Raw genomic sequence first — 72,089 nt, 5'->3', positions numbered from 1 at the left:
CATCTATCTACAATGTTAAATGCAGCGAAAATTCTTCATTTCACTACCGTCTCCAAATAATGATAGTGTACGATTACAACACATTGAACAATTGATCAATAGTTTTACTTTATTTCTATAACATCGGCTATTTGAATTATTTGAAGTTTAAACAAAGAAAATATCAAGTGTTCAAACTTTAATCCTACAAAATATAATGTTTTGCTGAAATTAATATATTATTGTTGTATCCAAATTCCTGTGCTTTGTTGAGAACTTGCATTATATTTCCACATAGATTTCTAGTGAAATTGAAAAAAGCCAAGAATTAATCACCGGTAATTATGTAGATTGGGAAAAGGATTTCAAACAATCGTTGAAGTTTTATACAAATGATTTCATGATAATATTGTGATCTAATTTAGTTTAGTCGTCATTGCTTTACGCACACATTACATGCAACTTTAATTCCAGAGGGGAGGGGATATCCGGACCTCCACTCTAGATCCGTGCATGATTCGGATATAGTCACTATATCCGAATCATGCGCGGATCTAGAGTGGAGGTTCGGATTAGTCATTAAGCGATGTTTTGTGCACATGCCACTAAATGCTAAGTGACCGACGGTGAGTGGAATGGTTAGAGTGTAAATGCAGGAAAAGAAAGTTCTCCTTATGTGTAACAATCGCGTTCTAATACTTCAACACCAGTTCCACGATTTAATGATGAAAATAGTAACCAATGACTAGCTATCATGTATTTTTAAATAAGACTATGTCACAGAACACGTGCGTCAGTTATCGACAAATGTAAGGTGGTTCTATAAACAAATAATTATTACAGCGACGTAGCAACAGGAAAATTTGGCCCACACATTCTTTTGTTTTGAGAATGTAGTTTTCCCATAAATTTTATATGCGAATTTTGATTTACCCCCCCCCCCCCCTTATGATTATTTATCATTAGATGTGTCTGACATATGGCTTAATACAATATTAGAATAGCATTTGAAATTACACATGCAACATACCCAATAAGTTATAATTAGCCTACATGTACGTTAGAATATTATGACTGACAAGGCGTATTTAGACATGTATTTAGATACGCATTGTAGCCGCCACAGTATATGCACACCAATTTAGAGGGATAATTCATATCATAAACTATCTATGATAAAGAAGAATATGTGATTGAACTTTACCATGTGTTACATTAATTGCGTTGATATCATTGCCTATCTATATCAAACATAAAACGAGTAAAATTGGAATCGGAAATATCTGTGTCGAAGATTCCAATTCTCTGATTACACACTATCTTCTTCAATGCAAACTACGTAGAGTCTTATAAAATTTAGTATGCTGTACATATGGATGTTATATATTCATCAAATTTGTATATATGAACACCATCAACGTTGAAATTTGTATTACAGATGAACGCGGGAAATGGTTAAACGTTAAATTTAATAGTCTGCTCATTTATCAACCAAGTCGAAATTTTGCTATTTACTGACTTTCAACATGATTAATTTGTACACAAAACATCTTTGTGGTTGTTGCATGTGCTCGATCTTAAAAATGGATTCAAAGGCATAAAAAAACGGCTGATTTCGGCGATTTCGGTAAATAATGTCAATCGGAGATAAGGAAAATGACGTCACAGAACATATTACGTCACTAATTTCCACATGTATCATCAGGGCCAATGCCCTAGTGTATAATCATAATGATTAAACCAAGTGAAACCACATTTTAAATTTATCCTAATTTTGTGGCGAAATTTGGGCCTTAATGTACCTTGCTCTTTAACCATCACCAGGTACCTATATTTGTGTGGCAGCATTCATGTCTGTTTCCCAACTGATTCGATACGAAAAAGCATTTTCTGTGTATGATCAACTTTTAAATTGAGGCAGGTTACTGACAAATACATTGATGTCTCATATAAAGTCAGCATTATAATGTCGTTATGATGATCTAATTTTGCACATACATGTACCACCTATCACTGGGTCGAAAGGTTTCTGGTGTGTGTTACACCAACTCTTCGGTCGTTCTTTCTAACTTTCACTAAAGATTACTCCGTTCATTTGACCAAGATGTATGACTCACAAAGGATGTGTACGGTAAGGAGGGGATGCTTTCTGAACATCACTAAAGATACATCGCATGTCGAAATGCGCATCTGGTGCATCAAAATTGGCACCGTATAAGTTTTACATTACTCCTCCTAGGCACCTGATTCCACCTCTGTTGTGCCCAAGTGTCTGTTTAATTATGTAATCTGTGTAGGATCTATTCGTAATCTTTACTTCATATTCAGTCGTTCCATTGGCTGGCATATTAAATAAATGTATGCTTTAAACTAAAACATGATTTTGAGGAATTCTGAATATAAATTGGATTAAGATTTGGACTTTAAAGCCAAAAAAATATTAGAACAGCGATAACAAAATTATTTTTGAAAAAATGAACAAACACTAAAACTTGATTTTTGTGACTAAATATTGGAGTTTGAAATAAAAGAATGCTGAAAACATCATGAAAATTCATACATTGGACTTTTTTCTGTGTGATAATATCAATCATATTTGTGATTCATTAACTTACGTGTGTATCAACAGTAACCATAGATACATTAATTTATTATTATTGATCCTGATCCCACCTCTAGTATATCCAGAGACCCGTGTTTTCCCAACTATCTATTTTATATTGCTTATAGGAGCTAGGAGATTGATCACTGCTCGTTATTTTCCCCTTTCTTGGTATTTAACTGTCATTCTCGGGGTAATTAGTAAAGAACAAATTTCATTTGATAATAAAGCATGCATTGTTAAACCGGGTTATCCAATGTAACTCATGAGCAAATTAACAGTAAATAAACAACATACTATGTTAAACAATTCCAAAAGACCGATAAATTGATTTTAACCCTAAATGTATAGATCAACATTGAAACTAAATTTTAAAAAATGTTTTCAAAAACAACATTTCAATCAAATGATGGACTATTTTTGGATCTTCCGGAGATTAAATACTTGGCACACTGATTTTGACTGCGGATAACTTCGTTCACCTGATCAGGATATAGGGCTCACGGCGGGTGTGACCGGTCAACAGGGGATGCTTACTCCTCCTAGGCACCTAATCCCACCTCTGGTATGTCCAGGGGTCCGTGTTTGGCCAACTATCTATTTTGTATTGCTTATAGGAGTTATGATATTGATCACTGTTCGTTATCTTCATCTTGCACTTGAGTCGAACCCGGTCGCCCGCAGTTGGTCGATATCAAATGTGAAACAACATTATATAATCTTGGTAGTTACCAAAGCTTAGGTCTTTCATTTCAACGGATTCTTGGTCATGTGAAATTCCAGACTCAGTAACCGGAGATATCCCTCCGTTATAAGTTTGAAAGCAGGTAGTTTAAGGCTTCACATAGAATATCACAGTGCACTTTATGCCTTTATTTCTCTGAGCTACCAATATATGATGTCATCGTGAAAAATGACGTCAGGTTTCTCCAAACTTGAGCTGTTATGATGGGAGAGTGTCATAGATTTTCAACCTTATTTCAAACTGCATGTAAAATATCAGAACGCTATTACAAAATTTATGTGTATTAATTCTACTTCTTAATCTTATATGTCCGAATATTTTAAGATAGTTCGCTTGATTACCTTTGATTGAAATTCAGCGTATTTAAAACGTTATCGAAAAATATACTTTTGAAATGTACTCTGTTTTATACCAGTGGTTAGAGGAAGAAAGTATTATATGTTTATGAAACAAGAGGTACTGTGAGCAATGCTCACTAAGAATACCCCCCGCTTACCCCAATCTCCCAAAGGGTGTTGGTAATAGGTATAAACTACCTCTTTTCTGAGTGTAAAAAACAAATGACATGACAAACCGAACCATATTGCTACTTCGATATCCCGTGCGCGTGACCTTTGACTTTTTGACCCCAAAATCGATAGGGAACATCTTCATCCCATGGGTAGTCCATATGTATGATATGGTGACTGTAGGCGGAAAGGATAACGCTTTAGAGCCCGGAAACCATATTGCTTCTTCGATGTTCAGTACCTTTGACCTTTTGACCCCAAAATCGATAGGGAACATCTTCATCCCATGGGTAGTCCATATGTATGATATGGTGACTGTAGGTGGAAAGGATAACACTTTAGAGCCCGGAAACCATATTGCTACTTCGATGTCCAGTGCGCTTGACCTTTGACCTTTTGACCCCAAAATCGATAGGGAACATCTTCATCCCATGGGTAGTCCATATGTATGATATGGTGACTGTAGGTGGAAAGGATAACACTTTAGAGCCCGGAAACCATATTGCTACTTCGATGTCCAGTGCGCTTGACCTTTGACCTTTTGACCCCAAAATCGATAGGGAACATCTTCATCCCATGGGTAGTCCATATATATGATATGGTGACGGTAGGTGGAAAGGATAATGCTTTAGAGCCCGGAAACCATTGCGTCTACAGACGGACGGACGGACGGACGGACGGACAGACAACTTGTTGCGGGGGGTATAATAATCTGGCACAGGCAATGATGATGATTGATTTGAGATTTTTTGTGGAAAACTGTAAGAGGAATTTGTTGTCTAACTGAATATTGCTTGCGAAAATGTGTAATGGTTTTGTTTGATACAGAATGTCAGATTACGATATTGGGTGGAAAATACCCTCACTCAAATGTGTCGGCAAGATGAATGAATCATTTTGTACCCAAGTAATAATACCACTTTTTCCAAGCGTAGTTCGGGTGAATAAGGATATGATCGGTCCATACCTATAACAACATCATTTTAAAAATACGAAGTCGTGTGATATCATAACAATATTTTGATGAATAGAACCCTCTATATAAATTGTCTGTTTATACAATCAGTTGGAAGATGAGTTGTAACATCCGTAAAATTTAAAAACAAATTGGTAAAGGGAAACTCGCAGGGAATCGGCTTACAACCATTTTGAATTGGACACTGCTTGAACGAGGTTATCTATGTACTTCATGTCGTACTAACTAGGGGAATTAACAGTTTCCTCCTGGAAGTCTTCGTAGCTTTGTTAAGGCTTCCCACAGCTTTGTTAAGGCTTCCCATAGCTTTGTTAAGGCTTCCCACAGCTTTGTTAAGGCTTCCCACAGCTTTGTTAAGGCTTCCCACAGCTTTGAAATGCGTTCGTAACATACAGTGCATTGTGAGGTCGGTTTTTATTTTGACTTGTAGGTTATGTACTTAAGTGCAGGCAATTTCAGGCCATTTGCATGACGTGTAAAATGTTATATTGACCAATTTGAAGCGGGCAACTTTCATATAGTTTTCGTAACAATTGATCTAGGTTATTACAGCTGCATACTAACGTGTCATAATCACATAATAATCTAATTTTATTTGTAACACGCAAATACTGAGCACACTGAATATTTTCTAGTTTATAATGTAAATTGCTATGGGGACACGCACCCTTGGTAACCCGAGACGACACTACTTATTTGAAAAAAAATACATCGCAAAACTTTTTCGTTATAGGCCTTCTATGAAATTGATTGATTGATTGATTGTATATTGCTTAACGTCTCGCTCAAGAATTTTTCACTCATATGGAGACGTCACCAAGACTGGTGAAGGACTTCAAATTTAGGCCTATGCTCGGCGCTTATGGCCATTGAGCAGTGAGGGTTCTTTAGCGTGCCACACCTACTGTGACACGGGTCATCCGTTTTTAAGGTCATCTCCGAGGACCCGTGACATTCACACCCGATGCCGAGCGTTTGGCGATGGATCTGTCACTGCCTATTTTTACGACTTAGGTTTGTTGCGGCTGGAATTCGAACCCCGGTCTTCCGCATGCGGGGCGAACGCTCTAACCTCTCGGCCACCGCGGTGGTCTGTGAAATTGAAAATCAACGAAATAAAACGTGTACAATTTAATACCTATGTTTTACTTCTATGAAATTGAAAATCAATGGAATAAAACGTGTACAATTTAATACCTTTGTTTGACTTTGACAAGGCATATACATGCATTTTTTACATGTAAACTACACAAAACATCAACAGTACGAATTCGATACTAACTCTAATACAACGATATCATGTGCAAAATATTGGTACGTGTATATCAAGTACTTGCAACTTTTGCTGCTTCGTAATATAATATACTTTCTCTCGTAGGATTGCTTGATCCGTCTATCAAAGCATAGACTGTGTCATATCTTACAAAATGTACCAGGTGACGTCATGACACGTCGATTGACATCTGAATTGATTAAATTACATTGTGTCGGATTTAATTCACGACAATGCTGCATCCTATAGTAAGTTATAATTTAGTTTAAAACTTTTATAAAGTCAAACTACCGCAAGCTCTGGTGCGTGGCGTTTTTTGTGTGATGTCAAGTTTAGATTTTCTAAACTTTCCGGTATTTATTGTCCGAGGAACTCAAAAGTCGATCTTGCGCTTCCATATGCAAGGTGAAGATAACGAACAGTGATCAATCTTATAACTCCTACAAGCAATACAAAATAGATAGTTGGGCAAACATGGACCCCTGGACACACCAGAGGTGGGATCAGGTGCCTAGGAGGAGTAAGCATCCCCTGTTGACCGGTCACACCCGCCGTGAGCCCCATATCCTGATCAGGTAAACGGAGTTATTCGCAGTCAAAACCAGTGTGCCAAGAACGGCTTAACAATCGCTATGAAACATGTCAGACAGCAGACGACCATAAATTACCCTACACACCTTCTATTATCATGATTCGTTAAAAACATCACCTTGAGTTTTCAAGTTTGATTAATGAATCACATGTTCCAGTTATGCACAGAACCAAGATGGCAGTTTTCTCAGAAGACGCTTCATTAGTTGTTTGTTGAGTGAATCCATGCGCGGCGCAAGTAAATTCTATTCCTCGATGTTTGTATAAACAAAGAATTGTAACAGTGTATTTTTGTCTTTTTTATATCAAACTATAAGGAATGATGTCAATATTGACTTATGTTATACGATATATTATAACTTGATGCAATTTACGCGTCTTATAATCCGCTGCGTATAACATAGGTCAAAATTACATGTAGCATAATTCCTTAAATGATTACATTGATGTTTCATAGCGACGTTACTCTGATGTTAATTTTGATTTAAAATATTTAGGAACAAAGCTTTAAAAATATCCAAAAAAGGCTCACCGTGAAACACTAGTAGTCCTTTTGGAAGTAGCTTATTGAAAGAAATTTAATTATCATTACTTCGCTTTGTTTGACATCTGGATACCCTGTGGAATTATTTGTTTTTCTTTTTAGAATTTGGGATACTGCAGTAAAGTATTAGAGCAAATGTTGTAGAGTAGAACGCAATACTCAGTTTGTATGTGTGTGTACTTCTATTCGTTATGGCATTGTACAATGTATCCAATTTGAGACAGAGTATATTGATGTAATATTTAAAAACTTATAATTATCGACACAGGCTCAGGATAAACTTTTGCAGCAATTAATGTTTGAGAGATGCACACAGGTATTGATTATCAGAGGAAAAGTCGATTTAAAAATATGATTTATTTGTGGATTTAAGATGAAACATTGCGTCATTTACAAGATATGAAGATATGAAACATTAATGATGTTTGCAAATGTTACAATTCGAGGGATAAGACATTAATCATCATAATTACCAGAAAGTGAAAAATTCAAGAGTTGACATCTTTTATGATTTGCAGGAAATAAACAAGTCATGCAAGAGTTGACATAATTTATGCTGTGCAATAAAATATTACTAATTCAATACATGACAATGTGTTGCAGAGTTGAAGACTTTAAAGAAGAAATAAATATAACTTCTAAAACATTTGAGTAGCATTTCTTTTGACAATGAGTATTCATTTTCTAGCTCACGAAATGTGTCCTATTGTTATTGATTTTGGATTCGTAGTCATGCGTTGCCTGCTTTTAATTGAACATTTTGAACTTACGAGTCTTTCCAATTACTTTCAAATTTAAAAATGAAGCATCATTAGAACAAAGGAAACACAAATTGTGAAGTTAAGGACTCCTGCACCTCTGTAGCTTTAAGGGAAACACAAACATGTCAAAATTGGCCAATTTTGAAAAATGCTTGCGTTTAAAATTTAAAATTTCTTAACTTCTTGACAGCTACCAAACTTATTTTTTTTCAAATCTTAAAAACATCTTTAAGACAAGGGGGTATACATTCCCAGTATCCTGTATTTTCATGGTCATAGGTATTGCGTCAAAACTCATAAGATGACCAATTAAAAGTATTCTTCGCGACAATCTGTAAGAAAACCTAAATGCATAATGATATAGAACGGGATATCTTATTAAAGAATTTCATAATCCAGGGTGTAGGCGTGCTGGATCAGGGCGGGGCCGAACTTGCCATGAAATAGTATTTATGTGTAAAGCATTCAAACACCATCTTCTTTAATGCGTTTGATATTAAATTGAAATTGAATTGATATCTTAAAGGAAAGCGTTGTCATTTATCAAAATTCCATGACTCGAAGGGTAGAGTTGGGTTTTTGTACCAGGCAGGGTATAATCCATATAGTCAAAGTAATGAATCATTTTTTAAAACTTCTTTAAAGCTTATGAAAGGTGAAAATAACGAACAGTGATGAAATACTATATAAGATTAAATACAAGATTAGGAAAGACAGAAAGGCGTATACCAAAATTTTCAATTTCGTAACTAAAGGATCTGATATAGGATGGGTCCAAAATAGTCATATGGTGATAATGTAAGATGTATCATATTATTCAAAGTCTTTCATCCCTATGGACAATTTTGGGGGCATTTGTGCTTTTTAAATGAATACATCCTGTTTTATGCTGCTGTTGTATAGTAGAATTTAGCTGAAATATCCAGAAGAGGAATATTATAATAATCAGTCATCCAAAACATTTACTTTGTTACTTTAATTTGTTATAAGCCACTCTAATTCCACGCACAAGAATTATGAAGTTGAAATAAAAAAAATATATGGTCGTGTAAAGTGCTGTTGATATTTTCGCGAGGAGCAAAGATAGGCAGAACATTTTATTGTAAGGGCTTTTATGAAGTTTAGGAATCCAGTATAGGTACGGTAACTCATATTCATCTGACCCATTGACTGGGATATTAAATGTGTCTAAAACTGAGGCATGGTTTTGAAGAATTTCGTCTTTTGATGAGGCAGTTGGAGTGTAAGTACGATTACCAAAAGTGGAATCAATACCAAGTTCCTTTACAATACAGTTGTACATGTATTAATGACCCTTACAAACAAAGACAATGTTGTCACAAGCTTTATCTAATCTGATTTACTAAACCCAGAAGGATATATTTTACGTACTTTTGTTTTGATATGTCCAATGCGGGATTTTAATATCCCTCTTATACTTTTAGTCCATTCTGACAATGTATCAAGTTCTTCATTTATATATTTAGCTAATCGTCAAGCATAGTCCTTGACAGAATTCATAATAGAGATGAACTTTTGTCGCCAATTGAAAGACCAAGGTTCTCTGTATTTAGGACCGTTTAGAATAAGGGATTTGAGGTCCTTATTTTCATTTTCAATTATATCAACACAATCAGTAATGACATGTCCCGCTGGACTATAACTGAAGGAAGATGAACAAGTACATGTAGGTGGATTAAGTATATGATGGCATAAATCTAGGCACTGCAAAGTTTGTTTATAATTACAAAGTTTGGATGTATTAGTAGAAGTACATTTATAGGAACTACTGGATGTAAACTTGAACTTGAAATAAGTTGGAATAAATAACTGAACTATTTTATGCCGAAGGATGGTACTTATCTTGACTGTATCTATTCCTTTGTTTGCAATTTTGAGCTTAAGGAACTGGCGGCATGATTTAGAAGGAATATCATCCATGACCCGTGGGGGGCTAATAGTGATTGACAACATCTATATTTCTTCAGGAAATGCCTAAACTTACAAATGATACACGGGTCTGAATTCGGATATGTTCCTAAAATCGAAGTCCCTAGAGACACCTAGATAACAAAGAACCATCACTGCTACTGCATGCATACCTCCAAATGTGATACGTTGCCTTAAGATTGAAGCATTTTGGTGCATTGAAAGGTGGTGATAAAGAACAGTGATCAATCTTATAACACATTAGAAATATAAACAAGAGGGTTGGGCAAAGACAGACATCTGAATATAGCAGAGGTGGGATCAGGTGCCTAGGAGGGGTAAACACCCCGTGTCGACCGGTCACACCCGCCCTGAGTCCTATATCTTGTTTAGATAAACGGAGATATCTCATTGGGAGCTAAAACAAAACAAAAACATCAGCTTATTAAATGGGAAATTCAAAAGAAAAGAAAACATTATTTATATCAGAAATAGTTGCTTTTAAATTCTAAGTTTTCTTATTTGAAAGAAATTAGTAATTTGTCCTCCATTGAAAATTTGTTTGTGATACACATTGAATATAGTGCTTTTGTTATCGTATCTATAATATATGAATTCATCTGACATCTTCTTCTCCAATTCTCTATTATCAGCTGTTTACGGCTCCACATAAATGAGAAAAATACCCAAAGGGACATATCATTAAATGTATAAACATAGAGAGCAAATCACCCGATTCCTTTTTATTAAAAGTTGGCAGGATGGGTTCAATTTGCTGCTGAATAACTAATGCATCTGTTATACTCAAATTCAAATACCGAAATCAATACGAACACGTGCGTGTATTATGTAACGATATCTCCGAAGATGACATTTGAATACATTCTAATTGTAAAGGATGTGCTGTACGGTACAGAAGTGAATTTCCTCCTCTTCATTACGTATAGGTCACCATGTTTGATTTAGGTTGGCGACTGTTTTCTATCACTGCGGTTTTGGCAATTGTCAAAGTGAAGCATGCCATTGCTCTTCAAAATATATGCCGTACGTCATTTCAGCGAGATATGGCATATGATCTGATAGTTCCGAACGATGATAATTTCTACATTGATAGCTTTACAGGACTTGATAAGATTCGATGCTGTCAAAACTGCCACCATGATCGACCGAATTGTTTAGGATTTTTGTACAATAGACACCAAACGAAATGTAGATTGCTCAAGCGTTACTTGAATGCGGACAATAAAGATGGCCATATCATTAATGATGAGTGGGAATATTTCAGAATTACAGGAGGTTGGTGTTTCTTACGTTTGGAGTTCAATGTATGAGAGGAGAGAGAGAGAGAGACAGAGAGAGAGAGAGAGAGAGAGAGAGAGAGAGAGAGAGAGAATCACATACTTGTATTCATATGGTGTAGGAAGATATCTTTGGTTTCCAAGTAAAATGTACGTTTACCAGTTCCAGATGTATGGATCAAGATGAGTGTGACCGGTCAACAGCTGATGATCTAATATCACCCTTGTTATATCCAGGGATCCATGCGTTGCCAACTCTTTATTTATATTCCTTATAAGAGATATGGAATTGAAAACTGTTCATTATCTTTGACTTCTATGTATGTAAAGGGGGATTGGGGTATAGCGCCATTTTAGATATCTGAATGTTCACTTTGATGTTATTTTCTGTGAAATACTCTGAAGTTTGGAGTTGACGTCATCTGAAATTTTACCCGACTATGACACTCTCTAAACCCCGACCTTCCGCATGCCGGGCGAACGCTCTACCTCTAGACCACCAAAGAAACTGCTGTAACAATATACGATAACTGGTGATCCACTCCTACATGTATATATGACCTTAAAATCTTATGGGTTTTTTTTCTGTATGCGTGTTCATATTTTTACCTGTTTGACACTTGAAAAAAGATATTAGAATTCAAAGTGCAGGATAAGTAGTACAGACATTAGATTGCTCTACGAAGACATTTGCCTGTTCTGATATGCGATTTTGAAGTTTTCCGATTACGTCCGCACGCAAAACTGTGGGATTGTCAAAACGGAATCCGTAATATTCAAACATAACGTTCATGTTGCACATGAAAATAAGCACAATTTTCAATCGGTGCAATATGTTTCTGCAATACCGTTTGTTTCAGCTTTCATGTGTTTCATTTGCGCTCACTTTTGTGCAAAAAAAATTAAGATCAGTTATAGTCTTTTTTCAAGAAAACGAGACTTCAAACAATATAGAATCTGTACTTTTTATTTTAAAATCAATAAATTCAGCAATGATGTAAGCACGCTATATGATGTCACGCAATAACGTCAAACAGACTGCGACTATCAGATGTACGCTAAATTAAAGGCATGTCCTAAGAATTTTTCATCTATTCTTTTGTATGTAAAAGTGGAAGTGGAATATATCATTGTTTCAATTTATTAGAGAATGCGCTTGCGCTGATGCCGTTTTGTTTATTGTTTATTTTCCTCTGAAGTGAACAATTCATAGCATCAAAATGTAAACAAAAAGAAACCTCACTGACGAGGTGAAGGTGACAAACTGAGGTAAATGTTGTCGGACATTATTCATATTTATTTTTAAGTTGTTCTTGGCACAATGATTACTCCGTTTATCTGATCAAGGATGTAGGGCTCACGGCGTGTGTGGCCGGTCGACAGGGAATGCTTACTCTTCCTAGGAACCAAATCTCACCTCTGGTATACATGTATCCAGGGGTCAGTGCCCAACTCCTTGTTTTGAAGTCCTTGTGGGAGTTATGGTATTCATTACTGTTTGTAATGTGAGAGATAGTTTATTTTCCCTGTGAATGTCGTGAATACTTTTCACGTTCCTTTGAACCATGACGGAAATCGAATACACGCTTCGTCATTTTCTGAAGTCAGTGGATGATATTGTCATTAATTAATGTTCTTCAATATTTTAGTTTGCGATGAGTCATGGCAGCCTTTCAATGGACATTGTTACTTTTACATTGGACTTTCTTTGACGTGGCAAGCTGCACAGGTGAGTATAGTAACAACATGTGATTATGATAAACTCACGGGAATATCAATAACACGTGATTACGATAAACACACAGGAATAGCAATAGCAGCACGTGATTACGATCAACACAAGGGATCATTAAAAATAACACGTGATTACGATAAACACACGGGAATATCGATAACAGCACGTGATTACGATCAACACACACGAGTATCCATAACAACACGTGATTATGATAAACACATGGGAATATCGATAACATCACGTGATTATGATAAACACATGGGAGTATCGATAACATCACGTGATTATGATAAACACATGGGAGTATCGATAACAACACGTGATTATGATAAACACAAGGGAGTATTGAAAACAACACGTGATTATTATAAACACACGGGAATATTAAGAACACCAGTAAAAAAAAAAAAACATGGGAATATTGATATCATAAGTTTGATAAAAATAGGAAAGTAATAATGTCACGAGTACGATGACGCACAAGAGTATCATTATTCCGGGTATTGTAAAATCATGTAGTATTGTAGATATTGTAAGACAGTAGAATAAATATCGCGACTACAACAACACTGGGTTATTAATATCACGTGTATGATAACATGAGGTTATTTTGATATCATTAGTATTATATAGCACAAATAATAATATGAAGAGTATAACAAAAGGATAGTATTATTATCACAAGCAACATGGGGTATTTCAACACGAGGACGAAAGGAAAACGCATCACATCAAGAGAGCATCATGGGTAAAATGAAAATACGGGCGTGTGATAATATGAGGATGGTAACAATACAATAGAAGAGTGTACGAAGATTGATAAAATATGGTTAATGATAACACCAATGTAATAACATAGTATGCCACGTGTATACATGATAACTACACGCGAGTATAACCACAGCATGTGAGTATTAGTGTTAATGACAATATTAGCATGATTATGATACATAAACACTTACAAATGTCATCAGCATCTGTGGATTAAACTACATTTACGTATTATAAAAACGCAAGATTATATACTGACACGAAAATAAACGCAACCCGAAATAAACGCTAAACATCGAGAGTTATCAATATCAATAAATCGTTTTCAACAATTTAAATTTGCATGACATCATACGCATTCCGAGGCAATTCAATGTTAACTGAACTCGGCAACACTATATTATCGCTCCTGCAAGACACTAATACGCATCCCTATTACAACCTCCACAGATATACAGTGAAACTTCTCTAAACCGGCCAGCTCTCGGACCGAGAAAAAAACGGCCGGTTTGGAGGGGTGGCCAGATAACCGAGAATTTAGCATTTAATGTACACGACAGTATGAAAATATGAAGATAATGAACAGTGATCACTCTCATAAAGATTACAAAATGAAGAGGAGGGCAAACACTGACCCTGGACACACCAGAGGTAGGATCAGTTGCTTAGGAGGAGTGAGCATCCCCTGTCGACCGGTCACACTCACAGTTAACCCACTATCTTGATCGGATAAATAGGTTAATCCGTAGTCAAATTAGTCACAATCAGTGCATAAAAAACGGCCTAAGATTTGGTATGAATCAGACAGCGATTGACCTAACGACAGATTATATTAGTAAATTAGATCTTTAAAACGTCCACAAAATGTGCAAAATGCTGACTTTTGACGAAACTGCTGAAACCCCTGTAACACAATACCTGATCACATCTGTGGCATAACCAGAGGGTCGTGTTTGCTCTCTGTTTTGTATTGCTTATAGGAGTTATGAAATTGATCACTGTTCGTTATCTTCACCTTTGATATGTAAGTAGCCCAGTTCCTATCCTATGCGTTTAAGACCTGTATTATCAATTTATCCTTGAGGTATCTGCTCAGATTAGTGTCATTTCTCTTATTGCGTAATGGATGCCGAGTGATATATACAAATGTACCAAGAATACCTGTTGCCAGAGTTTGTTGGCTGGAAATATTCACAGCGCTATGATAAAGATCTGAATGTCAACGAAAGCGGAATATCGTCTCGACAAAACTCCTAGGCTGACTGTTGCAAATGATATGACTTCCCTCGAACTGGTTTATTGAAGGCTCTTCATATGAGGTTACATCATATATAGACCTTGTTCAGACCTGCAAAAAGAATGCAAATGAGAGACGATGGTCACATTGTCCAAGAGAAAACCGAGATGTGTGACACGTTTGGTGGTGGCAGCGTTATGATGAAGGTGGGGATCTTTAGTGGGTTGGTTTAGTGGTTGCTAAACTGGCTCGGTCATCATTGAGGGCAACATGACAGCTCAACGTGACACCTTAGACCGACTCGTCCAACTGATGACCACCCCCGAACTGATGGGGCATGGGACGTGTTAAATTGAAATATTCCAACGTTCCCAAGCCACCAGAGGCTTTATCCTATTTGGTTAAAAGGCACTTAGGCAGAACTTCACCTTCACAGAAAATAAACCGAGTAACACAATCCTGTGCATTGCAGAATTCCAGCAGCAGCAAATACTAATGAGTTCTATTTGCCAATTGTCAATACTTCCTCAGCCACGGTATTTTTTGTCGCAGTGATGTTGAACTCTAAATTCGCTGTGTTGTTCAGTTAAACCAATACAATGTCTTTTATTACAATCTACTCCACACATTTATTGAGGTTATTTATATTCAACTAAAAATAAATCCCCCCTAACGTTATTTATATAGCTTATCATTGGTTATATTGAACTTTTGATATAATGAACATTTCAGGTTGGTGCACCCCCACCCTGTATTTCAACATATCCGGAGTAGACTATGTATTTCAATAAAACAATAATATTATTAAAGACTGGAGGGTTGCGTGTCGAAGATGTAGACATAGTATTGAATGAAAGGTGAAGATAACGAACAGTGCTCAATCTCATACCTCCTACAAGCAATACAAAATAGATCGTTGGGCAAACACGGGCCCCTGGACACACCAGAGGTGGGATCAGGTGCCTAGGAGGAGTAAGTATCCCCTGTCGAACGGTCACACCCGCCGCGAGCCCTATATCCTGATCAGGTAAACGGAGTTATAGTCAAAATCAGTGTGCCAAGAACGGCTTAACAACCGGTATGAAACACGTCACACAGCATATGACCCAATGCGAGTTTGTATTGACGAACTAGATCGTTATAACGACCATAGAATTTCCGAAATTCTGACTTCAATCGAGACTATTGAAACCCCTGTACCATCAACGTCTTTGTCAGTAGCTTATCTCGATTTAAAAACTGACTATACGCAGAACAAGCTCTTGCATATCGAATCAGTTGAGATACCGTATATATAAACACCATATGCAGGTGATAATGGAATATTGCTACATAAATATGGGAAATTGACGATGGAGAAGTTGAAATCATCCCGTTTGTTATACAATATTATTTCATTATATATATATATATATATATATATATATATATATATATATATATATAACTTATACGGTACCAATTTTGATGCACCAGATGCGCATTTCGACAAATAATGTCTCTTCAGTGATGCTCAACCGAAATGTTTGAAATCCGAAATAACTATGGAGTTTTAGAGCTAAATATAGCCAAATACAGCGTGCCAAAAAAGTGGAGCCAAATTCGTCCAAGGATAAGAGCTATGCATGAGGGAGATAATCCTTAATTTTGAAATGAATTTCTAAATTTTATAACAGCAATTAAATATACATCCGTATTTTCAAGCTAGTAACGAAGTACTTAGCTACTGGGCTGTAGAGTCACTCGGGGACTAACAGTCCACCAGCAGAGGCCACGACCCAGGGGTCATAATGTAAAACTTATACGGTACCAATTTTGATGCACCAGATGCGCATTTCGACAAATAATGTCTCTTCAGTGATGCTCAACCGAAATGTTTGAAATCCGAAATAACTATGAAGTTTTAGAGCTAAATATAGCCAAAAACATCGTGCCAAAATAGTGGAGCCAAATTCGTCCAAGGATAAGAGCTATGCATGAGGGAGATAATCCTTAATTTTGAAACGAATTTCTAAATTTTATAACAGCAATTAAATATACATCCGTATTAGATATACCATTGTATGCACCTTTGTATATACATTTCATATGTTGTATTTCAATGTTATAAATTATAGAGTGGGATGTTTTAAGCACACAAGCAATAAATAGCGTTGTACACACATATTTAAGCAAATGACATGATTAAATTCCAACATTTTGCATCTTCATGACGATTGTTCATTTTCTGGTTACGAAATGGTAGTGATGTAATTAAGATTGATTTAATTTAGGAGCATTGTCAATCCCTTGGTAGTCATCTTGTTGATATCAGAAGCCCGGATGAAGAAAACTGGATAAAAGACATCAGTAAGTCCTACACGTTCTGTTGTGTCAGTCGATCTAATTTTGTGTTCCCATTTTGCAGTAAAAGATCAGGATGGGGTGGGGGCAGCCTTTCCCTCACCACTAACTTGCAATGCATTGCTGGCATATATAGTTGAAAACTCCAGATTTGTCAACCAAAATTGCGGAGTACTTTGGCTAATACTTGACTTTCACATGTACCCCCACCCTGTTTTAATCAGATGTGAGAAGAAAATGTGGTTATATGTGTTTCTTTATCAGATAGATGATATTCGAATAACAGTATTGTACTTAGAATTCAACCTGTAATTCGAAACGTATAATGGATTAATTGCGTCAACTTACTTTATATTGTATGAAAGGAGTAAAATTACTTACGATCGTTATAGCAATCACGCAATGTGCAAAATTCTGACCTTAATCGGCACAGTTAAAACAGTTGTAACATTTATAAATAATATCTACATGTTCATTAGAAAATGAAATTTAAAAAATCAGAATATTTTTTCTGCATTAGAATACATATTTCCTAAAAGTATGGAAAAAGTAAAGAATTAGCAATATCATCATTTGTCAAATCAGTTGCGTACAACTTCCTGTTACCTCTCATCTTCAAATCTGCGGGAAATGATTTTAGTTTTCCCTTACGGAATTGCAGCACAACTGAATACAAATGAAACACGCTTGCAGTATACCTGCAGCATTGCTGCAAACGTGCTGTGTCATTTTCAAATGAGAAAATACATTCAAACAGAAAAATTGTAGAACGTTTCAATTTTGCTAATTAGGACTGTATATTCGCAACAGAATGCTAATTAGGACTGTATATGCGCTACATAATGCTAATTAGGACTGTATATGCACTACAGAATGCTAATTAGGATTGTATATGCGCTACAGAATGCTAATTAGGACGGTATATGCGCTACACAATGCTAATTAGGACTATATATGCGCTACACAATGCTAATTAGGACGGTATATGCGCTACACAATGCTAATTAGGACTATATATGCGCTACACAATGCTAATTAGGACTGTATATGCGCTACATAATGCTAATTAGGACTGTATATGCGCTACAGAAGTAGACAGCGTTGCAGTATATACTGATATGTACCACAGCTCTTATGCATTGCTTTCTGGTATGGGGTATGGGATAGCACAATTACAACACAAATTTTACCAGAGTTGGAATTAGTTGCCTAGGGAGAGTAAGCATGGTCTGTTGACCGGTCATTTTCGCCATGAGCCTCTATCTTTATCGGGTAAACGGAGCTGTCCGTAGTCAGAATCAGTATGTAAAGCATGGCATTTTACCTCAACACAGCAAATAAGACAATTTTAACCACAACAGAATTTGCGAAAAGCTGACTTTAAACGAGACGTTTGATATTCCTGTAACATCAATTTATTTGATCAGTTTTAAATCGAGGCAGGCTACTGACAAACAAGATGATGGTGCAGCGGTTTCAACGGTCTCGTTTAAAGTCAGCATTTCGCAAACTCTATGGTCATTATAACGATCTAGTTTGCCAATACAACCTATCAGTGGGTTAAATGCTGTCTGCCATGTTTCATACCGACTGTTAGACCGTTCCTGACACTCTGATTTTGACTACGGATCACTCCATTTACCTTATCATTATATAGGGCTGACGGCGGGTGTGACCGGTCAACAGGAGATGCTTACTCTTAGGTACCTGATTCCACCTCTGGTGCGTCCAGGGATCCGTGTTTGTTCAACTCTTTATTCTAATTGCTTACAGGAGTTATGAGATTGATCACTGTTCATTATCTTTACCTTGAATTGGTAGAGGCCATCCTTCCTCTACATCACATTGCATTTAGTTTTTCATACACATGTGTGGTTGTAGAGAAGAAGATTGTTTTTAAATTGTCATTTTCTGCTCCTCTCCTAAGGTTCCTGGGGTTCAGGAATCCATCAATGTACAATTTATACCCCATTTGTCCCAAAAATGCTTCATAGCAACTTTGGAAAGAATTGAACTGATAGTTATCAAGAGGTTAAAATTGTTCAGTTATTAACGCACGACAATTAATGCAATAGGTCACCTGAGTTTGTTCAGGTGACTTGAAAACGGATGCTATCATTTCTTACATTAATTGTATACATGTCTCCAACAGCCTCTTCAACCATATGGATAGGCGGAAATGACATAGAAAATGAGGGCCAGTTCCTCTGGAGTTGGGACAAGTCTGCATTGGTGTACTCAAACTGGTTTAAAGGGGAACCAAATAACCATAATAATGAAGATTGCATGGTATTGACGAGTTCCGGCTGGAATGATGAAAAGTGTTCAAAGTCCTTCAAGTTTCTGTGCAAGAAATATATGTAGAAGTAGCATTTTGTGTTTCAGATTTATATGTCTTTCAATATCAGATAATATTGATAGGTAGTACTGGACGTGTAAATATTTCTTTTGTCTCAGATTGTACTATTTTGACTAGCTTATTGTGTGAAGAGAAACAAAGAATATATCTATTTCAACGTATATATCCTGTCTTTTAATTATTTCAATCATGAATTCAATAATATCTTTAAAGGCGAATGGATGCTTGATTTAAAAAACCCATAGAACCCCCCCCCCCCAAAAAAAAACCAAAGAATAACATGTCTCATACCATAGGGCATAAACATTCGTCTCCGACGTAATAATGTTCTTGGTGTTGAAAAGATGTGACTATGTTATAGAAAATTTGTAAGGCTCGGGAAGTTTGGTGAAAAATATCCGACACCATTCCGACGACGTCAGTGTTTAAAACTCGAATTTTGTCTGCTGTCACTGCATTTCATAAACACAGCTTTAAAAATGTTCCCGCGCAAATCAGTGGACATTCGAGTTGCTGTAAGAAAGAAAGGCATAGAAAAATAAAGCATAACGTAGGGTGATAGTATGAAAGACAATTCCCGATTTCACCCGGATGCTATTTTTTTTAACCAAAACCTCAAAATTTCACTTACATTTGTCAATATTTTGATATGTGCACATACAAGGCGATGCGTGATATTTGTGTATGTAAAACTTGTACGGTACCAATTTTGATGCACCAAATGCGCATTTCGACAAATAATGTCTCTTCAGTGATGCTCAACCGAAATGTTTGAAATCCGAAATAACCATTAATGAAGTTTTAGAGGTATTATAAAGAAAAACAGTGTGTCAAAAAAAGTGGAGTATGTTAAACGAAATACTTCGATTAATAATAAAATTGGGTTTTCATCAATTGCCTACCCTGCGCACATAGTGGAATTATAGAATCTGACATCACACACACATTTGACACTAAGATCACATATATGGGCGACAAATCATAATTTAAGCCGTGTTTTACATTGTGTATAATATAGATATGATATAAGGAAGTATAACCTTTTTATTAATTCATGCGATTACTATACATGTACATGTAATTCATATTTTCAATTTTTTTGTGTGTTTTTATCTAAAACTAAATTGACATATGGTCGACTATAAAATTATCGCTTGTTACATGAACTACACTCACATGAAATTGTTTGTAATACGACAAAGATAATAACTCTTGACCAACAAAAGTTATATTTATATCAGTAGCATGCTCAAGGTCTTTTAGATAAGTATTTAACTAGATGGGTGAACAGTCTCAATACACAGTGTGTCAAATGACAGTTCAATCGATTGAGGTCCTGGCCAGGCTGGGACGAACCGGGTAAAGGACTAAATTGGAACCGATAGAAATCGATCATATTTCCTTAAATTATCTTAAAATTAAGTTTGCATGATAAATATCATGAACAGCAATGTTTTGGTCCTTTCAGGTATGGACAGTTTCCCATCCAATAGACAGTTCTTATACAACCATCATAGTTATTCTCGTAAAAAAAATCTAATTTAACTACCAATCTAGCATCAGCTCCTGAATTTTTAAAATCATTTTTGAAAATAGGACTGTCATTGGGGGGGGGGGGGAAATTTGGCATTATAGGGATTTTAATGACTTATAGGGAAAGTATTGGAACCTTCAAGTTTATCGGAAAATATAGGAATAAATAGGGACTTCACACCTATAAAAAAAAACCCAAAAACATCTTTAACATTTGTTGAAATGCTGCACGACTCGACTGTCATGCACCTGTACAGTAAATTAATGTTTACATATCCCACGTCAACCTTTCCGGCCTACATCTGCTCTTACGTTAGGTTAGGGGATATAGGCTATACTTTGGAAAGGCATACAAATACTGCACTGTAATAAAATCAACTAAAACGATCCCTATCTTTCATAGTTACAGACATCTTAAAATACTGGCAATTGTAATATAGCATACACGTACAGTGTATAATACTAATATTCTGCACGATCAAATTGATACTTTCTAAATCAAATTTAACAAGTATGTATTTAAAGATTGCTTTTCAATGTAATTTATATTCACATGTAAAAATGCAATCATTATTTTGTATTCTTTATTTCATCTTATTACGTTTTACTAATAAGGGCTGTTACTGTATCCGACCTAACGGAAACTAGTATTAACAGTCGCAAGATGGGAACTAAATCGCTGTAAAATTGTAAAAATGACAGCACAAATGTGGCTTGATTGTGATTTAAATTGCTGCCAAGTTTTGGGGGTGTTTTTACGTCACAATGCACTGCTTTAGGCAATATTTACAGTTTCGACTGAGAGTGCTAAAAAGTCAGCTGAAATGTATTTTCAAAAAATATTTTTACACACTGTATTCATTACACATTAATCATTCACATCGGTATTAATTCAACATATATCATTAAAACCGAAACTGTCACAACACGAACAGAAATCAATTCTGTCTTAGCTCCAAATTGATAGAAAGGTCAATTGAAAAGAAAACCTAAATCGTAGAAGGGATAAAAGAATAAATCAACTTCAGGAAAAGGTACTGTAATGATAACCTACAGGCAGTAAAGTTTAGTCCAATTTCAATAATAATTGCATGACTGATGTTTTGCAAGAGGATGACAGGTCCGGTTAACCCGTCGCATAGGAAATTAAAAATAATAATTCATTAATAACAGAGAGAAAAAAGGGATTCAACGATCTGCAACCTTCATCTTAAAGCTTTTATGGTCAGGGAGAAATATTCTTACATGTTATACCACTGGGGTACGGATTCACGCAAGGCTTGTCCGGAATTCCACGACTTTAAGCTTGCCTTTTATTTCGCAGAGTATGGCGAAATACAGCGTTATCGACCATATCAAAACCATATTATAGGCTGGATAAAACTTGTCTTACCAAAGATGTCAATCAAATTTTCTTATTACTTACTTTTCATCGTAGGAACAAATGATTAAAATGAAAGTGAGTTTTTGTCGGAATTACCAGAACATATTCTATTGTGTTTTGGAAATGAATGTGTTCAATATTTTCCATTCTTTTTTTTTTTTAATTTCTTATTCAAAAAGCTAATATATTGGTATTTGCAGAAAATTTATATATACAAAATGGAAATATTCATACATTGACTATACAAAGAAATTTCTATGATTCTGATCTCAATCAAAATAAAGCATATTTACCAATGTTATCTCAGAAACAAGAATCATTCTAATTTTTAGATTCCGTTCCGCGTTTTAGCAACAATTGAATTCAAATATATTTCTGTGTCATGGAGAATTGTCTCTGGACAGCGATTTCACTTTGTAATTCGTGTCATCATTTCTACGTAAATATCGAAGTCATCAACTTTATACAGCAGACACAATAAATCTGATGTCAAGCAAAGGGGCGCTACTCCAATTCAAAAACCTAATCGACAGAATAAGGAAACCGTGATGAATACCTTGACGTCAGCGATGAATACTTATTTCCATTTTTTTACCATAAAAAAGAACATGAAAAAGAATAAGAGTATCATCCGCTCCATTTGAGAAATTCGGGGATTTAATACTGCACTGAAATCAAGTCGCGCGTTAGCTACTCTGACCATAAACTGAGAATACACCTCTAAAATAATTTTTCCCCACATTCACCGTATGCATAAAATATCCATATTTATAAGTTACTTAAATTCGGATAATAGATTCAATTTGATTCAAAATGACAACTGAATACAGTATTCGTTTGATTTTAACAAGGCACGGTTATATATAGTGTACATATTCTTATTTCGAGTTACCTCTGGTCTATTTTTTAAGATTACAGTGCAAGGTCACCTTTGAGTCATTGAACCAGTAAAACCAGTATCGCGCATGCTTAGTCACATATTACTGTTTTGTCAATTTCACTTCCGGAATGTATGCTTTTGTTGCTTTGTCTGTTTCACTTCCGTGTACAGAGTTAATTGTGATTTTTAAACCATTAAAACATTTTCTGAGAATTTGTTTCAGTATTTTTGAAAGTCGTCATACAGTGGTAACTACGTAGTAATTTTGTAAGTAGTACACATTATCGCTCAGTTTTTGATGTGCCAAAACAATGTTCCAAGTACAAGTATTCCTGGGCGTCTTATGTTAAAACACAAAAGCTAAAAATGTCTACCAGGATCGTTTCTTTACGGGGAACTGGAAAAACACAGAGCTCCTGACGGGTGTCGACCGGTCAACAGGGGATGCTTACTCTTCATAGACACCTGATCCTACAGCTGGTGTTTTCAAGAGTCCGTGTTTGTCCTACTTTTGATTATATATTTTTATAGGAGTTATCTTTCTTGGATAATGCAGCTCTCCTCCGTTTTGCACAATTTGAATTGGTATGCAGCTTATATTACATTTACATATCTCGAAATAGAAGCCTCCAGCAACATTATTTGGAAAAGTAATGGAGTAGAAAAACTCAAATGGTTGCTAGTGTAACTAAAACTCGCGCATGCTCATCCCGCACGACAAAAAACCAGATGGATTGATAAATTGATTGTTGTTTAACATCCTTCTTGAGCATTTTTCACTCATGGAGACGTCACCATTGCCGGTGAAGGGCTGCAAAATGTAGGCCTATGCTTGGCGCTTACGGCATTGAAGCAGGGATGGATCTTTATCGTGCCACACCTGCTGTGACATTGGGCCTCAGTTTTTGTATTCTCATCCGAAGGACCGTCCCATTTAGACGCCTCCTACGACAAGCAATGGGTACTGAGGGTCCGATAGATACTTGGGAAATGACAGTTTTATATATTACCTGTTGTCACCAACGGTAAATGTTTGATGAGCATCCAAGAACATTTCTGTGAGATAAGAAAAAAAGTATTTCGAACTAACATATTTTACACGTACACTGTACATAGTGTATAAACATAGTGAAAGTATGTTGGATAACTTAAGGTAGTACTCTACATCGTCATAATGGCTGACTTCTGGTGTAGCATACCTCCTTAATGAAAGTATTCCTTCGGGAGACTAGAAAAGTATTTCTCATAAGATAAGAAAAGTAAAAAAAAAAAAAAAAATGTCGGGAATTTTTCATTTTTGTTTTCGGCCACAGTTACATTTACCATTGACCGGGCGTAGAGAACCATCGTAGATTAGAATTTGTATATGGAAAGAACCGATGTAAAATTAGAACCGATGTAAAATTAGAACCGATGTAGAGCTAGAACCTGTTTAGTGTTAAAATAGGTGTAGAGCTAGAACCGGTGTAGAGTTAGAACCGGTGTAGAGCTAGAAGCGGTGTAGAGTTAGAACCGGTGTAGAGTGTCTATTGATAAACAGGTGTAGAGCTAGAACCTGTCTAGTGTTAAAACATGTGTACAGCTAGAACCGGTGTACAGAAATAACCGATGTAGAATCAGAACCGGTGTAGATCTAGAACCGATGTAGAGCTAGAACCGGTGTAGACTTGGGACCTGTGAGCGTAGTGATGAAAGAATACCTGAAATTTCCGTTAGTTACGACGGACTTCAGCACAATTTAGAATGGCGACAGGCGTACTGTTTGTTAAGGAAACGCGATCGGCTTTTAATGTCAAAATAGCAGGAAGGGGTCAATGTACTTTTGACTGAGTTTTACGTTAATATAAAAGATAAAATGAGGGAGGTGGTGTCTCTATTGTTAATGCAAGCATTTTAAATTTTGAATAAATTTAAACCAATATCATAGCATCACTGCATACTGAAAAGAATATTAGATCCGCCTATGATTTCAATGCACATGCAAGGATATTGAGTTGAAGTGAACGCTATGTAAGCCCCCAGTCCAATGGCCGTCCCGTGTTTGACGTGACTGGCGGCAATAGACGACGTATCGATACTGACATTTGATTGACAGCTTTTCATGTTACAGGTGTGATTAACACCTTTACTTACCTGTGCATTGTGTATTGTCTACAGAACGCGCACACCTGAGTTACATTTTCTTAGTTGTCTACGGAAACTCCAATCACCAATTTTATTTTTTTTCGCTTAACTTATTTTTCTTTTCTTATTCCGAAAAAAAGAATGTGATTTCGGTGGAAAATAAGTTTTCGCGCCGCATCAGCGGGGGGATTTGTGTTCTTAGAAACTTCGAAATTGTACAACATCCCTCCTATGTTGACTATGATTTAATTTACGGATGATGTTAATTATTCCATTTCACCATTTAATGAAGTCGGTGATTTAGCGACAGAAAGGTAAGTTTATTTTTCAAAGTGGCATGCATTTTTATTTCATAGAATCCTTTCCTAGATATTTATTCATGTTGAATAATTTACCGCTAGCCTTGTAACAATAATTCATATCGATATGTCTGTCTTTTGATTAACGGATTTAATCACAAAATAAATGAAAATATATGGAATGCCTTTTTATTTTATAAGAGTATTCAATCTATGTGCCTCTGATATGCGTAGTTCAGTACCAACTTCTGTTACCTGAACATTTTTTTTAATTTTCAATAAACAAAGTTTTCGGACATATATCCTCGCATTTTCGAGATTTCCGTGCGGCATAATAAATAAAGAAATAAATCATGCTTTAACAACAAACACTAACATAAAGCACTGTACAGATAAACAGGCCACGGAGACAAGAAGCATGCATAAAATTATGAGGCTACTTTTCATTAATATGATTTGTCCTTTGCATAATATTTCTTTTAAAACTTTTTGGAATTTAAATTTAATTCACTTTCATCATGCATATGAACGCATAAACATCAAATATGAAGAAATTTATTCAGGAATTCACCCAAAAAGGGGGGTAGGGGTTACGAACCCCAAGGTGACTTATAATATTTCTTTTTTGTACATATAGAGCTTCCCAATCAGCCTCGTTTCTAGTTATGTCAATAAAAATCTCAATGAAATTGATTACTATAGTGTATATTGTAAGATGGGGTTATGATTACGATGTTCTCGATAGCGAAAAATAACGGAAAAGGTAATCAATTTTATTAATCTCGAAGAAATAAAAACAACATCCAGTCCCCCTACAATGTAAGTCTTCATTACATTTTCTGCTATATTTGGGGTGGGGGTCAGGAGTTGACGCTGACGCAAGAGAAATCATCTACGGGATAAATATTAACCAGAATAATTAAAAACCCCTAGCCTAGCCTAGACTAATCTTAACGACAGATCACGATGTACATGGGATCCTCTAAAATACAATAGAGCCCTATACACGGCTTACACCTGGGCCATTACATAAAATCATGTTATGACATGATGTGTTCTCGGGAAGTTTAATGATACATATGACCACCATAATCCACGGACACATGAAATATGACACAGGTCTGGACATCCCACGGACACGTGAAATATGAGACAGGTCTGGACATCCCACGGACACGTGGAAACTGCCTAACAATTTACGTGTAGAATTACGAAAATGCAAAAAAATTCTTTTTTATTCGTTTTAAGAGGGGTACCTTAAGGTACCGTTTTATGCCCCTTGCTATTACGGTAACATTAACTCTCGCCTGTGTCCTGTATCTGTATCTTGGTAGATATGCCACAATTCGTATATCCAACCTCACATCCGACGCGCATGCATGTTCTTTGTGTCAGTATTTTCATTTGTTATCGATTTGATACACTTTCGGCATACACAAGAAACCAAACACACCCTCTCCATATCAGGAGACAACAAATTGATATGAATACATCCTCTTATACATCTACATGTGCGCATGCCTCATTGTGAATATACATGTGTATATCTATCCTAACAAGTCCAAAGAAATGTACTTTTTGTATGTGTAACTGATACAAGTTCCAATGAGGAGACTTTTCAAACATATCAAATTTACTTATACATATGGATCAAATATTAGCGTGTGTTATACGAGCAAGTGGAGGTCACATACTACTTTTATATCCCGTGATACGAGCAAACGAACCAGTTATTCCTTATATTTTGTCATATAGTTTTTTTTCTATTCTTTTTTATATGAAGACATAAAGATTAAAAGGTGTATGTTAAGGTGAAAGTCACTTCCATGTCGCAGCTTGAATCGAGAATATTGACACTGAAACCTCAAATCTTCATTACAGACTTAGTAAATAGAAGTATTTATACATAACGATATGAATGATATTAATGATGTACAGCGAGATCCGACACAGCTGTTTTACGACTCTCGGCGACTTCCGCGGCCTCGTTCAAGACAATACACACATCCATATTTTGGTCATAACTGGTCACTCAAACGACCAGAAGATCGGAATCAATTTTAAAACCATCACTAAAATGAGAATTCACCAACAACACAACACATGCATCGAAGTGTGTTGCGATGTACGTTTATAAAATAAAATTCGATTTCTGAAAATACGTGAAGGTATGAACTGCGATGCTTCGCGCCGGCATAATTCATGAAACGCGCTTCATGATGAGTACCAGAATCCCGGCGTGTCGCAGTTCATACCCTCATGTATTTACAAAATTTATTGATTGATTTAATGTTGTTTAACGTCCTGCTTGAGAATATTTCACTCATATGGAGACGTCACCATTGCCGGTGAAGGGTTGGAAAATTAGCCCTATGTTTGGCGCTTATGACCATTGATCAGGGAGGTACATGCATATTTATCGTGCCACACCTGCTGTGACACGAGACCTCGGGTTTTGCAGTCGCATCTGGAGGACCGTCCCATTTAGTCGCTTTCTACGATAAGCAAGGGGGTACTGAGGATATATTTTAACTTGGAAACACACTACAGGATTACGGCATGCAAACTTCAACAGACAGACCTGATACAAAATAAGCATTTGTCCATAAGTTGCTTAAAACAGATAGAGCCTAATTGAAACTTTACATTCACATAATTATCACAACCCATGAAGACTACAAGTAGGTCATTCTAGAGTAAACAGACAACACAAATACATTTACGTCCTAGTCACTTCTCTGTATTAATGACAATGATATCGCCACATATATGTAACACCCCATAACGCAACCGCCACATCACGTGATATTACAGAATTTTAGTATATCTGCATTGGTGGTATGTTTGACATTAACTTTCTAAATTGGTCCCGCGTAAAAAGGACACATGTTTGCTACTTTAATTGAATAAAACTGTGTTTATATATCACATATTTTCCATCCAGTTGATTTTCACGATAATGTGTTATTTCTTTTCTAATTCAATCAATAAAATTATGTCGATTCATTACCATACTGCGGTTAAAATCTCCAAATGAAAAGTCGTCTGATGTGCATGCATATGATTTTCAAAATGTCAGACTTAACGCCATTCACAATAACGTGTGTGTTCATGATTTACAAGCCGTTACAGATTCAGTAATCCAGTACGCCCTGGTTAATGAAATATCACTACAGTCGTTCCCATTGTTCTATGTCAATACAAAGAAGTCACATCCTAAATTTCAACACAACGAGAATTAAAGAATAATCCTACAGATTTACATGTGAAATTTCCCTACATCTTTACATCTGAAATTTTCCTACAAATTTACATGTGGAATTTTCCTACATATTTACATGTGAAAGTTTCCTACATCTTTACATCTGAAATTTTCCTACATTTTTACATGTGAACTTTTCTCAAATATTTACATGTGAAATTCAAAACTTGTAATCCTCGCTCGTGTACTCAATTTGAGTATGTGAATGATTTTATAAAAGTTTATAACCTTCAACTTTGAATATGAGTACGATTTAAATCACGGAGTTTGAGTATGAAAACGTGCTCAAAAAAGTTTTATAACCTCCTGGTCAAGGGTCCGTGTTTGTCCTACTCGCAATTTTGTATTGCTTATAGGAGTTATGAGATTGATCACTGTTCGTTATCTTCACCTTAGCATCGCGCTCAAAATCACGGTATCTCACCATTGTCGGCGGGGGTCCTCCGTGGCCGAGTGGTTAGAGCATCGCGCTCAAAATCACACGGCCTCTCACCTCTTTCGGCGCGGATTCGAATCCCGCTCGCGCTGGTAAGTGAGAAAGTTTACCAGTTTACTTTCGGAAGGTCGGTGGTCTCTTCCCAGGTACATTGTATCTTGTTTCTCTCTTCCACCAATAAAAACTGGGCGCCACCATATAACTGAAAAATTGTTGAGTGTGGTGGAAAACATCAATAAATCAATCAATCGAAACCCGCTCGTGCCGGTAACTGAGAATGTTTCCCAGTTTACTTACGGAAAGTCGATGATCTCTTCTCAAGTACATTATACCTAGGTTCTCTCTTCCACCAATAAAAAGTGGGCGCCACCAGATAACAGAAAAAATGTTGAGTGTGGCGGAAAACATCAATCAATCAATCAACTATTGCCGTTAATACCCTAAATTCTGTACAGGATTTCCCCTTCCGGTGCACCTGGTCCAATCTCTGGTCTGTCCAGAAGTTCCTGTTTGCCTTCAATGTCCTAAATGCTGTACTCCCTTTAGAATTTATGAGATTGGTCACTATTTGTTATCTTCATTTTTTCATGGCATGGGCATTTGAACATAACGGAAGCTAGTCAATTTGTTTTTCATAGGGGCTGATACGCATTCCCATCATACCCTAGTTACATATCATTGCTTTAAATTATACCAATAGTATATATAAAGGAAATTCTTTATATCGGTATACCTTATCTACTCAGCTATATGTCTTGCAAACAGATGATGGTATACAATTAATGGTATCGTAAGCAGCGATCACCGGAAGGAGTTCAATCAATCTTGAGACCACCGCCCTACAATAAATGTCCAAACCGGTCATTAGTGAGCGCCATTTTGTGTCCTTAACTCACATCGACTTAAGCCATTCATATCAATTCATTAGTTTAGCATCCACTTTATGTTTTCAATATCTTCAAACTTCCTGTACATTTCTCTCCCAATTAAGTACCATTACTTCCGAGTTCGGAGGAAAAAATTACAATAAAAACGTCGTTCTAGGAATTTTGAAGAAAAGTGACATGCATGTGATCTTTATATCAAACATGTAAAAAGCGATCGGAGTTGAATAATCAAAATGTGACGTGGACCCGGTATATGAAGATGATAGAGATTGACTAAATGACCAGTATAAACATATGGTTTGCGTTATAAACGTTAATTTCCTGTAAGAGCAAAGGGGGGTATGCCGCTAGATCGTGACTCAAGTGTGGGATCTTCCACGAACCATTCTAATGCCCTACCACCTGGGATAGTGGATCGATGTGTTCTTAGTCTCCGGTCCCGTTACATGTAATATCTTCCAATGGGAAGTACATTTCATAGAACATAATATTCTATAGTCAGGTGGAGGGCATTATTCGTACAGTTGTTGTATGATATATAGATCAAGATAATTATGCATCTATATGTAGGACTCACGGCGGGTGTGACCGGTCGGCGGGGGATACTTACTCCTCCTAGGCACCTGATCATCTCTCTGATAAATCCAGGGGTATGGTTTTGCCCAATATTCTCTTATTTGTATTGCTTATAGGAATTGTGAGATTAATCTCCGTTCGTTAGCGTCACCTTTCATATAGAAAGATTAAGATCAAAGACCTGACATACTAAACATGATTTCAGATTTGTATGTTTTTCCCTCCGTACAATTCTCACACGCTAGCTGTGGGTGTAATAGGGACCCATTAAATGGCACTATAAGTAAATATGTTGATTTCACACATATAATATAGCCTGTGTACTCCCAACATTGATCTTCACGATTGATGGAGAACCGGTGAATGGTCCCCATAAAAATGCCATCAAAACGTCACGTGGTCTTATACGTCACACGCTTGACTAACTTGATTTTAATCAATGCTGCACATCTTGCACCCCCATTCATGTACGTTCCATGTTCTTTTAGTACATGTGATTTAGCTTCTTTTATCCGTAATGTTATCATCACAAATGCAAGCTTGTTCAGTGATCGTGATTATCGTTTTTGACCTTATAACCATAAGAGCGGAGGTTTCGTGTCACGGCAGGAGTCGATACGTTCGATTCTTTCTCATTGATACGGTCTTGGATGTCATACATAGGTCCAAAATGGGCGGCACTTCCGCCTCCAGCTGGTGTCGTCGTTCGTGTGTGAGAGAGCAAACTCGAACGGGACGTGAAATAACAAGCACACGATTGCCCGAGGAACCCCCCCCCCCCCACCACCACCACCAGTATACCATTCAAGTTTTTTCCCCCGATAGCTGTATTACAATCAGCAAGCACCTGTTATCCTTCATGAAAACCATACCATGTGTACATTCATACAAATCTATTTTCACTTTGGGCTGATCATATTTCACTTACTTACCGGTCATCTGGGTTTGGAGAACATTCGATTGACCACAATTAATTTGTCTCATAGCCTGATTAGTGACAATTAACAGAAAACCAACAACCAAGATGAAAAAAACACAAGGAAACGTTTTAATGAACGTCGTATGTTGCTTCGGCGGAATGGTCCCACTACTGTGAATGTTTGTGGACTCTGGGGTAGGGGGTAAATTATTGAAACAGACTTCTTTGTGTGACCTCATATCTATATGTAGCGAAAATCTGCACCATTTCTAATCATTTGTAAATATTTTAATAAAAAGTTAAAAAGCCATATTCACCGCAAAAGTTTCATGCGAGACTACCGGTTTGTTTTTTATTTATTTATTTATTTATCTAAGGGGGGGGGGGTGTTCACAAATCTATACTTGAAAATTCAGCTGAAAAGCGTTACCAAAAATTGAATTTCTTCAAACAGTCTTTATATACATGCCTTTCGTGTATAGATAAGAAAACATGGCACAAGCGTCAATCGCATTCCACATCCCGACCTTTACTTAAATGGACAAAAAATAACCGAAGTATCACACCATAAGCATTTAGGATCAATGGTCCTTTCATGTTAATATAGTCCTAGTGAAAGCGTCATCTACATGTAGGCTACACATTCTCAGAAGACTGAAATTTTTATTGGATAGAAAATCATTAGAATTATTATACTTTTCACTAGTAAGGCCAGTTATTGAATATGCTGACGTTGTTTGGGACAACATATCACGGGACTTACCTGATAAACTTGAAAAAAAAAATGAACGGAGAGGCAGCTCGTATTGTCGCAGGTGCGACAAAATTTGTTAGTCTAAATGATCGTTATTGTGAGGTCGGGTGGATACTTTGCTCAAAAGAAGACAGAAACATAATATAAGCAAATTTCATACTATGGTACATGGGAGCACCCCAAATTATTTATCGTATTTAATCCCTTTTAGAATTAATGAAACACACCAATACCCCCACTAGACGATCGCACTGTATCATTCAACCAAAGTTCAACACAAACCACTATGCACAATCTTTTCTTCCGTCCACTTCACCGCTTTGGAACGATCTTCCATCAAGCGTACAACAGAATCCTTCAATTTCAAATTTAAAACGCGTGCTTAACACAAGCACTTAAAAAAATCCCCAAACATTTTCTATTTGGCAAACGCAACGAACAAATACTACACACACGACTTAGACTCAACTGTAGTACTTTTAAATCCCATCTATTCAAGAAACAGATAATAGATAATCCATATTGTGCCTGTGGAAAAATCGAAACAACAACACACTTTTTACTTGAATGTCCTCTCTTCAAAGATGTAAGAAAAAACCCATTATTGATCCAATAAGACCAGTAACTGTAAATATCCTTTTACATACAGACTTGAAATAAAGCTATTTTTAAACATGTACATCATTTTATCACCGCATCCAAAAGATTTGTAACTTAATCTTATCGAGTTTCGTTTCTATTTGTAAAGTGGTGTAATTTCTCGTTTGGAAGTTATTGTATATTCATTTCTTTATGACCGTTATAAACATGTATGTTATGCATCTGTATAGGTATATTGTTAGTGTGTTTATAAGCTTATGTTATTACATCTCTTCAAATATTTATTTATTTACTTGTTAAATTTTTTTCTATCCTTTTTCTTTACTTTTTCATTTTCATCTTTGTCATGCAACAAGGGCAAATGTACATTTATCATTCAAAGTTAATTCAAAGAAACGGGTTAATATAAGTTGCTACAACTTGTTTCCGAATCCTGTGTGTATATTATTTATTGTGTATATATATGTTGACATATTCAAATGAAATAAACTTTAAACTAAAGATGTTAGGCCGCAGAGGGTGAAAGAAACCGATCTATTCTCTTTTTTCTTCTTTCTTTTTTAAATTAGACCACACCGACAACATGCATTTTGTATATCTCTTCAGGGTGAATAGTTACTGTGAAGTCATAAGTCATTTAAAACATCTTAATTGCCAAATTAGCTAATTAGTTTGTTAATTTTACGCAGAAGAATAACGATTTGAAAAGGGATATAAATTAACATTGTTTGGGCTGACCCCAAATGCCTGACGCAGAAATCGTTGACATTGATGATCACCATAAATCATGTTACGTGATTTAGTCACACAAGTTATAACCTAGTATGTCTATGTACAGTTTGATGAGAGCGACATTTATGCGGAAGTATGACTTTGTATCATCAACTATGCTATTTCTAGTGCTTCAGCTAGAAAAAAAAAACCCACTCATTTTTAAAAACTATGGAAACTCATTCACGCCAAAAAAAAAAGATGCTAAAATGAGTGAAATAGCGCGTCACTGGAACTTGCAGCGCGTCACTGAAAATAAAAGCGTGCTACTGAGGGGGAGGGGGGGGGGGGGGCGTCACACACAGCGCGTCATTGGGAGGCACGTAAAGAAAGCTACAAAGGAGAATAAGCTTCGGTCAAACGAACCATGGAAAATTCTCGCGGTCAATAGTAAAGCATGCTGTCAAACGAGAAACATTTATGTGACGATTACCAATTAACACTGGGAATAAAGCCTGAAAAACCTGCTTACGTCACAGTGCTGTAAATGCCCGATATCAGCCATTCTTTGTATCATGATGCAATAAAATGTCTTTTACGACACACAAATAAGTGAGGATCGGATTGTTCAAAGTTAGGCACGCATTCTTTAATGCACTGGCTTTCCAAAAAATCCTTTATCTCTGCGGAGGGCTTCTACATTGTGGGAACACATTGAAATTGTCTCCAACATTAACAAAGATCATCATACTAATCCTGTTTTGTAATATTAAATTGAATTTTGAGTTAAATAAACTAAATTTACCAGTACACGAAGCTGTAAGATTAAAGTGCGATAAAACGAAAGTAGCTAGATACTTTGTAAATAGAGAGATATTTCGATTGAACTCAAACTGTAAACTGACTGTAGTTGTCATCTCTACTTTCATTTTTTCGCACCACAATTAATTTCATAGCTCTAAAGAATTTACTTCCAACTTCATATTACAGGTATCCCCTTTTCCTACATTGGACTGTTGCGCATGCGCTACTATCGAAGTGTTGTTTTTTTTGGTGGATATTCCTTTACTTAGTGGATAGAACGGTTTTCACATTTAAGAATTCCTATACAACTCTGTTAGGAAATATTGCGCCTATGGAAACTTTTATCCACGGGGAATTTACACCTATAGGGAAATTTACATACAGGGAAACTTGCACCCAGAGAAACCTGTACCTTTGGGAACATGTGTACAAGCATAATACTTTTTAAAGTTTACATAAATAATGAGATCCAGATATTCGTCTTTATGATGTTTTCCATACCGCGAAGGACAATCCACTCATTTAAAGATCGATATTCATCCATCAGTAATCCAATCAATAATTAATTGCAGAGTTTGTATTTTAAAAAAATATAATATAGGGAGAAGCCCCTTCATAATTAATACACGTAATTACTATTTTGAAATAAAAATAACATAATTACGAACGGTGTAATTAGACACACTAACAGTATACCTAAGAGACTTGTCATCCCGAAGATAAAAACTCTAGATTAAGCCTGGTCTGTTGTTTGTATGTTTTGGTGTTTTAATACAATCCTCCGACTCGCAGTGTGTTGTGTAAATCCCTTGACTATTAAAGAAACAGTATATTTGATTTTATTTATTTTCCAGGGGAAAAAATGAAGAAAAAGTAAATACGCCTATTGTGGTCTTTAGAATATTTTCCCAATACACTCAGTCTTAAAACTGTCAACGAAAACACGGGGTGTTGTTACATAAAAGAGAATGAAATCGATCTATTTCTTAAAGTGTCTTGTACTTAAGACTTCAGTAAGGCGAACCACGCCGGTACCCCTGCCGCTGATACATCGCTCTAATGAATCGGACTAATTAGTCAGAGTGATTGACGTCTAGGATGACCAAGGTCGTAAGATTAAAGCGAGATTGTGTTGTTTGTTGTTCCGATACAGATGTACCGTTTGTAACCTGTCAGATAAGTGATTCCTGTTAAATTGATGTACACACATTCCATGAGTCACTCGTAGCAGAAAACAACTTCAAACAGGAAGATTTTCTTATCAAGGATTTGTGTGTAGTAAACTTGTTCTTATACTTCATCGTTTCTTTTTGTTGATTTTAGTAGTATAATATGAAATATTAGTGTGTTATGTCTACAAATGTCTGTTGGCATTCTTATTTTTTTAAAAAGTACATTTCTTTGCTATAAGTGATGCATCATTCGGCAAGAATTATCCAAACTAAAATTTAAAGCATGTCAATTAAATTTAAAGCATGTCAATTAAATTCCATGCGTTTAAAATAATATTTTTCTCAAGTGATTTACCTAGTCAAGTTTAACTATATGCGTTATTCTATTTTTATCATAGAACTTGGAATAATTTCAGTACTTTATGTATCGATAATTGATTCTGGAACAAAAAATACTTTCAAATCAGTGTACATATGCTTAAGTTTAAACCATAACAATTCATACCTACAAGAATGGTCACGAGGGTCACAGTGCCCTGTTGTAAAATCAGGTTTAAAGAAAACAGATGATTAATTTTTATTTAACACATGAAACTAACCTGTCGCGTAGCCCAGTGGTGAGGGCTTTATAATCGGACGGTTCAGGGTTCGATTACTATCATCCGCACGACGTCAAACCTAATGCGCGGAGACTTGGAAGAGACCGACCCTTCGTCAGGCGCCCGGTATTAGATGTAAACCGCCATGCCTCATTTAACCTAGTGGTCTCGTGTCGCGCAATAACGGCCACCCTATACCCCCTACCCCTATCCCTCATGGTCACAATTTGTGGTACTAGAACTAAAGCTGGTGACGTCTCTATATGAGTGAACATTTCTCAAATGGGTTGATTGATCGATTGATTGTGGTTTTTACAGCCATTTTACGGCGGTCTCAAATGCGACATTTAACAACATACAAACAAAATACAACTAACATTACACATTTAACGGACAAAAGCTATGGGAAACATTTCAAATATTTCCACGATTTCTGTTCAGTTCGATTAATATTTCAGAAGGGTTTCTTCACCAAAAGAACAGTTGAAACTTGATAATTTTTAATTTCATTTGAATAATACGTCATTCCACACATGTGTAAGTATGAGTAAATATAATATATATGCATGCAATCATAAATTATTCCACATAGAGTAACTGCGTCGTGCGAATTGTTATAACTTGAAGCACCACACGTAGAAATTTTAATTATACAGAATCACGCCTTCAGCAAAAACATAAACAAACCATTACCTGAGGACGGCTGAGGTATCAAAATTTCTGCAATGACCTGTCAATCAGAGAACCGCAATGTTATTAAGATTTTAGCTGACAGGAAGAAAGGCCGTGTCATTGTATACAATATTTCAAAACATTACGTCAGAATGAGCCAAAATCAAGGCTGATTGTTACTTCAGAAAAAAAAGCTGCAGGAATATAGACCGTGCGCATGTTATTACGTGTGCCCAGGAAATGTTGTGAACATCCATCATTTCAAATATTAATCCCGTACTTTTTATAAAGATGGTGCCTTTAAATGATTTAAAAAAAAATAAATTCTGAGTCAAAAGGTCATAGGTCAAGGTCGTAGTAATATATATCACCATCATGGAGAAATCAGTTACGATTTCAGACATCTGTCATACATGTACTTGGTGAAAAATTGTCAATATAGAAAGAAATTTCATGGTTCATGGATCATAAATCAAATTCACGCGAGTCCGTAATATAATGGTTATCACAAGGTAATGATCAACTGAATATTAGGCAGTATAGTGCTATCAATAGAACTGGTTAAATTACCATTTAATTTGGAATGTCACGCAGTAAACTCAGATATATAGTCGATAAATATATCAAAGATTTCAGTCTAAATCTTGTTGAAGGATTGCATGCGGGGAAAGGATGAATATTGATATCTACGGAAAATATAGCTTTAAGCATGGTGAATAACAGAGACCAAAAATAAATCAATAGAGAATTGTGATTACTAATTGTGCAGATGTGACAAACGTTTATGGAAGAAAAACAAAATGTTAAAGGTGATTTTAAAGGAGCATGGACACAAATTGAGCTGAAAATTGTCTTCTTTTTTTTTTTTTAATTTTTAAAGTATATAATGCTTAATTAAGGTATTTTAATGGTCAGCAAAAATCTTAATGACTTGTCATTTGTCGAGGTACATAGGAGATACAGAGCTCACAATTCGTTGCTATGTCAACAAGGCCCGTGACATGTTATTGTTTACATAGGTTAAATATACTAATAAAGGCTTCGTTTAAAGCAGATTGTTCAAATCACAAATTAATTATGAACATGATTGAATAGTTCTAGAGTTTAAACATGTTATTTTCTTTCAAGCGGTCTAAATGTAAACAAACACATGACACGAGCCTTGTTTACATAGGATAACAAAGAATTGTGAGTGCTGTACTATCTCACTTTTAACTCAACAACTGATATTCAAATTTTCGTTGACCATTAGATATATTTTAGCTAAGCATTGTAAACAATAGCAATGGTAAAAATAAGATTTGAAAATTTTCAGCTCAATCGTGTCCATATCCCTTTAAAAAAACCACCAACAACCTGACAAAATGACCCCCACCCCGTCCTTCCGTTTAGGAAATAGTTCATGAAGAAGTATATGTATTGTGTGAATTTTTGAGTCATCGGTGATCGAGGTTGTGAATTTATTATTGGTGGCGTCCACGAAATCTGCGACTTCATTAAATATAACTATTCAATTGAAGTTTACTATAAGCTTGATACGATGTTGTTTTTACATTAACAGATGATAATAAAACCTTCTCATGCCGCCCTAATCATACTGAGTGGTCTTGCGGTTTCGTTGGGTAAGTTACCTTTACAACTCATAGAATTTTAATACCACAAATAGTCCTCTGTATACATAATAATAATTAAGCCAACGAATAGCGTGGACATCAGTTCAATTGTGAAAACAATACAAGCAGTAACTGGCGATATTTTCAACTATACAAGTATGCACTGTTTGACACCTATCTGTATGATTTATAACATCTCCAAGATGTGAGGAAATATTCAGCAAAATAAACAAGGGAATATTGTTTGAGAGTATACCTACAATGAGCGTTTCGTATAAACCGCCATTTCGTCGCATGTACACGGACATTGGGAACGATGCTTGCCGAACATAATCGGAATGCACTGCGCTGAGACCGAGGTTATACAAAGATGGAACTACACACTTCGTTTGTTTCAGAATATTATTTTGTATCGAATATGACTATATAAGTATTATAAGTGTAAGAAAGTAATTAGATTATGCAAATGTGTCACTGAAATGTAACTTTATTGATGAATTTGCTATAAATTTGGCATATTTTAATTGTTTACAAATCTAACACGTGCGCAATATCTCTCTTTCGCATTTTCCCGAACTGATGACCTCCGAGGTCATGCAATTCACATCGGCGATTATGAGCAGGAATTACTGACAGGATGACAATGATTCATGAATCTATATTTTCTGCTGATTTGACGGGTTTATTGCTTTTAATTCACTTTGATTCTATGAAATTATATACATACGTATATTCAACCACAAATATCTTAAAAATTGTATTTGTTCTTTAATTTTTCAATTTATTTATCATCAGTTACAGCTTGTATTGCTTTGTAAGTACAAACGAAGTTTATTTGCCTTATGCACGAACGTAAATGAAACGTTAAACGAAATAAAGTGAAACTGAGGCAACACATAAGAAAATGTTTGTTTGAAATTGGGGTGGGTGGGTGTTTTTCAGACCCGGGGAGGCGTTTGTAATCTGCAGATTCCCGCAGATAAAGTTTGGAGGGTATATGGGGAGTACCATCTCACTCTCTATCTCTGTCTGTCTGGTGTGTCTCCATGTCTCTCTCTCTCTCTCTCTCTCTCTCTCTCTCTCTCTCTGTTTAATCGTCCGATCCACTTATTTTGTCCGACTCTAATGGTAATGGAGAGACATTGGAGATCATTCACCATTAAAGTAGTGTTTATTACTAAATGATGAGGGTGAAGATAACAAACAGTGATGTGTTGTAACTAAAGGTCACCAAGCCATAACTTTATAATTAGATAGAGAAACTGGTCACAACGGGCAAACATGTTTTTTTATGGCTAGATTATGCCTTATGACCCTTCTCCAAGGTCATCTGACCTTAGCCAAGGTCAATTGGATAATAACCTGGTCCACGACTGCATAATTCTGGGATGTTAGGTTGTTTTGACTACAGCATTGAAGTAGACTGTATTGATATGTCTTTCTTTGAAAACTCCTTGCAAAAGTTTAACTTGCACAGTCCTTTGCTACCGTAACAAAAAGTGGGCAATACCACACCCGATCTCAATTCAATTTTTGTTGAAGATAATGACAGAAAATGTTCAGCAGTTGGCTATTTTAGACATGTTATTTTAACCGGATTATTAACTGCATGTATCTGCATAAACAGATTTTCAACAGACAGACGAAATAGACAGTCTGATGTTTCTGATTAAGTCGAATTGTTCTAATGTTGACCATACTCCATTCTTTCATTACAGCAACCTCAATCTTCGAAAAATGCACGAGTCACGAGCAGTGTCCTTCACACGCTAGATGTCGCCCTACCGGATGTGAAGGATACACATGTCGGTGTGACGTCAACTATGTATACGACAAGCACCATTCCAGCTGCTTAACAGGTACGGCAGATTCATGGTGTTCAGCACTTCTCCGGGAATTTTCTTTCTTGTTTCTTTGTTTTTAATTTGCTTGCTTGGGATGTTTCTGTTTTTATAAATTTTGACTGAGGGGGTTGTTTTGGGGTTGGGTTGGTTTTTTTTTTTTTTTTTTTTTTTTTTGGTTTATTTTTTGGTATGGAAAGAATATAACTTTAGTCTCAACGAATTCAAATTTGGATGTTCAATTAAAAAAGAGGTACATGTTTACCAAATTATGTAGCATCAAAAGAAAAGGAAGAACGGCATACATCCTAGCTGCAGAACTAGCTCTCTGCGAAAATATTGTGATAGATCAGAGAGCTACAGATCCACCCCTTATATCAGGCCTCAACCGTGTGCAGCTTTTTGTGCGCCGTAAATCGAAGGTTTTTATAAGCGGTGCATCTGCAGCTCTCTGATCTGTCCCAATAGTTTTACTGAGAGCTACAGTTCTGCAACTATATACATCCATGCTATTGTTTGGTTCACATTTTTAATATAGACATTAACAGTGACTATAATTTGTAAAAAAAAAAAAAAAAAAAAAAAAAAAAAAAAAAAAGATATCGATAAAGCAAATTCTCCTGTAGTTGTAGTTTCCTCTTTTCTAGCATATGCTGAAAGTGTGAATTTTACAAAACAAAAATGAATCAAATTTCAAAAGTAATAACGAAACCCAATTTTCACAGTAAAAGAAAGACTAATATATATTGTGTAAGTCTACTTTCATGGAAGTGCGCTTGCGTACATAATCTAAAGTTTAAACAACGTGAAAAAGAACTGATGAAGCACAGATTGAGGTAAAACTGGTACTTACATATGTACGAAATGTTAAACCCAATCAATGTCGTTTTGTTGTTTATTTCACATAACATTATGTAATCTCATCTCTAACATATAACCTATCGAATGAAAAAGGTGAACACATGTAACTAACAGTAACCAATCTCATAAATCCTACAAAGAATACAAAAATCGAGAATACCCTTGGTAACACCAGAGGTGGGACCAGGTGCCTAGGAGGAGTAAACATAATCTGTTGACCGGCCACATCCGTCATGAACACTCTTGTCTTGATGAGGTAAACGCTAATGTTAACTTACAAATCATATGAAGTTGAATGAGCTAGTATTAGTAAAGGAATTAATGTTGATTTCCGTTCCAAATATCACTTGACAAGAAGTTGGGTTTTTTTTTTGTCTCTATCAATATACAATAATGGCAGACCGATGTAAATGGTGCTTCCTATATCTAATTATCAATTCAAGTGAAGACATCAGCGTTAAAGTTTACGTACAAGGAATTTCATTGTAAGCTGTAAAGAATATGAAAGTGATACTTTTGACAATTGATTGAGCATATACTATTAATAGCACAATTCCGTCTATGCAGAGCAAGACATGCAGATAGGAAATCTCAGGCAGGTACGGTCGAGGTTGGGAAAGAGCCGTTCTGAAAAATTATCAATTATGCATCACTATCAGTTGTGGTAGCTCAGAGGTAGAGAGTTCAATTCGTGACCCGGAGGTAGTGGGTTCGAACTGGCCGGGTCAAACATAAAACGTGAATATAGTTAATGATTTCCTCTTCACTAGGCTTTCGGTAATTACAAGTGAGAGTCGCAGGTCTTTCGGATGAGACGTTGAAATCATAAGCCCCGTATCACGGCAGGCACGTTAGAAAACCCGTACATCTGATTAGGAATGAAACAAAAATCAGGGATGTAGTTAATTTTATTTTTTTTAAAAATAAATTTCTAAGGACAATTTTTTGTATACTATAAGGCAACATCTACATTACAATTAGCGGGTTTGATTTCAGAATTATCCATACTTCACAATTTCTAAAACTTTCTTTAATCATTTGTTAACACGATGTACAATGCTAGCCAGTTTGTCTCAATGACATTAGATTGGCATTGTGACGTCACACGATCTATTTGAATGTTGATCGTATGCTCCGGCAAGACAAGATCCACACACATATATATTGAGATTAGAATATTTGAGGACATGAATATGCAGATACATCTATCATGCACAAATTAAAGTATATACAAAGGTATTCCTCTGAATCGAGAAAGCTCTTCAAAGACTAGGGTGCATTCGAAGGTACGCTCTTATAAGTCTTCGAGCCTATACGAAGGTAAGGTTAAGAGGGTTCCATAAAGGTTAGAGTGTATGCGTAGATACAATCCCGAGTAGAATCTATACTAAGGTACCCTTCTAAGAGTTCGATAAAGCTTAGAATATATAAGAAGAGTTTAAAGGGGTAGAAAGATAGGTGAAGATAACGAAAAGTGATCAATCTCATAACTCCTATAAGCAATACAATATAGAGAGTTGGGCAAACATGCCCCCCCCCCCCCCCCCCCTGGACATACCAGAGGTGGGATTTGGGTCCTAGGAACCATATATCTTGATCAGATAAACGGAGTATGCCAAGAACGTCCTAACAATCGGTATGAAACAAGTCAGACAGCATTTGACTTGATGATAGGTTGTATTGGCAAACTACATCGTTATAACGACCATCGAGTTTGGGAAATGCTGACTTTAAACGAGACTGTTGACGTTATACCAATGAATATGATTAAGAGTTCCATAGATGTCCAGTTCTATACCAAAGTATGCGCCCGAGTTTGCGAATGAAGCTTAGTGATGTGCACCATAGTATGCGTCACGAATGTACAAGTTCTACAAATGTTTATCTGATCCAGCGTGTAATATCTCTTCTGTCAGCACGGAGAATTGGGCATTCCTGTAACGGCAAAACCACCAAGTGTCTTTCAAACTTCGCTATATGTGCTGACAATGAATGTCAATGTAACGAACTGATGGAGAAGACGTTAGACGGGCGATGCAAGGATCCAGCGTTCAGTGTCTTAGAGGAGTCCTGTCAAATCAAAGACTGCGCCGGAGGGACGATCTGTCAGGAGGGCACCTGTGTCTGTCCTGAGCACCTGCGCCAACTGACAGAGGATGAGTTTTGGGTAGATCCGATGAATACAGATACCTGCATTGATAAAGACTTCTCAATCCGTACGTAATTCGATTCCATTTTTAGAATCTGTAAAGCATCAGATTAAAATCCATATTATGAATACTGTGGAATCATTAGAATTCGTGGTGGCTCAATTTTCGTGGAATTCGTGGGTACCCCTCACCCACGAATTTACATCCTCAACGAATAAAGACAACTATACATCCCAGAGTTATCTTTCTTACAAATATATAAATCCACGATATTACGCCCCCGTGAACCCGTAAAAATTCAACAATCCACGAAAATTGGCCCCCACGAATTTAAATGATTCCACAGTATACTGTAGGTACAGGGGAAAATGGCAATAAATCAAAACACGTTGAAGATTATTGTGTCTCTAGATGTACACGGTATATATTTGAACGTTGTGCTTACATGTCTTGATGTTTCATTAAACAATACTCATTCTAGATCACTGCAACGGAACAAGGATAGCAATACCAGAAGGTTTGCTGTCCACGCCCACTCTGCCTAAAGATACGGCCACTCTGTCCAAAGACACGCCCATTCTGTCCAAAGACACACCTCCATCAGAATCCAGCGTCATTAATGTACCCATGTCGAGCCCCAACAAAACAAAAATCTACGACATATGTTTAACCAATAAAGAGTGTCCTGTCCATGCGCAGTGTCGTCCACAGGGTTGTAAGGGGTATAGCTGTTTGTGCGATGAAGGTCACATGGCCACAACAAACAGGTTATCGTGCGTTAGAGGTACTTCCGTTAGGACACGAGTTACGCTAAGCCAACTGTTATTCGCGGTTGCTTTATTGCGCGATTTAAACAGTAATGATCTGGTTTGTGGCGATTAATTTTCGCGAGTGAGATTATCGTAAACACATTAAAGGACTGGTTCGTGGCGAGAAATATTCGTGATGGTGAACCTCGCAAAAATTTCCCGCTGATAATAGTTGGTTTACTGTAATTTTTTTATATCTAGAAGTTATTTCTGGTTAAAGATTAAGCAATATTCTATCAATTATGCAATAAGAGTGTCTCATTGTAAATAACAATGCAAAAAAAATAGAGTTCTATTCGACATATATATATAAGTATGAAGATTGACTCGGCACTATGTTATTCACAGCGGCCAAAGTGAACGAGCCATGCGACACAAAAAGTAGCTGTATGTCACCGTTTGCGTTCTGTGACGGAGTGTGTCGCTGCATGGACGTGTTTATGCCTACGTCAGACGGACGCTGCAAGCTCCCAGACATCAGTTTTGTGGGGGAGAAGTGCAGTGCTGAGGAGTGTGAATACCCGGCCACATGCGTAGGTGGTGTATGCCAATGCGTAGGGGAATACAGAGCGGTAACACCCGAGGAGTTCTGGATAGATCCGACTAATATCTGGCAGTGTGCAAAAACCAATACATCACTAGGTATTAACAATACAATATTATTAAGACAAGCGATGGATAAATTCTCGGACATAATTTTTTTTTCTTTTTCAGAAAATACAAAATAAAAGCAACGTCCTTAGCTGTAAGAAAGAACAATGAATACAATTGAAATGTAATAACTGCACATACCTCATGATTTTGGAATAAAAAGATTCTAAAGTTTTGCTTGAAATGTTTACACAAATTTTCCATCTCGAGTATTAAGAAAACATCGAGCAGGGGTTTCTATTTGTTCAACACCACATTACACTCTTGTTTCCCCAAACTTTATAAAACGTCATGTGATCAAATGTAATTTAAAACTTCCTTATCACTAATCTTATGGTTCCCTTTCTTTAGACACTTGCAATGGTCAGGTAGTTAGCTTACCATCAATTGTGACGCCATCAGGGGTCACGGATAAGACTGAACCAACATCCAGTATCACTGTATCAACAAAACTGCCGCGTACATCATCAGAAAAGGGACCAACCACGCCACATGATCCCACAACAAGCGTATCTTCCATATTGTCAACGACAGACACCGGTTCTGACATCACAAACGTTACAGATGACAGTAAGGGTTCGGGGAATCAAACCACGTCAACATCGTCCATAAAAACTACAACTGTGCGACAGCAAGAGGAGATAACTACATCCACGACTTCAATAAAACATGACGGTCAAATGGATAATACAGAATCAGAAATCGCATCAACTGAATATACGGCATCGGGTGTAACAAAACAGCAGGAACAGACCACTACCACTGAACGTACGACAGTAACTGGATCAGATTTAAACGGTGTATTTTCCAAAAGTACAGAAGGTTTGACATCGTCAACTACATCCTCCCCAAACCCCAATCAGCGGGCGATAACTCCAACCAGTTCACCACAAGTCCACACACACACAACAACATTGGTAGACACAACTTCAGCAATTACAATGACACCACATCAGAAAGAGAAATCCAAAACATTAATAACTTCTTCTGAGACATCCAAAACAACAATGATGACCACGACCGGTAAATTGGGAACCGTTCCAGCATTAGATTCATCAATATCTACAACATTAAACTCGCTACTGACGGGACTACATGAAGGAACCTCAACGACAATGGAATCAAAGGCACCTGGAAGCTTAGTAACAACAACCAAGTCGTTAGAAAGTACCTCCCTGAAGACCTCAGATATCACTAAGTCTTCAAAAGGCACCGCTGAGACTGGAAATAAAGAATTAGCTACTGCAGAAGAGGTACTATTTCATGAAACCAACAGTAGTCACGCCTCAACGAAAGCTTCAAATAAGAACATATCCAATTTTCCGTTTGGATTGGGAGATCATGAACACGATCGTAAGTATTAAGTAAAAATTATGAGTTAGATCCAGTACCATACACTCAGAAATGCAAGGCATATAGCATATGGCTGTAAGTCTGGATACGATATCACAAAATTGTAAAGTAATGAAAATGTATATTTCAGGCCTTCCCCTTAATCACTAATACTAACATATGATCGTACACCGGGGTGACGTTACAAAGATCCAAAACAATATATATTCCTTGAAGAAAACTAAAATGATATAGCGATGTGATTATCCAATTTGGTGTAAGGAAATGTTTCATGTGAACAACACTTTAGGTCTAAATGTAACGCAATGAAATTCCTGGCGCCTTGGTCAGGGGTATGGTGGTAGGGAGGGCATTTATTTATCACATAAGGAAAATGTGCTATTTCTTTAAAAAATCTTAACTTTTAGATTGCCTATATTGAGGTAAAACATATTAAATGGAAACAGATCATAGGCCAATTTCTGCTATGGTATATTCAAGTATCTAAATTTGTCAATATTATTCGTTTTTATTGAATAGATTACCTTCTCGGTATTGTTTGTTTTGATTGGTTAGATTACCGTCTCAGTATCGTTTGTTTTGATTGGCTAGATTACCTGTGTGAGTCTCATTCCTTCATTTGCTCGGAGATTCTGTGTATTCCTTCCTACTGGGTGTGTGATGGAAAGAAACAATGTACCGACGGTAGAGACGAATCACCAGTCATCTGTAGTAAGTACCAGACATGAAATATTCAACACTTCTGTGGTTTACAGACCATGTAAAACAATTTAGCCCTATCAACAGTCACCACCCACCTACCAAATTAAGTTTCAAGTTTCACATTTTAGTCCTCGCACCACAATATTGGGAATATAGCAAATCTAAATGAATTAACAAACTATTGTAGACAGCGATCGTGTTTGTCCCAGAGATGAGTACCAATGTTCTAACTTCCGGTGTATCCCCGGGTCGTGGCTGTGTGACGGGGAGGAGGATTGTCCTTACAGAGAGGATGAATCCACGGCAGCTGGATGTTGTAAGTAGACATATTGTAATTATCATCACCAACGTCACAATTACAAGAGGATAAACAAAATACAATAGCACGGATATCGATGCAGTTGTTCACAAAACCATTCGTGTGTGAAAACATTTAGAATACTGCTTACCAAACTAGCGTTGAATATGACCGTGTTGGTATGTCTTTCAGAATTATAAATAGTCACCCACTGACTATCTTAATTCCAGTATTTTGATTGATCGATTGATTGATTATTGGTGTTTCTTATAAGAGCAATACGGAGGAGTGTGAACAGGCTTACAAGAGATAAAACCCGACACATATGCTGGAGGAGGTGTAAGACGAGATTGGAGAAATTAATGGAATGTATTCCACTCTTCAAACATAAAATTTTTCTCTACAGTAACAGGAGTCCTTGACCTTCTTCGTGCTTTCTTTCTACAGTAACAGGTGCCCTTGACACTGCCACGGAGACTGTGACCTTTGAGACTATGATCTCCAGTATGTTTAACTCCTCGACGATGATTCTGTTTAACGCCATCAACGACATCCGGGTACATATCCCGGATGCGATACGACCCGGTAATTCTGACGTCATTTAGCAGTAGTCCCGTAGTTGAGTACCGTGTTGTTTAGTGAAATAAGAGTGTATTTGTTTTGGTTAATGTTATGTCATATAGCAGATGTTTGTTGTGGTTCTGGATCCAAGTCAACATGCAATATGATACCATGTCAGATTAATGTCATTTGTTATTTGATAATCTGTGATAGTCATGGTGAAGGATTTGTAAAAACCGATAAAATGGTATTGATTAACATTCCACATTTGATGATCGCCTTCGAAATCTCAAAATGAGAAGCTGAATGATAATAAAAGCAAAGTGAGAAAGTTTATGTGGAGGTGTCCTCAATTAAACTTTTGGCATACGGTGTCAAATATTCAGTTTGTAAAAGCAATTATGACATGAAATAAAGTTGTATATAACTAACACCATAGAAATGAAATAATGTTGAGTGAAAGGAAATATCATGAGAGTTAGTAAATAATAAATGCTTTCAGAGACCGTTAAAAAAGACATTGGTATACCGGGACAACTAATAAAATATTTCAGGCTTGTATTGACAATGGGGTTCTTCTGAAGTGGAGACAACAACAAAATTCTATAATAGATAAACAATAATAATCTACCAATGTACAGGAATACCAGTAACCTTTGAAATATGATGATTAAATTCAACGAAAATATCGCATAGTGCATTTTAACACCAGACCCTAAAATCATTTGGGAAAAATATTAAAACAACGTTTGTATTAAGACATTGCACCAATTCAAAAAATAATTGAATAACAAAAGAAGTTACAATTTTGATTTAAAACGCGTTTAAAAAAGTAAAATCTTTTCACAGATTTCTTTACAGCAGTTTTACCCTTATTTTTTATATAGCTGCTGACAACATATTCCAGTATTGAATTCCATAATAATAATAATGATAAAGAAAGATTCTTACGCATATTGTAGGATGAAAACGTTAAGTCAAGTGAGTAGGTGTGTTGTTAAAACATTAAATACATCATCTGGTCGTTGTTGACGCACCTTGTCTTTAACGTTCACTAAATCAATAACGTTGAGTACATTAAAATAGATAAAGTCTAAATAAGGATTTGAGTCAAACCTCTTTGCTTTGACAAATGTGCCCCTTTTGTTTTGAGGAGTTGGAGAGCCCTCTAAATAAAACCTGGACATTTTGCATTTAGTATTCATAACGCGCACCTGACCATTACGATGTTTACATTTATTGTGTTTTCGTTCCAATTGAATGACAAAGTATCGAACTGAGTAACCATGACGGGCTGACTATAAACAGTTATACAATAGCCACGTAGTTTCATTACAACACGGACATTAACTTGACCACTTACTCAGTGGAATATTTATTGGTCAGTATCGGAAAACAAAGCACTGGATTCCAGAACGACATACTTAAAGGTAAAACAGAATTGTTCTTCATCGACACGGACATTTATAAACAAAATTACCGAGATATGCTATTCATTTACATTTCCCAATTATATACGATTGTCGGATTCAGGTTTTCAGTATGGGACATATTATGGGTGGGGTGGAAAAATCCTGGAAGCAGGGAGTCTGGGGGAAAACACGACCGAGCTCGTGTTAGTAAAGGTGACAATAACGAACAGTAATCAATCGCATAACTTCTATAGAGAATACAAAATCAAGGATAAAGCCAACACGGACAACTAAACACACAAGAGGTGGGATCTAGTGTCAAAGAAGTACAAAACAAACTACATGTACTTTTTACAACAATTTCTTTATATCAGAGGAATTGGCCGTACAAATTAGGTAATTACTTGACGGATGTTGAGCTTTGCACTGTTGGATTATTACATCACTGGTTAGCAATGTCTGTTTGTCATATTTATCATCGTTTGCGAATGACTTGTGGTCAGGTGGCGTAGTCACGTGATGTCGAATGGTTGTTTTGTTCACATATCTTCACTTCGTGTTCTTACAGAAAAACCGCCTTCTACCCTTTAACCCAGTGTCAGATTAACTATTCTGAAATGTTCGTACTTTGACATGAATGTACATTTAAAAGGGGTGAAGTAGAAGAATAGTATAGTCATCAAACGCATGCGTGTTTGTTTATATCAAGAATTATTTCATTTAAACTGTCAATGAATCACTGCGCATGCTTCACAGAACGCTTGCGATTTCTTTCAAACATTAACAATATTTTGTTGCGACATTTTTTTTTCAGTTCGAGTTTCCTCAGTCAGCATTTTCATCGGATACCACACGGTTCTGAAGAAGGTATTTTACTCAATGATATAATCCTTATCTATTTCCAGTGACAACAACAAACACAACCTTGACCAACATCACACTGCATCCCGAGAAAGAGGACAGAGAACCAGCTGAAAAAAGCTACACGGGCACGGTGGGACTTGGCAGTCTGGGTTAGTGACTGTGGGTACCTGTGGGTGTTTTTTTCTTCTGATTAACGCGACTGTAACATGTAAAATGAAGTGCCGAGCATTCGAGGTGAAAGTAATGGGTCTTTCGCACATGAAAGGTGAAGATAACGAACAGTGATTAATCTCATAACTACTGTAAGGAATATAAAATTAAGAGTAGGGCAAGCACGGACCCCTGGATATACCAGAGGTGGGATCAGGTGCCTAAGAAAAAGAGGTCGTGTGTCACAGTATACATATTGCATGGTGTCTTTGTTTATTATCTGACCTTCTAAATAATCCTATCATCAATAATGAGAAAAACATGCAAATAATCAGTATTTCTTTTATCTAATTTTGTAACAATATCAACGTCATAGATTAAAGTTTATTGAAGCTGTCACCTACTTTCATTTAGAAATTCTGGGACAATATCCACTTAAAATGTTCAGCATTCCTTTATTGACGACTTTCTTACTCAGGAGTCCATTTTTGTAAACGTTACAGCCTATATTCTTCAGTGGTGTTACTGAACGTGTTGTAAGTGAAACTGTCTGTCGTTTGTAAAAGTCTTGATCATTTCAATGCTTGAACATCACCGAGACGCATGTAACATGTGACCAGGGAACAGTATGACTGTTTCATGCTATGTAATCTAAGCTTACCCAAAACTAAGAAAACATACATGGATAATTTCAGGGTTTTTATTATTAAGTGATGATAGGTACGTGTATGGACAGGAAAGCGAACCATTACTCTTGTGGCCTTTAGCGCCAAGTAAAAGTTGTCGCACATCATCTAAAACTGGTGACGTCTCGATATGAAGGAAAATTTCATGAATGGGACATGACATGATATACAAACTTAAAAACGTGTATTTTTGATAGTCAAAACGAAGGCAAGCTAAATAAAAAAGAATATGTCTTACTCTGCTTACGAGTAGAAAATGTATTTTGTTACAATTCTTTTTATGAAATCGACGTCATACACATAATAAAGAACGACGGAATTAGTACGCATTTGTGATTTTGAAATACAGCATTATTGAGAAACGTATTATTGTAGGTCTGTAGCCCTAATCCTTACGATACGTATTCTGTTATACATGTACATGTATATATTTACCAAAACATTTCTTTTGATTGTTAAAGCATTTTATTATGATATTTTACTAGAGAGCATCGCTATTGCTGCTGCTGCGGGACTGGTTTTCCTGATCAATGTGATAGGAATCATTCTAGCCTTCACTAGGCGGAACAGGCGGTAAAGATTATTGATTTTTGTGAAACTTGTCATTGCAGACAAGTGTAAATATTGTACATTCAAGTATTAATTGGCACTAAATATTTTATTCGATTCAAAGCTAAATTTTGGGTTTGAAATTTTAAACATATATGGGTGTACATGATAAAATGCACAACGATTTTCAATATTCAGACAATACCAATTTTACCTCGGGTTCGGTCCATTGAAATTACGGGATCGGGATGTTGGTATTAATTTATGGGAAGTCTGACTCTAACCTCCATATTCTTTATTTTTATAAGAATATCAAATGAAACAAATGTCACTTTGATATATTGACAGCCGGCCTCGGAACATTCCAATGCCAACTAAAGACGTTCTCTCCTATTTCTAGGTAATTTTAGGGAATAATTACATGTACAATCCACGCAGGGAATATATGCTACCCAAACAGATAGTTGGCATTGGTGGACTATATCCTACTTAATTAGATTAAAAGTAGTTGATGCAGATATGTTCCAGCATTAGTCTAGTGTTTTTCCTAACATGTATACTTGTACTTCTGTTATATTTGTATATTTGTGGTGTGTTAGTATACCTTCAAACCGTTATTCGGCATTCAGAAAAGTGTATTATTTTGAAACTGATAAAATTGAACCTTTCGGTACTGTATATCTATAACTTATGTTCAGCGGAAGGAAATAAATATTATACTATAGTTAAATGATTTACTGGAATTTCAAAACGGGAATACTTCCACATGCAAATGTTTTCCCCTGTTTTCGTCTACATGAGATGGTTTAATGCAAGGAAACATAGTTTACAACAATATTACAATTCTTAAATATGCCTGTAAATGATAAGTTATTTAAATATTTCAGGAAAAAGGATAAACAACCACCAAGTACGATACACACGTCAGTGACGTCATCCGATGATACGGAGAGCGGGAATTTTAAAATTCCGCGCCCGAATGTTCTCTATCCTCCATATTATGTTAAAGAAGACTGGAATACGTGGAACAGTTCCCACTTCAATCAATACACTGAACAAATGTACGCCATGGACGAGCACAGCGATTTCTACCCAGGGTCGTTAAAATCAGTTTAGTTAGAGGGGCGGCATGAAACTGATTTGCTGCTGGAAAGGAAAACCAAGGGTGATATACATGAATAAGCAAAGCTGAACTTTTATACTTTGCTGAATGCATCTTGTATTATTGTGCCTTAATTGAAATGGAAAGAACTTGTGATTTATATTTGCAAGAGAGAAGCCATAGAAGAGATGTTTTTCTCTGTTTGTATGCAGGATCCTCGTCAACTCCAGAGAGGTGTTGACGTGATAGAGTGTGATGATACTCTTTACGGAGATTTTACAGACCTTTGGTGCTTTGATGTTGAAGGATGAAATAGTTAATGTTTTGTAAATTACTATTAAGTATTTTGGATTTGTTGGGATTAGCTTCAGCAGAGCAAAAAGTTGAATAAATGCGAAGTGCCCTCGGGGTTATGTGACGATTTGGTGCCTGCTAAAGGCCAAATGAGCTTTTGTCTCTTAACGTTTAGGAAAACTGCGTAATGGTCATGAAGGTTGAGGGACCCATCTTATCGGCTAGATTTTAGATATATGCTGTCTATGTGTCGCTCTACATACAATATTTGAGTGATGCATTTTGCTTTAAACAATATACATTTTGTATGTAGCTATAGCATCTTTACAAATTGCATTGTGCATGTTAGTTATTCACTTTGTTTTAACTTGAGAATCATTCATAGGTTATCGTTGCTCGATAATCGTATCCACTGAACATGAGTTTTAATAACTCTTTAAGTGTTGTTGTGATGGGCGCTAGATTCCAGATCTATCTACTTCTTCAGACTCGTGTTTCTGCTTAAGGAAATTTCAATAATAGATACTATTTTGTAGATATATGAACTGTATGTGTTGGGTGTATATTTCATTTTTTTTGTTAATTTATTTCTCTTTGTATTTGAGTATTTTGTGATATGTTATATACAAAATATCTTTCTGTGTGGTTGATAACTCCCCGTCTATGTCTTGTATCTATTAATTCGTTTTTGTACATATCATAATTCTTAAAGATTTTTTTTCAATCTGAAAGAAAGTTTGAAATGTTCATTTTTTGTTCATGTAAATCCCAGTACTGGACTGAATTTGTTTGGATTTGTTTGTTTGTTTTGCATCCGGGGATTTCGGGGGAGGGTCTCAAACAATGGAGGGTAGAAATATCATACCATCTATGGTGGTTATGATAAGAGGACAATATTGGTAGGTTTATCGTATGTCTCATATCGTTCAAAACGCAATGGTAGTTTGTATTCTCGTTCACTGATCCAAGATCACGTTTAGATGCTATCATCTTGTAAGGGATTTCTGCATTGTGTGTATGGCGAAGTCTTAAAAAAAAGAATTCTTGGGGGAATGAAGCAATAGTTAGTCTCACTTCATGATTTTGTACAATTTTTCGTTTGTTTACATTTGTTTTCAGGAAATACAGGCGTCATTTATAATAAATATAACATGCAATATCATGGAAAACTTATTCTTATTCATGGAAGAGAAATAAGATTCAGCCGGATATGACATCATTTGATGCTACAGATGTTATGGTTTCCTAAAAGCGCGGTTTTCTCCTATGAAGGTTCCTATTGTCATCACCGGAATTCCGGTGGCCGGGGAGGGGGGCTACTTACTCTACAACTAACAACGGAGTGCGATTTCCCTCTAAGGGAGACAATCATTGCACCATTGTTATCAGATGTTGTAATATTGCAGATTTCATCAGTTGCAGTGTCCTAGTGGTTAGAGTGCTGGCCTCCTAACCCAAAGTTCAATTCATGACCCGCGTCAAACAGACAGTGATAGTCATGGGTCTTTTTGTGTTAAAAAGTGAAGGCAACGAACATGTATCAATCTCATAACTCCTATAAGCAATACAAAATAAATAGTTGGGCAACCACCGACCTCTGGACCCACCAGAGATGGAACCAGGTGCCTAGGAGGAGTATGCATCCTTTGTTGACCGGTCACACCAACCACCTTATCAGGTAAACGGAGGCATCCGTAGTCAAAATCAGTGTGCGAAGAACGACCTAACAATCGATATGAAACATGTCAGACAGCATTTGACCCAATGTTAGGTGGCATTGATGTATTAACGAACTAGATCGTCATAACGACCATAGAATTTGCAAAATCCTGACTTCAATTCAGACTGTTGAAACCCCTATACCATTAACTTGTTAGTCAGTAGCTTGCGTAGATTTAAAAACTGATCATGCGCAGAACGAGCTCTTGCATATCGACCTTAAAATCGGAGATTCAAAATTTGTGTTAAAGTTGCTGACGTCTCTAGACAAGTGATTTTTTTGGAATGGGACGTACTATAACACAGACAGACAAACACAATTTCGATAAGTCGGATGAAGGAATAATAAACAACACGTTCATACGTAATAGTTATTTTTTGACTTTTTTTCTCTCTATGTTTTCATCACCGATTTGATTTCGCTCGAAGTTTTAACGTTTAGTATAGGTTATCAGTATTCCTTACTTGTCGCAAGAGGCGACTGAATTGGGCGGTCCTTCGAATGAGATCACAAAATTCGAGGCCCCATATCACAGCAGATGTGGCAAGATAAAGATCCCTCCCTGTTCTAATGTTGGGTGCGCTTGGCATAGGACGAAGTTTTGCAGCCCTTCATCGGCAATGTTTACATTATACATGTATGTACGTCTTCATATGAGTGAAAAATTCTCGAGCAGGACGACGTCAAGTAGCATGCAACCCAACATACAGAGAGCAACCGGAAGTGTAGGGTATTCAATGGATGCTGAATAAAGCTAGGATTTATTCAGTGTTTGATATGCGCCACACATACGAGATAAAGGTTACACCTGCATATTAATCAAGAATGTAAAACATATCTACCTAACATAATGCGAGTGAAACCGATGCCAAAAATAACGAGATTGGTCGTCATGACAGCGAAAAAACAACTACGCCACGCCCTGCTTCTAGAACTTGTATGCAAATGAATTGAGAGAAAACAACTACGTCACGCCCTGCTTCTAGAGCTTGTATGCAAATGAATTGAGAGAAAACAAAAGGATGCTCAATTTTGAAATGGAATTTATTTTAAATATTCACATCAAACTTGGTATGTAAAAATTTGTAAATTATGAGTTCATGTTCATGTACACACAGTGGAGATAATGAAGCAATAAACAAAGAAACAAGGGAATATATGAATATAGGTTAACACACAGTGACACTAACGCAGAGTACACCGAGGTCTATTAACCGATACAACATGGGGCGGATCCAATGTGAGCGTACCAGTAACTGAATATTTGTTCTTTTAGAATTCATATCACAGATATATACTCCTGAAACCTCATATTTTAAATAGAATATTTAACCACGAATGACTTCACAACCGGCTTAAAAGTTCTGGATCCGCCTTCTTGTACACATAGCTGCCTGCAGCTCGCAACAATGACTAAGAAAACACGTTTCTTCGTTTTGTTCGGATCTGAACTAAAAACTCAATTCTTGATCAATGTAAACAGCCGACATAACGTACACATGTATATGACAAGACGTTATTAATTAGATTGATAATTAGATAAATATGGCAAAATCGCAAAATGATGAACACTGACGGACGGACAGAGATAAGCTGCACAATTGTAAAACGATACAAAACATAGTGGGAGGGATGAAGCTTTGAGCAAATTCTATGAATTGTACAACAAAATTGTATGAATTGTACAACAAAAGTGTATGAATTGTACAACAAAAGTGTATGAATTGTACAGCAAAAGTGTATGAATTGTACAACAAAATTGTATGAATTATACAACAAAATTGTAAAACAAAATTGTATGAATTGTACAACAAAATTGTATGAATTGTACAACAAAATTGTATGAATTGTACAGCAAAATTGTATGAATTGTACAACAAAATTGTATGAACAAAATTGTATGAATTATACAACAAAATTGTATGAATTGTACAACAAAATCTAATGGTTGTAAAATGAAAAAAAACATAACATTTTATAATGTTGTACAATTACAAAGACCAACATAACAAAATGTAGAAGCACTTTTATAAAATAAAATCACTTCGTCACAAATCTTAATATACCACACAGATTCAAATTAAATCATGTCGCATTATCTGCAGTCTCGTGTATATACTCTATAAAATATGACATACTATAGAAATTGTCTATGCTGGTCACATATTCCTATTGACACGTCATACATTGTTTTAAGGGTAACACACATATTCTTATATCTCTAGCTTGTGTGATTCCAACCTTCAACAATTTATCTAAAGTCAGAATCACCAAGGAGGGGCGGTTCAAATTACAGCAATGGAGAAAACCATCAACACGAGCACAAGTACAGTGGTCGTTGTACACAGAAATCTAACGTTTTTGATATATTGAATTAAATTATCAAATCTTTTAACATATTTGTCAGAATCTGAAGAACGTGTTATTCCCATAGTTAAAACGTTTTGGGGATGATAAATTTTCAGCCTCGTTTTCATTTCCATTCTCCCATGGTTGCACATCTGCGAAGCTTTTCCGTTTTGGTGATGTCGGGGTCAAATTCAGGTCAAAGTTGAAAACTCGACGCGTCGTTGGAGACTGGGGAAATTGTCTGAAATATTAGATATCAATCCAAATATTGCTCATTTAAGTATTTCTAATAAGATAATTCTGATGAATTTGCACAATGTGAAATGTATAATTTGCACTATTTCACTTTGACCCTCGACCTTGTTGTCATATCCAGCAAGACCAGGAAATCGAGTGATTAAAGATGCTGATTTTTTTAAAAGATTTTGATATGTCCGTGAAATAACAAATATATTTTATTGATTTTTTATAGTTTTTCCGATAAGATCACAAAATTTAATGTCCACCAAAATTATTGAACCTATCTATATACTATAGAAAACAATATTATTTTGGGTTTTAGAAAAGGTTCAGGACAGAATGTTCACCCGTAAGATCTGTTGTCATTCATTTATCTCCCTTGATCCAATAAACTAAATACTTACAATTCTTGAAAAGCCCTACGAGGAGACTGTTCACCGGATACTGGGTAAGAAAACTTCCTGTCACGTGGAGAGAATGGTGAGCATGCGTAATTCGGACTATTGGACGGCGAGTGGACATGTTGTGTTGGTTCTGAGCTACTTCGCATGTGTACCACGGCAAGGTTTTTCATGGTTTTTCGTCTGTATGGGGAGGATACGTTTTCTTTTGAGCTGCTGCCTACGGACATAATCTCTGTGTCGCTCTTAGAAAAAGAGGACTCCAAAACAGACTTTGCAGCTGAGATTAAAAAAAGACAAATAATTATAATTTCAAAAATTCATCAAAAAATGAACAATTGCAACAACATGTCAATAAATGAGCTGTAATTGATTACACTCTACATCGGTGTATGGAACAATATTGTAAACCCAACTACAATAACACTTTTGTGAATGGGTTTAGCTACTGGTAGAGAGGTAACACACCTAATTTCTTCCTGCATCTCAGATATTGTTCCTTGGAGATTTCCACCTTTAGTTTGACGTCGTAAGCATTGTGTCTCATCCTAACACCCTCAGTCAAAAACCCGTCATTTACAAGCTGCAACAAATCCCCTGTGACGTACATCCGCCATAATTCATCTAATGACGTCACCGAGGGACAGGAGATGACGAAAACCACACTTCCAGGGTAAATTTCCTCTATCGTTCTGCCGTGTTTACAGATGGCTTTTATGGTGCTAAGAATTTTCATCGCATCTAGAATTCTGTAGTTGGTCTGACACAGTTCGGCCTGGAATCGCTGAAAGGACAGCGTGCTGTCGTCCGCCCGACGAATGTTTGCGTAAGCGTCTACCGCCATTTGTAAGATCTCTTGTTCGACGGACGCACATTTACAATTCCGTCCGGGTACATGATCCAGAGACCGGAGTGTGTCTGTCACGTGATCGGATTCCTCTGCGATTCTTTCACATGTGATTCGCATTTCCACCTGATCTATAGTTAAAAAATAATAAAGATCTGAAAATCAAATTTAGCTTTTGTTTTCTAGTTCCCAAAACTCTGCAATTCCTTACAATATGGTAAAATATTTGATTTCAGTTTTAAAGGAAAGTTTTATTTGAGACAGAGTTCGATTTACTTTGACGTTGCTATGTTACCTCTCTTGCGTTTTCTTGGCGTCACGGGTGTCCATGGTGAGGTGCTTTGACTGGGGCCCGCGGAAGGGCATGGCGAAGGCGCTGTTGCCGACATTCTGGCTGACGGTGAGGGTTGCCGTTGTCGTGGTGACGCCGGAGGCGGAAGGAACTGTTGAATCGGGCTCTTTTCCTGTCTGTGTTTACAGAACATAGAATTACACGCAGTCGTCGTACACCCGTCCACTCTGTCTCCATATTGAGCTCGACCTCGCTCGGCGCCCGTTGAACTATCGAACGGATGATGACGAGAGGACATCGTTCGGAGTTCCTCTATTATCCATCGAGTAAACTCTTCCGGGTTTTCCTGTTGCTGAGGCATATAGGCACACCGGGAACCTAAAGTCATACACAAAGTAGACAAATTGTTAGAAACTAAACATACACGTACCATATCAACGAGTTCAAGTTTCATCATTATGATGACCATGATTTGATTTTATATCTATGCAGAGATTGATACATATTTCTATATGACAATGAATCTGAAATTCCTTGATAAGCCACAGTTGTAAAGGCAATTCTAGTAATGCAGTGTCGTGGGTAAATACAGTTCATGAAATGGTGAAGAATTTCAAAACTCCTATAAAGAATGAAATATTACAAATACAGCCATCGTATTATAGATAGATGTACCTCCTCCTTCACTGACGGAACTTCCACGTGACTGTGGGGAGAAAAGCTGTCGCTTTGCGTGTTGTTTTTTCATCGCCTCCAGCTGACTTTTCATGTAGGAATTCATTCGCCTGAGATCTGTGTTGATTCTAACCTGGTCCGACACGTGATCAAAAGCGTTTGGCGGTGACTCCTCCTCGGACATTTCGTTTCTCGGGAAAATCTCATGAACAAGTCTCTCTTCTCGTAGCATTGCTTTCTGGTTTGGTGGGGTAAATGTTGGGTCTGAAATACATCGTTTCAGTTCCCGCAGAATGGCATGAATCTCCTCCGTCTCAGATTTAGATGGCGAGTGTTCAATATCACTAAAGCTCCTTAGAGCTCTTTGTCTTAAATAACTTCCCATGAAGTTTTGCGCATAGTCTGGTGGGGACGTGCTGCTTCCGAAAACGCTATCACTACTGACGTCATCAAGACTTGGAGCTTTCTCCATCTCAGATTTCATATACTCTAATACTTTCTTTTCCATATTTGTATTTCTGTTTTGAAACTGAGGTGGGGACCCAACAATTCTGGGACTAAATGGCATGGGTTCAGATACACTAGGAACTTTAGGAAATACAAATCCTCTTTCCGTCACCATATGATTGCTTGATTTGGCTGTAGTGGTAGCCGTGTTATTTGGTTCTCCACCCCGACCCCTGAACCCTCCCATCATCTCCTGATGGAAATCTTTAGACGAAAACGAGGCGGTTCTTTCATTTATTTTGTGTTCAGTACTATTCGCACTTGAAGAAAGCTTTGCTTTATCTATTTTTTGTTGTTCCTGGATTAATTTCGACGCCGGAATAAAATCTTCCACACAATTTGGGTTTGGGTCTTCCGGGTTTAAAACCCACTGTAACGTGGCTGTATATGGTTTAGGTGAGATCCGACTTGTAGGGGGACTACAAAGTTTAAGGGGATCTAACTCGGTTGACTTTTTCTGAGAAAACTCGCCTTCCTTTTCTTTGACTTTTGGTGAGTTTAGTGTGGGCCCTGTTATCAGACGCTTTGTGGGACCTTTGCTGGAATATTTTATATCGGCGGAGTCCGAACTGTCGGTAGATATCTGACGTTTGAGACGGAAGTTTGAGGGATCTTGTAGTGGAAATGGTTGTGAACTAGAAACAGAGGCTTCTGTGGCGGGTTGTCGTGTTGCATTCTCTGAAATATTAAAGTACATCGTATAGAAGGGTTCTAAGTAAGAACATGTTTATAGTGGCGCAAGCAAGTGACCAAAGAACATTTCATGGATACAACACAAGGGGGCACAATAAATACAAAAGTAAAAGTACGAGAGCAGCGAGGACACACACGACTTTTAAAAACTGAAAGTTTTGATACTAGAAATCTGTTTACATGGTGACCAGTAGTACTCATTTAAACGGAGATATAAAATTGATATTGATTGAGAAATAGGAGAAGGGGGGTGTTTCTAACGTCAGCCTTTAACTACGCTCTCTTAATTAGTGCACTGTATGTATCGTCTATTTATACCGTTACTGAGTCTCTGCACTATGTCTCTAATGTAACCCTTTTGTTGATCGGTCAGCTCAATCGCAGTAGGAATGAAGAATCCAGGGGATGGAGGCGGATTGGTTGAAACATCATATTGCTGTCCCTCCCCTGTTGATCCGCGCCTGGGAAGCACCGGGGTAGTGGTGTTACCATAACTGGTGTCGATCTCTAATGGAGACAGTCGTTTTATCTGTACGTACGGCGGCAGGAGCTGCCCCTGGTATCTATTCTGTAATTCCTACAATGCAAGAGGTCATACGAATGGTTAACTATTATTTCGTCAGAATTTTGTTATCCCCAAGGCGTATTTTAAAATTCCTTCCATGGGGAAGACCCTGAAATCAAATGTTCACCACAAACTGAACGTCAGGCACATTTGAAACAGTTGTTTGTATATTTCATATCAAAAGAAGTGTAAGCAAAAAAGAAATCGGCTTTCACTATCTGTACCTGTTTGTCCACAAGCGAGGAATGCTTCCGGTCTTTATGAGGAGTTCCGGGTGGGGTTGGAGGGGAGTAGGGCTCACTTCTACTTCCGGTTTTTCTGTACATCACTGAATGCAGAACGCATCTTTATCAGTATCATTATCCAATGACAATTTGTTTTTCGTATACTGGCTTTTTAATACACTGTATATGTATTTAATTATATATTGCAATTCCTAAGACATTCAAATCTTGAGTTTTCAATCGGGGGAAAATATTCATGTACTTTACAATCCAGTCCATCAATAGAACTTTATGTCTGAAGAGAATGGAATAGTTTATTCTTAATAACGATCGTATCGAAATGGGGTCGCATCATAGATATATAAAGATAGACTGAGAAAATATCATTAAGAATGTTTGAAAGTTTGATTTATTGAGTTCGACAAAACTTTTAAGATCCCCCTCCCAGTTTTTTTTTTCCTTTTCTCCCACACGTTTTATGATTCACTCCTAACTAAGAATTCAATATTGTATTTAATGCCGCAACATCTGAAAATTATATTATGAAACATTTAATGGAATCCATATTCATATAATTAAAAATATTTCAGAAATTCCGGGTACATTTCGTATTTACAGCATGTGTTGGCTTTTTTTTTTTTTAAATTGGCATGCGTAGGATTAGCATCGCTGACTACATAAATTGTCCCACAATCATATGGATATATATCGCCTCATAACCCACACCAGCTAGACATTAATTATTTTTGGAATTTTTGTATTTATTAGCCGTTTTATTGACTGTGTCCTCACTTTGTTGACCGAGTTAACACTGCAATTGCCTTAATGTGTGTATTAGTATTTGTGCCAGTATGTTTGAATCAATATTTAGAATGGGAATATGACCAGCATTTAATCATAGTCTAGTCCTGCTATGTAGGTTACTTATATATACCTTGATGAAATGTCATTGTTTATCGGTTAACGTCATTCTCAAGAATATTTCACTCGTTTGAGGACGTCACCATTGCCGGTGAAGGGCTGCAAAATTTAGGCCTATGCTCGGCGCTTACGACCTTTGAACAGGGAGGGATCTTTATCGTGCCACACCTGCTGTAACATGGAACCTTGGTTTTTTGCGGTCTCGCCCGAAGATCTGCCCCATTTAATCGCCTCTTACGATAAGCAAGGGGTACTGAGAACCTATTCTAACCCGGATCCCCACGGGATCGATTGGATGTCAATTTGACAAAACAGAATACGATAATCAGGGGAAAATGTGACAAAGTATATAAGTATTTATCTCACTATAAAACGAAATAGAATATCAGTTGTAAAACTCTCTGTTGCTATGTCACGTGGTGTTTATGTCACGTGGTGTTTCAGAGAAAGAAGTTGTAGTGTGTCAGTTGCCATCATGAATAAATGGTGAAACAGCTTTCTTACAATAGCAATATGGCTCGTCGTGGTACAATTCCATTTTACTTTGTTTAGAAAGCGGAAGAGGAAGTTTACGTTGATATGCATTACAGGGTATTCCTTGTATTGCCTGCTCGTAGGAGCGGTGGTTTTTTTTTTGTCTAGTCACCGGTGACTCAGTTTGAATCTTAGGGGAGAGATCAAAAGATCGATGTCGGATAAAAATCTAAAATCAAATAGTTAGGGGGAGGGAGGGTAAAAACTCCCGTAAGTTCCTGTCATCCGACATCGATTACATTTGGAATAATGGGGGAAAAGACAAGCGACTGTTAAAAACCACGTAATATTACATTTTAATGAACATTTAATAGTTTACATAGTTTTAATGTACACTCATTTGTGAATAAACAGTAGACAAGATATACACAGTGTTACGTATACTCGTATGTTTTTACTTGTTAATCGATTAGTTTCAACATTTATCATATTTAGTTTTGAAGAGAGTGAGGGTCTTGGTGAGAACTATATGAATTTAGTTTTTTGTCAGACATTGAACTTTTGATCTCGCCCCTTATTCAAATTTTACATTTACGTAATACAGGTGGTGGTTTCTTTTCATTGTAATGGTTGGACTGTTGACGTTATGGATTCCGGATTCCTATAGAACAGTAATATTGAATATTTTTTATATGAATGTCGTGAAAGTCTGACCTTCAATTTTATTCAGAAGGGCCTTTACCTGTTAATGTGCATTATGACCCATTTTATGTGACCTACTTCGTTCGATTTTGACATATACAAGCAAATGTTAGATCAAAAACTTAAACACTCATGAATATTGATAATATGTATTAACCGAAATGTAAAAACATTATTTATTTTCTATCTGATAACATCAGTTATATCGCCCCCATTTTGCATACTTAATATGTATATCTGAACTGCAATTTTGCAATGCTTCACAAACAGACAAGCACCTCTGTGTGACGTCAGAACTTTCTAAACTCAATTATACACATTATGTCCTATATCATTGATTGCACATGATTTTCTTGAAAATTGAAAATCACTGAATGTTTGAATATTCTTAAATGAAGCTGAAAGACATGGACCTGGCCTCAAGACGATATACTGAGAATGGACTTAAGTTTAATTTTGCTTACTTACACCAGGGGTTGAAATTAACTTGTTCTTAACCTTAAAGATTTACTTAGCACAGATGTTTAAAGCTGATGGGTTTTTTTTAAAGTCAATTACTTATGCATATTTCAAGATTTAACTGGATTTAAAATTTTGACTCGTGTCTATTTTTAGTTTATGGTCTTGGGGCCTGATTATCCATTGCAGGAATTACAAGTTCATCAACAAGGGCGGATCCAAAATGGGGGGGGGGGGGATCCGGACCACCCCTTTTGCGGACCAAAAAGTTTAAGAGTTATTCAATTTTAACGAGTTTTGAGTCAAAAATGACATGAAAGGTGGATACTTACATCACTCAAATTTATCAACACCTGTATATTATTTAATTCTACGATAAACAAGACCACTAATATATATTTACGATATTTTCGTCAGATACAAGTATCACTTTTAAGACTTTTTAAAATGTATATGTAACATAAAAGTTTTGTTTAAGAAGTAGACAATTTGAAAGTGAAAATTAAGTGCCAGGAAATGCTCAGAGTGCAGGATTTTGCACCATTTATCCCCTGAGTTTCTGGGGGCCTAAGCGGTCCCAGACCTCCGGCCTATTGGGAGTAAGCTTTCAATAAAATAATTTTGTCATTCCAAACTAAGGTCTGAGTATGGGGATAAGAATGATTAAAACTTCGGAAACAAGTAGTAAATAAACAAAGTGTCTTAAGATTAGAATCAGAGGCAATAGTCAGGGTCTATATTAACAATAGCGAAGACAGGGCCTACAGTAGCTGAAGCGAGGGTATGGCCTCGATTAGCTTGCACGAGCTTGGCCTAGATTAGCTAGTACGAGCGGAGCCTAGATTAGCTACTACGAGCGGAGCCTAGATTAGCTAGCACGAGCGCAGCCTAGATTAACTAGCACGGGCGGGGCCTAGATTAGCTAGCACGAGCGGAGTCTAGATTAGCTAGCAAGAGCGGAGCCTAGATTAGCTAGCACGAGCGGGGCCTAGATTAGCTAGCAAGAGCGGAGCCTAGACTAGCTAGCACGAGCGGGGCCTAGATTAGCTAGCACGAGCGGAGCCTAGATTAGCTAGCACGAGCGGGGCCTAGATTAGCTAGCACGAGCGGGGCCTAGATTAGCTAGCGCGAAAGAAGGTACAGAAGTTAGCATGGGAATAGGGCCTACAGCAAATAGAGCAAAGACAGGGGCGAAGGCAGCTAACGCGAGGGCGGGGCCTAGTTTATAGCTGACGCGAGGGCGGGGTTTAGGTTATAGCTGACGCGAGGGTGGGGTTTAGGTTATAGCTGACGCCAGGGCAGGGTCTAGATTATAGCTGACGACAGGGCCTAGATTATAGCTGACGGCAGTACAATGCCTACATTATAGCTGACACCAGGGCAGGGTCTAGATTATAGCTGACGCGAGGGCGGGGCCTAGATTATAGCTGACGTGAGGGCAGGGCCTATATTATAGCTGACGGCAGAGCAGGGCCTAGATTATAGCTGACGCCAGGGCAGGGCTTAGATTATAGCTGACGCCAGGGCAGGACCTAGATTAGCTAGCACGAGGTCATATTCTGTAAGTGTTTCACAATCACATTGTTTAATGTTTGTTTTCGATGTCAGCATGAAAAAAAATATATTTAAAGTTTGAAATTTATTATTTCTACCAGGGAAGGAAAATATTATTTACTATTTATTTTCATCATTGTACATACACGTATGTTCGTTTTAAATTGAAACTTGGGTATTATTTTCTGTGCTTGATAGAGGTATTTAATTTTATCTGATGTCAAAGTGAAGATGTTGAAAAAAGATTATAAATGAAACGTTACACCAAGGTTAAGCACGGAAATGAGCATGTGTATCGTATTGAAGAAAGAAATGAGTTATATTGTAACGAACGCATGCGTAGTTCACAAAAAAAAAGATACGGCACGCGAATTTTGACTCGTTTTACACCAGAAACCACGCGAACAGGTGATTTTTATGGATAATCAAGTCCAGCAGGTCTTTGAAATATTTGTTAAACGGACAAAACGGTTGCTTTTGTTACGAATATTTGAATTACTCTCTGAAATCAGATACCTGGATAAGGTGCAAGGGCCGTTATATTAGGCAATATAAATGTAAATCGCGATGGAAACTTAAGAAATGCGGTCTAAATGAGAAGTTACACAGTCGTATTTTCCTCTGTGCAATATGAACCCGGTAATTATCAACTTTTTTTTTTTACTGCGATAATCAGGGCTACGTAAGCAAAAAAAAAAGGAAAAAAAAAGACAAATAAATAAATATTCCAGACATAAGGTTTTCTGGATCCGCCTACGGTTATCCGTGACTCTGTATTAGTTGGTTTTTTGGGCCGTTTATCTTTCAAGTGGGGTGGTTTTAACACTGCATTATAATAATTTTGTTTGCACTTGGGTTTACCTGTTGAAATTATACCGACTTCCTCAGGTGTTTAAGTATTTGTTGAAATGTGTTCCACGCCGAGTATGTAAACTAAGTCCGCCGACACACGTGCATTGTAGTCCATTATAACGCTCGACTGGACGCCGATCCTATTACACCAACAGTTTACAAACAAACGGCCAAGTCAAAGTGGGGAAATAACATAGCTCATGTCTTATTTCAAACTTTTTGCTGTTTTATAAATATTTTTGCCAAGATTACAAACTTCGTTTAGACTACACACTCCCTAGGGTCTAAGCCTGAGAGAGATATCACCCCGGCTTACAAGACGGCTTCAATAACAGATACATGTACCAGTTGACACGAGACCCTGCACGCCAATCTATACCAGCAATGCGTATACCCCCACCCCCTCCCTCCCTCTCAGAACATGGGATCTTGAAGAAGTTCTCTCTCTCTCTCTCTCTCTCTCTCTCTCTCTCTCTCTCTCTCTCTAATCCCGCCACTACAACATGCATGCATTAATTAATGTACTGCGTCTACCGAGACGCACTTTATTCCAGTTTTATGGGGGAATAATTTCACTAAAATGCCCTTTATTGTGATGGTGTCCCTGATGTATGTAAATATCGCATGGCGTTTAACGCTGGTTAAGCGGGAATACAATTTTCATTGCTTTAAGTGAATGTGCAATGATTTTGTGTGCATATAAAACCGTTCTCCTGAGCCTGTAAAAACAACTTTGAGACTTGAGTGATAAATGAATTAAATCAGAGTACAGAGCGCGCGCGTGTGTGTGCAGCATTTCAATTCATCTCTTTCATATCTGTAATGATATTTTTTTTTTTGCAGGAGAGAAATAAATGAAATATACAGGTGTAGCATGTATTTTTCCTTACTTGTACTTTCTCTCTATCACATACCTCAACATTCATAGCATTTGAGAAAATGTAAAAATTATCTAAAGTTTCTTCTTTTTTTTTCCAAAAAAGAAAGAAGAAATATTTAAAGTCTCTTTTTCTCAGGTGTGCCGTGTGACTCCGTCCCTATTTGAATCAACTATCAAAACCCGATAATTTGTGTCTCTTTTATAACTTATTGAGTGCAGCGCACACCCGATATGAAAATTATCGATTGGGAATATCCATTCATAAAGTTTATTGAGGCCCACGAAGGGCACACTCAAAAGGCTGAAACAAGCATAGGTCTTTCTTGAAAAAAACAAAACAAAAACAAATAGTGTAATAAAATAAATTCTGAAAATTCTAGGATTGTAAATCATTTTTAATGAGACTTAACTTACGTATAGAACATTAGTGCTATATTTAATTAAAGGAAGTAAAATCTATTTTAAAACCGCCCCTTATGACTTTTTTTTTTATTTTGCGCCCACCATGCAGAAGATTAGGAATCTCCAAGTCTCGATTTCAACTTCTCCGCGCGGATTTCAAAATTTGATTCAATTATTGCGTAATCGAAGACACATATCATTACCCCATTTGCAAATCAATACTAAAATGCACATCTGAATGCAATACACAACTGTTTGTATTCAAAACATGCAGTATAAAGTGCTTGTACATATTTTCTATATAACCGTCAACATGAATAAGTGTATATATGTATCTTTACCTATGTAGGTAAGTAAAGGTACCTGTATATATACGAAGAATTTTTGAGATAGAACGATATATCTTACCTGATTTGAACTCAGCCGAGATGAATTTTTTATCGGATCCACACAATTTCAATGGTTTACGGCTGACAGTATATACAATTTTTGTTACGTCAAGCACAGGTGTATTTTAATGCCTACATTACAGACACATAACGGTAAATGCGATCGGGGGGTGTCGTATATTTCATTGCTCATCCCCACGTGGTCCAATTCACCGCATAACTATATTCCACCACGTTAAGCTTCCCATCCAATTCTTCACAGATTTAATTAGGAACACGTCCATAAACAAATTCATAACATATTTTTTCTTCTTTCATTGATTCAAGTAAAACGTTGAATATATTCGTCAAATTCAGCCTTAGATATTAGTGAACATATGGCTAAATTTAGATATGTCGATCAAATCTCAGGTAAGAGAAAGATATTGACGGGGTGATCCCCAAAACGCCGATAAGGTATTTAAATGGGGACAAATTTTAAAAAGTTTAAATTTCAATAAAAATGTGAATTGATTAACTGTCTGGAGGGTTTTCTTACAGCGTGGATGTTTATCATTTACACAAAATGATAGATAGGTATTGATAGACGGACGGATGGATAGAGACATAATCTAGATAGATAGACAAATAAATAAGTAGACACATGTAGATAGATAGATAGATAGATATAACTGGCTAAATAGATTGATTTGTAGGTAAATAAATGGATAACTAAATAAATAAGTATAATAATTATAAAAAACACCTTTAAACACTTTTTTTGGATTTTTCGATAGTTTACCGGTCTTCATTTATCATAGCAACGTAACACAAGACTGTATGATTAAGTACATTGATAGATTTATATCGATATGATAGTTTATCGTGATTTCTGGGGGAGGGGGGTATTTTGTTATTTATATTTTCTTTGTTCTTTACTATTGATAAAACAGACCTAGATGATTCTGATTAGGGCGCCCCCTACCGAAGTCACCGATAGCTCTAAAATCGAATGGAGGGTCAATTGTGTGTGAAGCACATTTAATTTACATAATTACGTCATACCAACCAGCCGTGGGAAATCAAATACACAAAGAACGTTCTCCTTGTAATTCAAAAAAAAAATTTTTTAATTTAAAAAGAGAAAGTTGGTGTCATTTAATATCCGGTTCTTTTGGGGCTATGGAGACACCAAGATTATTTTTTTTTTTGAAAACACCATCATAAAAGACAGCCATTCTATAAATATGTTATCGCGGTTATTTTATCGTTCTGTGATGTATTTCGTAAAATGCAGTTCAAATGCTCTGTCGGGTGAAGTACAAAGGCTAGTGGGTAATAGGGGTGTATACACGAGGTGGGGGTCACTCCTCACAGACACTGTGCGGGACGGATCAGGGATATATACACGAGGAGGGGGTCACTCCTCACAGACACCGTGATGGACGGATCAGGGATATATGTTTTCGTGCATGGTGGAGAATCGTGGGTTGTTGTTTTTTTCCAACCTTTTCAATTCTAAGATTGACCATTTTACACATTTTCAAACTTAATTCAAATACGCGTCATTGAATATTGATTATCAGAAGAGGAGTGTGTGTGTGTGTGTGTGTGTGTGTGTGTGTGTGTGTGTGTGTGTGTGTGTGTGTGTCACGCACATGACCGGTCCGCAATATACATTTCATTCAGACCCCCCCCTCCCTCCCAAAAATATAATCTACGATTAAAAGACATTTTCTTTACAGGGAAGGAATGCATACAAATACCCAGTAGTCTTTAAAATGATTATTTCTTTTTTTTGTAAACGTTTAACCTACGTTACTTTGAGACCGTTTGAAATGTCAATATTTGATATCTTGAGCTCGGGCCCCAGGACAGACTAATAAGCACTTGCATCAACATCAATAAATTTTTATCACCCGGGAATATGAAATATACGTTTTCCTGCCCTTGAAGTACAAGTGCCAGTTCAAGAAAGCTCTGAACCAAACCGTGAGAAGATGACAGTCTAACCTATCGCTTATCGTAACTTGTACTGGTCCAGGTACACGTCAAAGTAAGGTTAAATCTTCCACAGACCGCTAGAGGAGCAATAAAGGAGACAGAAAAAGGTGATTTATCTCCCCTACCTGTCTATAATGATTTATCTCCCTGTCTATAATGATTTATCTCCCTCTGTCTATAATTATTTATCTCCCTATCTATAATTATTTATTTCCCTGTCTATTTATCTCCCTCTGTCTATAATGATTTATCCCCCTGTCTATAATGATTTATCTCCCTATCTATAATGATTTATCTCCCTGTCTATAATGATTTATCTCCCTGTCTATAATGATTTATCTCCCTGTCTATAATGATTTATCTCTCTGTCTATAATGATCTATCTCCCTGTCTATAATGATCTATCTCCCTCTGTTTATAATGATTTATCTCTCTGTCTATAATGATTTATCTCCCCCTGTCTATAATGATGTATATCCCTGTTTATAATGATTTATCTCCCTGTCTATAATGATTTATCTCCCTGTCTATAATGATTTATCAACCTCTGTCTATAATGATGTATATCCCTGTCTATAATGATTTATCTCCCTGTCTATAACGATTTATCTCCTTCTGTCTATAACGATTTATCTCCTTCTGTCTATAATGATTTATCTCCCTGTCTATAATGATGTATATCTCTGTCTATAATGATTTATCTCCCTGTCTATAATGATTTATCTCTCTGTCTATAATGATTTATCTCTCTGTCTATAATGATTTATCTCCCTGTCTATAATGATTTATCTCCCTGTCTATAATGATTTATCTCCCTGTCTATAATGATTTATCTCCCTATCTATAATTATTTATTTCCCTATCTAAAATGATTTATCTCCCTCTGTCTATAATGATTTATCTCCCTGTCTATAATAATTTATCTCCCTGTCTATAATGATTTATCTCCCCCTGTCTATAATGATTTATCTCTCTGTCTATAATGATTTATCTCCCTGTCTATAATGATTTATCTCTCTGTCTATAATGATTTATCTCCCTGTTTATAATGATTTATCTCTCTGTCTATAATTATTTATCTCCCTCTGTCTATAATGATTTATCTCCCTGTCTATAATGATTTATATCCCTGTCTATAATGATTTATCTCCCAGTCTATAATGATTTATCTACCTATCTATAAATATTTATTTCCCTGTCTATAATGATTTATCTCCCTCTGTCTATAATGATCGATCTCTCTGTCTATAACGATTTATCTCCCTGTCTATAATGATTTATCTCCCTGTTTATGCTGATTTATCTTTCCTTCACGACTAAAATGAATTGTCCCCTTTCAGAATTTAATGACTTTCGCCTTTGGTAGCAGTAGAGCATGAGACAGGCGAGCTACTTTTTAGATTTGAATAATTTTATTTAAAATCTGGATAGTGCATAAACTCGATACATAAAAACACATACAGATTGATTTTGATTTTACAATTATTCAGTAATGTATGAAACACTAATCTTTATAAATAAAATTCGACGTTCTTATCATGTGTAATTATAAAATGTGTATTTCTATAAATCTGTGTAATTATAAGATCTGTATTTCTATAAATCTGTGTAATTATAAGATGTGTATTTCCATAAACCTGCGTAATTATAAAATGTGTATTTCTATAAATCTGTGTAATTATAAAATATGTATTTCTATAAACCTGCGTAATTATAAAATGTGTATTTCCATAAACCTGCGTAATTATAAAATGTGTATTTCTATAAATCTGTGTAATTATAAAATATGTATTTCTA

General features: G+C 36.5%; 3 protein-coding genes across 3 annotated transcripts; 2 read left to right on the top strand and 1 right to left on the bottom strand.

The window, feature by feature from the left end:
* Positions 1–10,832: 10,832 nt before the first annotated feature.
* Positions 10,833–19,877, top strand: LOC130049666 (CD209 antigen-like protein B). The gene is made up of 4 exons (XM_056147559.1): positions 10,833–11,205; positions 12,857–12,936; positions 17,227–17,302; positions 19,449–19,877. The coding sequence occupies exons 1-4, from the start codon at positions 10,863–10,865 to the stop codon at positions 19,658–19,660; spliced, it is 711 nt and encodes a 236-aa protein (XP_056003534.1). The 5' UTR covers positions 10,833–10,862; the 3' UTR covers positions 19,661–19,877.
* A 5,729-nt stretch (positions 19,878–25,606) lies between these two features.
* Positions 25,607–54,326, top strand: LOC125662857 (mucin-2-like). Its single transcript, XM_056147380.1, has 12 exons — positions 25,607–25,890; positions 38,829–38,889; positions 40,599–40,739; positions 43,499–43,798; positions 44,214–44,516; positions 44,890–45,183; positions 45,544–46,545; positions 47,137–47,256; positions 47,435–47,563; positions 50,424–50,531; positions 51,704–51,791; positions 52,655–54,326. Exons 2-12 carry the CDS (start codon positions 38,829–38,831, stop codon positions 52,881–52,883), a joined length of 2,775 nt encoding a protein of 924 aa, XP_056003355.1. The 5' UTR covers positions 25,607–25,890; the 3' UTR covers positions 52,884–54,326.
* Positions 54,327–55,909: 1,583 nt separating this feature from the next.
* Positions 55,910–69,084, bottom strand: LOC125662654 (uncharacterized). The gene is made up of 8 exons (XM_048894943.2): positions 68,329–69,084; positions 61,677–61,780; positions 61,206–61,464; positions 59,688–60,872; positions 59,016–59,390; positions 58,342–58,851; positions 57,877–58,153; positions 55,910–57,473 (listed from the first exon to the last, which is right to left on the bottom strand). Exons 2-8 carry the CDS (start codon positions 61,776–61,778, stop codon positions 57,287–57,289), a joined length of 2,895 nt encoding a protein of 964 aa, XP_048750900.2. The 5' UTR covers positions 61,779–61,780; positions 68,329–69,084; the 3' UTR covers positions 55,910–57,286.
* Positions 69,085–72,089: the final 3,005 nt, after the last annotated feature.

This window comes from Ostrea edulis, chromosome 8 (assembly GCF_947568905.1).
Source record: "Ostrea edulis chromosome 8, xbOstEdul1.1, whole genome shotgun sequence".
Lineage (NCBI taxonomy): Eukaryota > Metazoa > Mollusca > Bivalvia > Ostreida > Ostreidae > Ostrea > Ostrea edulis.
This window is presented reverse-complemented; position numbering and strand designations above follow the sequence as displayed.

Excerpts from the sequence above, each read along its gene's own strand:
- LOC125662857 (XM_056147380.1), top strand. The coding sequence starts at position 38,829 with ATGATAATAAAACCTTCTCATGCCGCCCTAATCATACTGAGTGGTCTT. Across the intron at positions 38,890-40,598 it reads TGGTCTTGCGGTTTCGTTGG|CAACCTCAATCTTCGAAAAA; the intron begins GTAAGTTACCTT and ends CTTTCATTACAG. Across the intron at positions 43,799-44,213 it reads TGATAAAGACTTCTCAATCC|ATCACTGCAACGGAACAAGG; the intron begins GTACGTAATTCG and ends TACTCATTCTAG.
- LOC130049666 (XM_056147559.1), top strand. The coding sequence starts at position 10,863 with ATGTTTGATTTAGGTTGGCGACTGTTTTCTATCACTGCGGTTTTGGCA. Across the intron at positions 12,937-17,226 it reads TGACGTGGCAAGCTGCACAG|GAGCATTGTCAATCCCTTGG; the intron begins GTGAGTATAGTA and ends GATTTAATTTAG. Across the intron at positions 17,303-19,448 it reads AAACTGGATAAAAGACATCA|CCTCTTCAACCATATGGATA; the intron begins GTAAGTCCTACA and ends TGTCTCCAACAG.
- LOC125662654 (XM_048894943.2), bottom strand. The coding sequence starts at position 61,778 with ATGTACAGAAAAACCGGAAGTAGAAGTGAGCCCTACTCCCCTCCAACC. Across the intron at positions 60,873-61,205 it reads AGTGCAGAGACTCAGTAACG|AGAATGCAACACGACAACCC; the intron begins GTATAAATAGAC and ends TTAATATTTCAG. Across the intron at positions 59,391-59,687 it reads TTCCGTCAGTGAAGGAGGAG|GTTCCCGGTGTGCCTATATG; the intron begins GTACATCTATCT and ends GTATGACTTTAG.